The sequence below is a fragment of the Cibotium barometz genome, chromosome 33 (genome assembly GCF_041138505.1).
Source record: "Cibotium barometz isolate CiBa-2024 chromosome 33, ASM4113850v1, whole genome shotgun sequence".
In the NCBI taxonomy this organism is placed as follows: Eukaryota; Viridiplantae; Streptophyta; class Polypodiopsida; order Cyatheales; family Cibotiaceae; genus Cibotium; species Cibotium barometz.
In genome coordinates, this window is record NC_141078.1 from 44,519,833 (window position 1) to 44,591,921 (window position 72,089).

The 72,089-nt window shown below is 42.4% G+C and overlaps 1 protein-coding gene and 1 long non-coding RNA gene across 2 annotated transcripts; one reads left to right on the top strand and one right to left on the bottom strand.

Moving 5' to 3' along the window:
* Positions 1-8,833: 8,833 nt before the first annotated feature.
* LOC147619625 (uncharacterized) lies at positions 8,834-10,492 on the top strand. Its single transcript, XR_015261876.1, has 2 exons — positions 8,834-9,245; positions 9,343-10,492. It is a non-coding gene; the product is annotated as an uncharacterized LOC147619625 (long non-coding RNA).
* A 9,148-nt stretch (positions 10,493-19,640) lies between these two features.
* LOC147619626 (oxidoreductase, 2OG-Fe(II) oxygenase family protein) lies at positions 19,641-56,737 on the bottom strand. The gene is made up of 7 exons (XM_086773299.1): positions 56,578-56,737; positions 51,357-51,496; positions 50,768-51,243; positions 21,041-21,176; positions 20,825-20,891; positions 20,171-20,292; positions 19,641-20,070 (listed from the first exon to the last, which is right to left on the bottom strand). Exons 1-7 carry the CDS (start codon positions 56,715-56,717, stop codon positions 19,937-19,939), a joined length of 1,215 nt encoding a protein of 404 aa, XP_086629425.1. The 5' UTR covers positions 56,718-56,737; the 3' UTR covers positions 19,641-19,936.
* Between the last annotated feature and the right edge of the window lie 15,352 nt (positions 56,738-72,089).

Consider the following 72,089-nt stretch of genomic DNA (forward strand, 5'->3'; position numbering starts at 1 on the left):
TTCATAATGCACTTTCATGTATTGATGTGAGTCAAGGCGACTACCGTAGTTCCGTGCAGGCATGATAAATTTTTGAGACTAGACATAAGGCATGATCAAAGGATGTCAGGCCCATAACTCATGAAAGGCAAAGGTGCATTAACTCATAGAAAGCAATAGTTGATGGTGGGCAGCAAGACAACCCCTCATACACAATGCTAAGGCCTTTACCATAGGTAGGCCAAAAACCTGTATATTTGTGTGAAAGGAAGCTGCATTTGTTGAGAAGAGTAGAGGAAAGAATAAGGTAAAAATTTTCACTAGGCCTGCCACTTAGATGGGTTTTTTTTACCAAAGAAAGTGTGATAATGTTTATAGGATAAAGCCAAGCATAAAGGCACACTCAAGCCCATAATGCATACCCATATGCATATCGATAATGAAAACCATAATGAGGAAAGGCAAAAAAAAAATGGTTGGAGCTTCTGATTTCTAAGTCCATTCGTGCATGCACAAACCTCGAGAATACCTACATGATGTCTAAGTCCATATCCATAGCAAAAGTAAAAAAAGTATTGTCAAAAAATAAAAAAAACCTTGAAGGACTAAAAAGCAGTTTGTTGGTCTGTTTGGATTTCTCTATTTCTGGCTCTTTGATGCCTGTTTGCGTCTCTCCGTTTGTTTCTGTTTGGTGTTTTTGAAGAGGAGTTTGATTATTAAGGATAGTGATTCTAGTCCTTTGGAACGAGAATGTAAGTTGACGAGTGGTCAGACCAATAGCAATAGTTTGTTCCTAAGATGGTTGTTTCTATGTTGGTGTTTGTCTAGATGTTGTCTAATGTTGATTCGTGGATTGTTGTTGGTTGATTGATCAATTAAATGTATGACATTGATTGAAGAGTCTTGCCAAGAATGCAGGAAGATTGTGTTGTGCCTTTCTAGTTGATGTTAAAGTCACCGACGATGATGATTGGGCTGTTGTTTTGTAATTCTACTAGAAGGTCTTGTAGAAGGGTTGTAAAGGTGCTGATGTTGGTTCTAGGGGATTTGTATGTTCCAATTATATTCAGTGTCAAATCTTTCATTCTTGAAGGTGGCATGTATCAATTCTATTCCTTGTTTTGCTATTCTTCTACTTGATATCAAACATTGTGTTTCTTTGAGAAAGTACGTCGTAAACCGGGCAATATAGCTTCTCTTAATGTTTTATTCCTTGTCTCTTGGAGACACAAGATATCAACGGGGCCATGAGATTATTGTCTCCTAATATGTCTTCTTTGTGTGCATTTAATGAGACAGTGTTCAAAGACTCGATGATTATATGGGATTGCCCCTATGATGGCATTGTTCTCTGCTTACATTCCCATTTTGTTGTGGTTTGCAAACATGTTATTTCTCTGAGCATAGTGCTATCAACTTTGATGTGTTCTTTTTGTACTCTATCAAGCAAGAATAGATTGTCTGTGCATGCGATTCGAGAAAGAGCTATGTAGACGAGTCCATGAATTCGAATCTTTTGTTGCGGATCGAATGCTACACTTGCCATTGTTAGCCCTTGAGAACGGTGTATTGTTCTTGCATTGGTTAGTTGTATTGGAAATTGTTTTTTGTGTGACTATGTTTAGAGAATTCTTCCCTATTTAAAATTCCTTTGTGATGTGGTACAATGGTGTCCATGTTGGTGATATTGTTTGGTCATACAGATGTTGATTCTCATACCATCATTTTGAACCTATGTTGGTAGTGTGAAAATCAATCCAGATTATTGGGCATGGTTCTGATGTGTTTGCATGTTGAAATTTACCATCGGCACCATTGACTAGTCCATCAAGAATATCTATATTGCCTACACATATCTCAACTATCATGCCTTTCTTCAATGCTAGTGTTGTATGTAGTCCAGCTGTTGCTTGTGCGTTTTTGGAATCTTGATTTGTCTATTAGAACTTATGCTTTGTGTCAATTACTTATAGAATGTAAGGTGTTCCTAGGAGCTTGTTGAACATGTATTGATTGTGGTTCTCTTTTTGGCCATTGGTAAAGAAAAGGTGTGCAATCTCAGTGTTTGGGTTTGGTTTCCTATGGAATGTGTTGTTTAGATAGGCTAGGTCTTCATCGGTTTGTTCCTAAATTCTTTTTTTGTTTAGTATGTTTATGAATTTCATGTCTCTTTACCGCATTGTTGTCTTCAACTCGTAACATTGAGTCATGTTTTGCCAGTACAATTGTTTGATGTGACTTGTTGAAGATGTTGGTTTTTTGAAGATCCAATTGTCTCTGGCAAAGGTCACCACAAAATATGACATCCAATCCACCAAATGCTTCTGCATGGTTTCGTTTGATTGAACATAGACAAGCATCAATGATATTTAGCATGTTTTGTCCAATTAGCGATGCTTCATAAAAACAACCAGTCTCAGGTTCTTATACAATGTACTAAGGCTGTTAAGTTTCTCACCTGTTAGACTGGTTGGTGTGTGTGATATCAATGTACTAAGGCTGTTAAGTTTCTCACCTGTTAGACTGGTTGGTGTGTGTGATATCAATGTACTAAGGCTGTTAAGTTTCTCACCTGTTAGACTGGTTGGTGTGTGTGATATCAATGGAAGATGCAATGCTAAGTGAATTGTTGTGCCTCCTATGTTGAATGTAGCTTTGCCTTTATAGGCCATGAGAAGCACTGTTAGCAAGTCAATATCATTGTCGATTGTTTGTGTGTAGTGTCGAAGGAGTCCTTGAACTATGAGGCTAAGTGTGAATGTTTTCCCTGTGCTTGCACCTCCAGTTAAAAAGAGGTCAATGGCTTTGTCTAGGTGTAATCTTTTTTGAAGCATTATGTTATCATGGACTAGTTGTTGTTGATCATTCAGTGTTCTAATTACACTATGGTATTCTGAGTTTGGCATGAATTTGTAAGTTCTATGCATGGAATAATCATTGTTTGGCTGGGTTTTGCGTTGTTCTATGTCTAGCCCAATATCGTAGTTGCATCGATTATCTGTTGTTGTGCTCAATGAATGTGTTAACTCCTCAAGATCTCTATTCATGGGGATTGTTGTCTTTGTGAATTTCTTTGCATTTTGCTTGATGATGTTTATGTTTTTTTGGTATGCATCGTGCCATGTGTTTCCTTTTGTCAAAATAGTGTCCTCACAGTCTTGAATGGTAGATAGAGGAGGCAATTCTCATGGTGGAAGCGAATTGGATCCTTGTGTTGATTGAAGTGCACAAAACGTATGATTCGTGGCTTCTTTAGTTTTCTTTCTTTGCCATTCGTTGTCTTGTAGAGGCTTGCATATTCAGCCAAGCAAATATTTGCCAATGTGCTTTGACGTTTGAAGTACTTCTGCACTATATCTTTAAAGAATATGTTGGTGTCATCATTGCTTAAAGATTGCAAGGTTGCTTTTCTTTTTAGTAAAAGTGTTATCTCATCTTTGAAGTTAGTGTTAATGAATGTAAATTCCCTTGAGGAGCTTGTTAGAGGGAGTGATAGTGTAATGTAAGCAGCTTATTGTGAGCTTAATTCTTGGGTGTTTATCATTGTGTTGCCAAATTTCCATAGGTGCTCAACTATGGGAAGATTATTTTTGATGCAATAGTTAAATGCTTCTTTCATGGCCCTTTTTGTGCTTGTGTCTACTTTTGTCATGTGGGATGTGCAATAAGTTGCCGCACCATGTGCATTCAAAATGAATTTTATGTCAGTGTTTGCATCCCACAAGGAAGATAGCTTAGGGTTGAAGTTATTGGCTCTCTTTTCATTAGAATGAATGGTTTTGTGATGGAATGTCTCAATGACTGAATGTATTCCTCTTCTGTTGTGCTTTAAAATAACTCTAGCTAGTCATCAAAGGAAATTCTTGTTCCATAGTCAAGATCACCTAGGCACTTTGTGATTTATTTTTCTACTAGTGCTTCAAGATCAGGTTGACGGAACTCTCTTTCTTTGTCAATTGGTTGTAAAATCGACATTTTGCATGAAGGTGGCTTTGGGAAGTCATACTTGCATGGTCTTTTGCCCTTCTTGTTGCAGCCTCGTCAACAATGGTGGATTTGTGCATCTCGAAGTGTTCCATGCAAGTTATTACTATATCGATAGTTATATGCTTGTCTATGAAAGCAATAATCTCTTGATCTGAAGATCGTCCAATTGTTGGTGCATCTTAATCCATAGTAGGCCGTGATCATGTTGGCTACCTCTATTTTGGAACTCTATGACAAAGAAGAATTTAATCATCTTGCCCAAGATTGTTCTATCCCTTCTTAACTTTTGTTTGATTGCGTGAAAATGATGGACATAATATCTTGCAATTGTACAGGGTCTGAATGAAAAAGATGTCGAATATATGACGTTTCTAATTCATTTGTTGATCGTTGGATATTTGGATTAAGTCTTTGAAGGCATTCTACAAGATCTATCCACGAGCGTCTCTCAACACATGAGAATGTGACAAAGAATGCAGGGGGTCCAAGTCGTCGTATCATGCCAAACGCTTTCTTCTTCAATTTTTCTTTGTAGTCACTTGATGTTCGCAAAGCCTCAAAGTCCCTATACCCTATCCCTGAGGTCAGTAATCGTTCAATGTTTGTATCTTCTTGTACATCTTACGCATTAAGTTGCTTCCCATGCAATTGTGCCTTTCGAAGTCACACCCAAGTAGATGATAGAATCTTCAAGATAATTATCTTCATTATTTTGAAGACCAGATTCTCTACATTCCTTGCAAATCTTCTATCTTTATTCATTATCTCCCACTTTCCAACAATTGCTTGGTGTAGTGATCATGGCATAGGTTATGGTATGCTCTTCGTTGCCCAAAGAATAATGTTGGGAATGATATCTCTTCACAAAAGACATCTTGGAATAGGCTAAGTGGGAAAAAACCCTCAGATGGTGCAAGATGTCATTATAGTCAAAAACTTGTTGTGAGGTGTATAATCCATGGAGCAATGTGTTTGTTTCAAAGTTATCCCCATCAAAAAGCCCCTCATCAATTTCCAGAGATGTAGCAATGAATTCTTGTTGCTTTTATTCTAGTGAAGCTATGTGGTTAATCCATCGATCGTTAAGAATCACATTGTTGTCCCTATAGAGTGGTGTGGAAATAAGCTCATGTAATGCTTTCATTGTTAGAAATGGTCAAACAATCCCACTTATGTAACAATGTTTGTATTCAAGCTTGCGTTTAATGACCACCAATATGGATGCTTCCTCGGTCAAGAAGCGTGGCAATGCTGCTTGTGCTTTTTTCATGTTTACCATCACATTTATCGCACTTCCTCGCAATCATACTGTCCCTCATAGTTCAAGTCTTGAATTCGTGCAAATGGTAGTCTTGCCTCATTAGGATTATTCATTTGCATTATGGAACTTCCAAAGAAGTTTGGAATCCTACCAAGGTTTAAGGATCGTGCACATTTGTTGCATACATTGATTCTTTGTGAACGAATGTTATCATTGTTACAACTATTTGCACTATTGAAAGTAGCGAGGCCAAGTTCATTTAGTTTTTAAAATTGTTTCTTGAAGACCAATGTTTTGCAAGAAGAGCACGGATTGGAAGGTGTATCAGCTACAATCCTGAAATACATACCTTTCTTCCTTGTTATCCTTTGGATGGTTGCTTGTTGTTCTTGTTCGTTTCTACTCAAAGAAGCAAGGTCTAGATCTCTTTGTTTTTTCCATAGCCTATACACTTTGTCTTGCATTTGTTTATCCTTTGGATGGTTGCTTGTTGTTCTTGTTCGTTTCTACTCAAAGCAAGGTCTAGATCTCTGTTTTTTCCATAGCCTATACACTTTGTCTTGCATTTGTTTATCCATGGCAGTTCTTGTGGGACAAAGTGTTTTAAATTGGGCAACAATTGTGTGGGCAGGGGCTGTTGTTTCCACCTCCACTAATTTGTTCAAGATATCTTCTTCTTCAACAAGCCAACATGTGCGTTTTCAATGAGATGCAATATTGCCTTGGTTTGGGAATAGAAAGATACATGTTATTATGTCAAACATTAGAATCACCTTCACATTACTTCCACTAGCATTTGCATTGTAAGTCATATCTTCAATCCTCTTAAGCTTCTTGTAGCTAATTAACATTAAAGTCCAATTCATAAGCTTTGCAACCATATCACACACATGAAGTATTAACATTCTAGAGTTGCAAGTTGTTCCAAGGATCATATCAATTTGCTCTCTTAGTGCCGGTTCGTGTACACTTAGTTCATTGGCTTTGAAAAAAGAACACCAAACATGCAAGGTATCACTCTCTCAACCTTTCAGGGCTTCAACAATCTTTGAAGTAACCATAGATTTCAGGCCCTAAAAAGAACATTCATGATCCATGAAATGCACAAGAGCCAAAAATATATTCGTGTTAGAAGGAAATGGTTGAAAGAAATCCAAATCAATGTGTAAATTCTTAACACTTTCCACACTCAACATTGGTATTACATGTTCATTACATTGAGCCATTTAGATGAGATCACTTAAGAGGTATGGTTCTTTGCAAATTGAGACCATGCATAGAAAGAAAATCAAGGTTTAACTAATGATCTTATATTATATGAACAAAAAACGGTGGGTGTAGCTTTGAGTCAAATACAAAAAACAAGCTTCTTGATAAAGCTAGTTTCCTTGATCAGGCTGAAAATCTACAACATGGCCTTGGTGGTTGATAGAGAATGCACCAACCTTTCTAACATCAAAGCCTTAGCTTTCATGGAACTCTTGGAGTACATAGACAAAAAGGACTCATCAAGGCAGAGAACCTTGTCTACGTTAGCACCATAAAGTATGACATTTGTTTGGGAGCTATCACGCAAAGTAATCCTCACTTGCAAAGTTGCTATTGCTTTTGAGCATGCATAACAAAACCGATATGATGCATGCATAACAAAACCAATATGATGCTTGTGAACTCACTCTAGTGCATTTACATTCATTGCACATGTAGTCAATCTTCACACTGTTTAGGTTCACAATCTGCAAGCTCCCAAAAACTTGGAATGCAATGATAAATTTAGAAGAAAAGCAATTAAAAACAATGCTAATGAAAGCGATAGTTTAGCGTATCTCACTTTCTTGCCATATCCCAAAATGGAAACCTGACTTGTGAAAGCATTCATCAGTTTGTTTTGAATATGAGGTGTAGGAACACTAGTTAGGATAGTACCATCTAGTATTGATAGAGTGTTGCTTCTTTGCTTCCATACACTTATATTTCTAGCAACATACATTGCTATGCCACCCTCTTGGAAATCATTGACAATGTGATGATATTTAAAAATGACGTTTAGGCACAAAAGAGAGCTACAAGATACATGAAGAATCACACCAAGCAATAGCAATGGAAAGATCTAATTGACAACCAAGAGAGCCAAGAGAATGACACTTACACGATATTTTGAAAGTGGACAATCAACAATTGTTAATTGCTCAAGTTGTCCTCCATTCCCCTTTGGCACATTATCAATATTCACCAACTACAAATGCAATTGTGGCCACATCCACACTGATGGGCCACTTGTATTTCTACTAGATGAAACTTGAGAGAGAAATTCACTTATCTTCCTTTGAGGGAAGAAAGCAATCTCATAAGGGAATGGTTCACCTTTGATAATAGTAGTTGTTGCATCCACATGTGTTAAGGGAACCCTACCCTAACATGTCATGGAAAGTTTCCTATCCCCCGAGCTCGAGCAATGCTCAAGAGCTCCATCGTAGCTGCTCGTTCACTGCCATCCTTCCGCACTCTTGTCACCCCAAGGAAGTTGCCCTAATCCAATGGGTGATGCAGTCTCTCTCGCACGAGAAGATCATGTGAGATCTTCGCGGAAGACAATCACGTTGGTAGGCTAATCACTAGAATGATGGAATGTATGGTGAAGTGATGATTTTGTGTTGTTTTTGGGTGTACGAATTCACTTGGGAAACCCATAGAGAGGCATACCCATTACCTTGATTTCATTTTTTTGTGTTGTTTTTGGGTGTACGAATTCACTTGGGAAACCTAGAGAGAGGCCAGAGCTAGTGGATAGATGCACAATGGTGGAAAGACCACCTAGCTTGCTTGAGAAAAGTATTTCAAAGGTGTCAGTTGCATTGATCAACTATTATTGAATCCATTAAAATGCTAATTTTGGGTTAATCATAGTATTATATTGGGACACATTATGTCTAAAAATGGTATCTCCACATATGAAAGCAAAGTGAAGTTGATTTTGGAACTCCCACCAACCAAAAATTTTAAGAGAGTACAAAGGTTTATGGGACATGTTAGGTACTGTAGAAGGTTCATAGTATTCTATGCGAAGATTGCACGGCCATTGTATAGACTACTTGTAGTTTTTGAATGGACCAAGGAATGTTAGCAAGCATATGATGGACTTAAGAATGCCCTGGCAAGTGCACCTATCTTAGGACCCCCTAATTGGAACATAATCTTCCATGTGCATATTATTGCAACAAACTTTTCCATTGGGTGTGTGGTGGTATAACCAGGGGAGTACAAATTGAACTACCTTATTTATTTTGCCTCTAGGTAGCTTAATGAGGCAAAAATGAATTACCCCCCTCCATAGAGAGATAAGGCACTAAGGAAAGGTTTACAAGATGGTTGCTCCCACTCTTGGAGTTTGACTTTACAGTTATAGTAAGAAAGGGAACATAAAATGTACTATCTGATCATTTGTCACCCCCACGAATTCCTAATGGCAAAGCTACCACGAGAATTGATGACGATCTCCCGGATGCTTGCTTTTTTAAGATTAACATGGTACCTGAGTGGAGTGATGAAATATTAAAATACCTTACTTATGGTTTTTTGCACAATCAACCCTTGAATAAACATAAGATGCAGCGACTTAAGATACAATCTGAGTATTACTTCTCAAAGTAGGTAATGGTTATATTTCATAATATTTGTTTCGTGTTTAAGTTATATTACTTATTTTATTTTTTGTGCCCTAATCATTTCTCTTGCTTACCTCACCAGGTTGCTATTATGGTCCACATTAGCTATCGACATGCAGAGGCCCATGTAGATGGGATAGCGAGTACCCCCAAGGCCTGTGTGATTATTCGAGAGTATCATTTCTATATCAGTGCGATGATGGTTCACATGATGCACATTTTGTGCAACATTGTTTTCGTCTCCATAACGATTTTTACGAGATTGTGGGATCACATGTGGCCAGCAATGGGTTTGGTGGTCGGATGGCTGTGGCGCACAGTTCAAGTCGCTGACAGTTCTATTGGCTCTATAGGTAGTACTTATGGTTCTCTTATATTCGCAATTAAACTAAATTCACTAGAACATCTTAAAGAAAACAATAACTAAGACTTTGTTTTATGGGTATATAGGTGGCATGTATAGTCTAGTATCCCAGTGATTTGGCCATTCTTTGAGACTGGTCACACAGGAAGGGAGAGCATGATGGTGCGGGCGCGTGTGTGAAACGTGCCCTGAGACGTCATCAACTCGGTAAGATGATGAGCGGTTCAGAGATGCGGGCACATGGTTTAGTGGTGCTCCCAACATTTGTGTGGGAGTGCAGCATCATCATATCCCAAACGTGATGCTCGGATTGTCGGGAGATTTTTTGGCATGTGGATGGTGGCATGATTGACCGTAGAGCCTCCCGTGATTGCGACACAGTACCTGGCACCTTGGGCTTACATTCCATCAGGAGCACGTGCATGGCGGCCCCCCAGGATTTACACACCACGATGGTTTGCATGCTACTGTGGAGCATGTATGGATGGCGATTGGTCACATTGTGCCTCGAGAGGATGGGCAGATGCATGGATACAGTCAGTCCTCTCCCCCGAGCATCCTTCACATCCAGTGTTGTTCGATGAGTACATAGGTCCTATGTTCAGGCCAGCTATGATGACCTGACAGATTTGCTACAAGAGGGTGATGTATTTGCTATTATTGCCAGTGAGGGCAATAGCAAGGGAGTAGACTACTATCTGATGAGTTGCACTAGGCCAAAGTACATCCTTGACTAGGATACAGTGGTGGATGATCATGGGTTTTCTTTCGACGCCCGTAGCATGATTGTGGTGGCAGGCCAGTTCTACCAGCAAATTCGACTTCATCGGGGGAGTCTTGAGTTCCAGCAGTGGAAGTGGGAGTTAGAGGCATTTCAGTTCTCTCATCTAGAGGTTGCTACCACGCTCACTCTTGATCGAGTACAGAGCCGAAAACATAGTTCTCACCCTCGTTTTCGGCTTCAAGTGGATGACCATGAGAGAATTCTAGAGCATTTGAGAGCTAGAGAGGGTGTTGCTAACGAGATCTCTATCTTGATAGTGACTAAACTCAGACTAGCTGGGTTAGCTCACTTACATTGTACTTAGATTTATTGGCAGTGACTAACCTCAGAATAGCTGGGGTAGCTCATTTTCATTATGCCTTGATCTTTTGAGTTAGAACCCAGAGTGACTAGGTTAGCTCACATTCTGATGTAATTAGTTGATGTTTTTATCATTATGAGTTTTTTCATTATTGAGGATCATTGCATTTTAGTTTTGATGTTCATGGATTTTGGATTTTTTAACACTTTGGCTATCATATTGTTTGTTGAAAATCCCTATGCCATTATACCCAAACATGCTCTGATGGTGACCAAACTTTGCAAGCATGTGGAGGGGACCCACCCCCACATGCTCGCAAAGTTTGATCCCCATCGAAGCATGTTTGGGTTAGCAAATTAGTGCCCAATGCATCTTTTTCAAGTCTCTTGGTGCTTGAGAGACCATGGAAAATCCCGCTCTTCCCCCAAACATGCTCCGATGGTGTGACCAACTTTGTAAGCATGTGGGGGGGACCCACCCTCACATGCTTGCAAAGTTTGGTCCCTATCGTACCATGTTTGGGTTAGTAATTAGCACCCAGTGCGAATTTTTTAAGTCTCTTGGTGCTTAAGAGGCCATGGAAAATCCCGCTCTTCCCCATACCATCATACCCAAACATACTCTAATGGTGACCAAACTTTGCAAGCATGTGGGGGAGCCTAGTGTGTGGAGTTTTCAAGTCTCTTGATGCTTGAGAGGCCATGGAAAATCTCGCTCTTCCCCATACCATCGTACCCAAACATGCTCCGATGGTGACCAAACTTTAAAGAGCAAGATTTTCCATGGCCTCTCAAGAACCAAGAGACTTGAAAAATCCGTACTGGGAGCTCATTGCTAATGCGAATATATTTTGATATAGGGAGAAAACTTTGCAAGCATGTGGGGGGACCCACCCCCACATGCTCGCAAAGTTTGGTCCCCATCAGAGCATCTTTAGGTTAGCAATCACCACCCAGTGTGGACTTTCAAGTCTCTTGGTGCTTAAGAGACCATGGAAAATCCCACTCTTCCCCATACCATCGTACCCCAAGAAGTAGTGGAGAGAAGCTGAGAAGAGAATTCAAGATTTTTCTCATGATGCTTCTCAATTAAGTGGGGGGGGGAACGATAACCCTATTTTATGGCTTTAAACTAGTCATCTCAAAGTCTATTTTTAAAGCATTTTTTGTTGTTTTTAGCCTATTTTGAGTGATAAATAGCCTATTTTCAACAAGAAAATTAAGTATTTTGGGGACTCCCCTAATATAAGTTTTTAAACCTATTTAAAGCTATACTAGTCATTTTTAGCAAATTTAATGTATGGAGGAACCGATATTTTATCAATTTATAATTTATAAGTTGAGAGTGAATATGTTGCCGAGCCTTGTTAGGATCTAGAATTCATAGGGGATGAGTAGGAGTGCATAAATATAGCAATTATCAACCATTAGAAGCATTGAGGACCAAAATTTGGTCAGTTGCACATGAGAGATGTGAAGAGACATGAGTTTAATGTGAATGTGACTCAAGATTTCATGGGGAAATGGGTAGTTATGTATGAGAAGAAGTCATGGAGAAGAAAAGAGATTAGGGGATTGATTAGAAGCACTTGGGCTAAGTGCGGGCTGAAATAATGATGCTTAGGCTATTATCTATTGCCCATAGCCATCATTTATCCATCTCTATCATGCTTCCTTGCGTATAATGACTTAGTTAAGGGGTGGTTAGTAATTAGAGAGAGAGAGAGAGAGAGAGAGAGAGAGAGAGAGAGAGAGAGAGAGAGAGAGAGAGAGAGAGAGAATTAGTGCATTGCTACAAATGGATGGAAGGAGGACAGAATCCAAATCCTAGGAGGCTTGGCAACATCTTTACCGTCAACCAATCAATCAAAACCAACAATCTATTTCTTGGTAATTATTCAACTAATTGAATGTGATTAGAGGATTAATTAAGCATCTTTCTTAATTATGGTAGAGCTTAAGGTAATGAAGAAAGTACTTAATTTATTAATTACTTTTATAGTTTTATTCAAAATAGAGAATTAAATTAATGGACAAAGCTTAACCTGATCTATTGAAATTTTTTGAAACCATAAGGATGAATTATTCAAATATATTATTTTCAAGTAATATTTTTAAGAAACCTACTTAGAAAAATATTTTAGCTTAAAGGAGTATATCAGAGGTGTATCTAAGAGAGTCATTATAATTTAAAAATTTAGAGAATGATAAATGAATGTTTATTATGTTAAATTATTGTTTTTTGTGGTAATTTTAAAGGGTAAAAATATTGTTTATTATGTTAAATTATTGTTTTTGTGGTAATTTTAAAGGGTAAAAATATAATAAATCAATCAAAATAAATAGTAAATTAATGAAAACAATTATGAAAAATTGTGAGGATTCTTCTTTGCTGTAATTTATCAATGAGAAGTGGTTGAAGTGTTTTAAAAAAGTCTTTAAGAAATAATACTAGAGTTTCTTAAATTTTATGCTACATCTTGGAAAATTTATAACTAATTATTTAAAAGGAAATTGAGGATGGCTATGATTTATTTTGTATGAAGTTTTACCTTTTTTAAAGGATTTTGATAAAAAAAATGAAAACTAATAGTAATTTCTTTATAAAATGAGCTTAAATAGTAGAACACTAGTGGGTTAATAAATCCATAGTTAAAAGGAATTGGGAAATAATTAGAGAATAAGAAGTGAATATTTTATTTAGAAGAGTAAGTATGTGAAATATGAAGTGTAATGGGTTTTAATTAATAGTAGTTGCTTTGTAAAATATCTTAAGGGATTATAAGATGGTGGTTAATAAAAGGAGAGTATTAGAAGGAATTAGTCATCTAAGGACTACAAATGAGTTATATATAAATGTATGAATAAATAAAAATTCTCATACAATTAATCCTTAAGTAGTGTAACAACCTAATACTTAGTTGGCTAGAAACTTATTAAGAGAGCTATTTAAGATTAGATTATTCGAGGGTCAATAACCCTACGGTGGTTGGAAGGGTATATGTCATGCCTACAAGTGTGATGGAAGAGCAAGCATTGCTAGGAAGACCATATTAGTGAATTGGATTATTCCGTACAGTTTTGGAAGGAATGGACCATCCAAGTGCAAACAAAAGACGACCAAAAGAAGCTACAATAATGGAAGGAATGGGCCATCCAAGTGCAAACAAAATACGATTGAAAGAAGGTACCCTTTTGGCCCCTAAGTTTAGAACAAGATTTGTTTTTGACAATGACGTAGGGGAGTTTCTCTAAGTGATAATGATTTAATATAATGTGAGCTTGCGCCTTACACCATAAGATAATTGAAAACGATACAAAGCAACACGTGTTTGTTCAGTATGCCGATTGATATCTAAAACTGGTCCAATGAGACGAAGGTATATATTATTTGGGTAATACTATGGATTAACACTTGGCACACCTGTCGGTGGGTTGTTCACCCTGTGAACAAAGGTCAGACCTACACGAGAATCCTACAGATAAGGTATAATTAGCCACCTTTCTTGTGGATGTCCTAAGTGGATGTCAAAATTGCACATCAATATGTGCATCCGGATATTCATTGGAGAACATCTGAATTTGTCAATGCAAATAAAATTGAAAAGATTGTTGGCCTCCAGCAGCAACCAACTTTGCATCTACATCTTCTTCTTCTGCATTTCTCTAGAATGCCTGATTACCTTGCCAAGGAATCAAGCGATTCTTTGATTATATGTCTGATTGTGGCTTGAGTTTATGTGGGATCCGAATGGATCCCAATGATACAACTGATTGATTAAATGGTGGGCATTGATCTACTGGAGAAACTTCTAGTGGCTCTCCCCTCCATAATGATGGATAAGTAGCTTTATTATGTTCCATCCTTCAAGTGCATTTTTATGTTGAACATTTTGCAAGTTGTCTTTCAAATGTTTGAATTGTATTTCTACCCAAATTAGATTGCTCTTTTAGCATAGTATTGATGCTTTGTAAATTATTCAATTTTTTTTAGAAAATTTGTTTCCATTTGGTGCATCCTTTCTTCCTATTCATCCAGCTTTTGGGTTGCAGCCAAAAGCTTTTTTGAGGATTCGACTTTCTTTTGAAGTCGTTGAACGAGTTTTGCATCTTTTTTTTACTGCTCAATCATTTTTGCTCGATTCTTTTGGAGCTTCTGATTAGCCACTTCAAGATTCTAGTGTTGTTGGAACTTCTACCAATTCTGCTAAATCTGCATTGCTTAGTTTTGCTCCTTAATTTCTACCATTGAGCTACAACGAGCCACACTTGATGATATATAAGCATACAAATTGCACCAAGTCTAGGCTCACTTCCTTAGGAAAAACTATTGAAGACAAGGCACCATGAGGGTTTCACCACCTTGTTCGAACTCTTCTCCAGTTAACTTAATGGTTTCTCGTGTCTCTGCTCTGCTGCCTTATCTGCTTGTTGCTACTTTCTTCTATTGCCTCATTTTCATCAATGTATCTAGTGCTAGTCTTTATCTTCACAGATTAGGGAGCTGCCCTAAAGGCGTACATTCCCTTGGCTTGTGTTTATCGTAGTCAAGCTGTTGGTCACAACAGATTGAGATAAGGAGCAATTTTTATCTTTCTCAAATTTGGGTTCAAATGCTTCATCTCTGCAAGCTAGCCCATGACACCTGTTTGCTCATATGTACAGCAAAGAACCATCCCATGGATCACTTTGACATGATAGTTGTCTTATGTGTTAACATAAGCATAATGTGGAATGCAGCTCCTAATCCCAATCTGTATGGTTCTCATTCACTACTTTCTTCAAAATTCTTTGTAAAATCTTGTTAGAAGACTCCGCTTGTCCATTGGCCTATGGATAATACACTGTAGACTTCTTGTGAATTAGTATGTGTTTGCTGTGTCAACTTTTTAAATCTTGCCTTAAGAAAATTGTTGCCTTGGTCACTGACTAATTTTATCAGACATCCAAACCTTGTCATGATTATCTCATATAGAAATTTGGCCACACTGAATTGGCTTTATTATCTCTCAAAGATCTAGCTTCTACCCATTTGGTATAATAATCCATTGCCACTAAAATATATTGTTGCCAGTCCAGTGAACAGAAGATTTAAATGGTCCAGGAAAATCCAAACCTTATTTTTGAAAGGGTTCCAAAGGTAATATTAGAGTATGAGGCATCGGATCTGTTGCATTTGGCTGACCTAATCTTTGACAAACATCACACTCACGAGTAAACTTCCAAGCATCCTTTAGCAGCGTGGGCCACCATGATCCCGCTTGAAAGATCTTCCGGCTTGTAACTTCTCTAGAGAAATTGCCACCACTTATGCCTTGGTGGGCCTCCATTAATACTGCTTGTTGCCTATGTGTGATTGCACAAATTGATGAATAATCTGATCGATGTCCCACTAGCAATCACCAAAAATGTTTTGCTTTGGTGTGCTAATCTCTTTTGGAGACCTCGGTTTATTCCTTCTTCCGAAAACTACCTTATGCCAGAAAAACAAGCACTTATCATACCAATTCAAGAAAATAGATATTTCAAATAAATTTGCATCTGCCGCTAAATAATTCCGTATCCCTTCTAGTGGCTCTCCAGTCTTAATTCTGGATAAGAAATTTTCCACTGCATGTTGGTTATTATCCGGTGTATGATGAATAGTGAAATCAAATTCGTGCAAAATCAACATCCATCTTGCTAATTTTCCAAGTAAATTGGACACCAAGAAAAGCAAGGCTTGGTGATCCACATAAAAAGTAAAAATTGTTACCTAAAAGATAATGTCAGAATTTCTTAACAAAATAAATAATCCCAAGAGCTGCCCGTTCTATAGTGGAATAATTTCTTTCCGCTCCTGGACAACATGCGGTTCTGACGGTTGAATAATTGGGATAATAACTAGCATAGCATGTAAATATCTGAAAGCTTGATGTGCTATCCAATCATAGTCCAATTTATACGGAACCTTCTTCCTTGTAAGGAGATACGTGGGATATGCCATATATGCTAAGAATCTCAAAAACTGACTATGCCATTTGATTCAGTAAGAAGTTATATAGGATATGTCACATTTGCTAAGAATATGCGAAACTGAATATGTTATCTGATTGCCTGTAAAGGAGACATGTGCTAATTGTTGTAATTACGATTATTGGGTTGCTTATTGGTTATGGTGAGCTTAGAATAATACCAAATTTTTGAAACATTGTGACGTCTGCCAACATGGTTTAACCATTGCGAACCTTGAGGTTCCTAGTCTTGCTCCCACTCCTTCACACTAGAGCTTTGCCCAAAAATAGGGTAATTTAGTGCTCTTTTCATGAACTTTATGGTGATGTTTATAGAGTCAGTTGGTGAATCTAGGGCTCGAAGGACCATGGGCACTCATGTTTCAAGGTGTTTTATTGTTCTTGTGCTCATGTCTACATTTTCTTGGACACTCGATGACAATGGATTCAAAGAAATTTTACCTTCTTAATTGTGGGAACAAGACTCTGTTGGAGTGCTTGACCTTTGCTGGGACGGAAGGTTGGGTGGGGTTTGAGAAAGTGTGGTTTGATGCACTATGGTCTATTATATATTATCATTTTCAACAATTAGTGCAGATCAGGTTTGTAGCAAGGGTTTCACTCTGGTGAAACGTCTAGTGCTTTCTGAAGCAGGTCTAAAATTAATTTCAAACATGTTCATTTTACTCAAGCTATAAACGTAATTTTTTAATATTTTTTTAATTAAGTTTTAAGATTTTTTGGTTATATAGTTTTTTTTTCTAAGCTCACATCTCTAGGTTTACATTTGTTGACCCATGTGTATGTTAATTCAGGCCTCTAGACTCACGTCTCTAGGCACATGTGTATTGGCTCATGCCTGCTGACTCACATCTGTAGGCTCATCTTTTTGTATAAAATAGGTTCACATACTTTATTTTTATAAAATAAATCTACTTGGGACCATGGTCACAACAAAACTGTTGAAACGTGAAACGTGTTTCGCTGTTGAGCCATTTCAATCATGGAAGTTTTATCCAACATTTCAGGGCAGCTAAAAAGTAGAGAAGGAAGAAATAAAAACGTTTAATATTAAACATTATTACAATTTTTGCTTGTGGCTCCACCAATTATGAGACATGTTAGTTTTTGTTTATGTAACATGTATACAATAGGACTCAGAATGAGGAAATCACTCAAAATTGTTCATTGATACAATCAACAATAAATATATTGTAGTTTTAAACTTTGTTTAGTTATTTGCTACTAGATTTTGGTACTTTTGTTTTTTTGATTGTATGTATTAAAGTAAAATTGTAACTAAGTTTGAAGACCCAAGTTTAAAATTTCATATTTAGGCCCCTAAATTGGAGGAAAAAATTACACTTTCGTTCCCAATTGAAAGCCTAAATCTGAAATTTCTCATTTTGGCAAGCCCAAATTTGAAACTTCAAATTTAGGTCCTCAAATTGGCGGGAAAAAATATCCAAATCTAAAAATTTTCTTAGATTGAAGAAAAAAATTCTACTTTTTCTCTCCACTTAAAGGCCCAAATGTGAAATTTCAGATTTAGACCCCGAGCCTTCATATTTTATTTATATAATACTTTCGATCTATCATTTCATTGTCAACCTGTACGGCATTGAAATGTTACGTTCTAAAATGAATCGTTTCAAGAACGTTTCGTTTCAATAGTGAAACGTTTCGCGACGGTGACCTTGCTTGGGACACATAATTTTATACACTAGACCTATGATAGGGTTATTGGGTAAGTCTTTAAAGCAATAATAATTGGTTAGTACAATATTAGGTATATCTCTAGAATCATATCTCTAAACTCACAACTCACATATCTAGACTCACGACTCATGTTTCTAGGCTCGTGTGTTTACTCGTGTCTTTTTTCATGGGACTATGGACTCATGTCTCCCAAACCAAGAGCTCATTTGATCTGGTTTTTGAAGTTTTAAAAGGTTTTTAAGACTTGATGGGAGGTGACTAGGAGTCCCTAATTAATAGTGGTTATGCAAGTGTTTTAATGATTTTTTTAAATTATTTTTTTTGGTTTTGCATTCTTCTAAGCTATCAATTCAAACAATGCATGAAAAACTATAAAATGCATAAATAAAAATTAACTGTTCCACTAATCCACACCTAATGGAGCTTAATGTTTATATTTTTAGAGTGGTTTCCACTCATAACCATAATTTACTAGCAAGCTTACAACCAATCCTATCTAGCAAGCATCCCTTAAACATGCAAGACTTAATAGCATACATGCACGCAAGAAGAGGAAAGAGAACACTCACAAGTATTCTATTGCAAGGAAATGATTGTGTATTACTTATTGTCAAAAAAGACATACAAGTGACTAGTTTTCACACTAGGCTAACTAAACTTAAAAATAGTATGGCCTCTATCATTAGTCTTAAGCAAGTATGTACACAAAGTCCTCAGACTAGGCTACTTTATATGTTCGAGCTCCATCTTACAAAAGATAAGTGCTCATTCGTGCGAGTAAGATGACAAAGCGCCTCTTACATTCGAGCGGGCAAAACTTTATTAACCCACGGAGTGGTTTAACAATGCCATATGTATAGCCTTGAATTACATTCTCAAGGTTTGTAGCCTTGACTTATCCTACTTTTCTAAACATTACAAGAGTAGAAAGTCTATAGCCTCGGCTTATCCTATTTTTCTGAACATCACAAGTTGTAGCCTTGATCTGCTTTCCCAAGAAAAGAAATGGGGAGGGTTGCCATGAATTTATTGGTATGATTTAAAATTGGTTCATTGTGATCCCTCTACTATAGGCTCCAAAACTCAATTTCCATTTGAAGGCAACTACTCATCAAGGATTGGAAAATGGCCAAGGGGAAGCCATTCCATCTTCCCATGGTAAAATGGCTTCCCAAAGTGACCAGCGAAATCATGATATTCTGTCATGTCAACCTTAGAAGTATAAATTCCACATTAACACCTTATTAATATTCCACAATAAAAAGTCTTTCAATAAAGGGTTGAGGTCTAGTTTGGCACGACTAATGAGCATGACAGTTTTGAGTGAACCTTGGATCAACATATATATTCTGAAAAGAGACCTTTCACGTTTTAGTCACACGAGGATCAAAGTAAATATACCAAGAAGCTCAAGGTATATAAACTTTGATCTCCATTCCAAACTATGCTCTTGAACCTACTCAGCTATTCCTTTGCAGCCCATTTCAACATGATGCGACTATCATTGCCATCCACTCATCTAAATGTAAGCTACACTTCAGCTTCTGCTTTCTCATTTTTCTGTTCATATTAATGTGACTACAGAAGGTCCAACAAGTACTCTTATTATGATTCAAAACATAAGTGAAGTATGATCTTTCCCATGAGATATCACAAAATCTCTAATCCCAAACATAGGTGGACAGATTGCATTCTGGCATATACACACCAGACGGAATGCTTGCAAAAAGTTGGGACACCTTTCGTCCTTCGTGACTCCCCCCCCCTTGCTGACAATAAAAAGCCAGAGAGAGAATTTCCAACTGTGAAAGGAACATGATCTAACCGAAAGGGATCGTCACAAGCGCAGTCGCAAATGCAACTGAGTTCTTGATTAACAATATTTCAGAAAACTTGCCGAATGTTTAAATTGATCCTTGATGTTCTGATGTAATCTATGAATGGCACACAAGAAGGATCAGAGAGGTCAAAATCTGGTACATCGGAGTCCTCAGGATCCACAAAAATGCGAGGCACACCTGCAGGCATGCTATAATCAGTACATCTTGCACTATGTCGAAACCTTGAGGATCTCGACACAGCATAAAAGTGAGTCATAAGATTTGTAGCAAAACAAACCATGAAAGCAACCCCTGGCAGGTCCTGCCATCAATACTACATCTCCACTTCTGAGGAACATTGCAGTCGGTTTCTCCTCTCTTGATGTACCACCTAGTAAAAATATAGCCTTGCATCCAAAACTGCAAAGAAGAGTCTTTAGTACTCTTTTTGAAGTGGATACATCAAACACGTTGCTAAAGAATTGCACACACACAAACAGCACCCAGACAAATCACTTCTTTATAATGTGATGCTTAGGTTTATAAGCAATATCAGCTAATGGCTGGACAACCAAGGCCCCTATCAGAAAGGCATACATAAAACTTTAAAAGCCCCATACTGTCTTGTGGTTTCCCCTGCTAATCCCCTTTCTTCTCTTTTGTATTTCTCCAAAACTGGGTAAGATGAAGTCAGGGATACAATACAAGCTCAGCCTTGATTTTTGGCTCAAAGAATGGGAAATTTTCTTATGTTCTCATCAGCACCCAAGCATAAGATGAGATAGTCTAGACTAGTGTGAATAACACAGAAGGCAGAAGATTCCATGCCAGAATTGTTTTTTCTTATAAAGGGAAAATGTCCTGCCTTTGGTTTGAAAAACATTTGGAGAAACGTGCAGAGGGAAAAAACAAGGAAATCTTTGAAATGTACCACCAAGACCATAGGACAAACCTGATGCTGACAATGGGCTTGCTCCAATCAGCTTCCATATCATCAAGATGCCCCCCCAACATATCATCTATGCGAAGAAGAAATGTTGACCATCACACTAAATCTCAAAAGAACGACAATTTTTTACTGCTACTAAGCTTAAAACAACGAGAAGAGCACTCCGGTCAAAATGGGCATTTTTCTTAACAACAAAAGAGAAACCAGCCCAACGCTTACCACATCCAAAATAGTTCACAATGGCAGCTTCAGCGTGAAAATGGGCTCCATTCATGGCAGGCTTTGCAAGCGTGCTGGCAAGTTCAGAAAGCTCTTGCGGAATTTTTCTATAAGGTAGAGACAAGTCATAAGCACGCTGCAAACACAAAATGAAGAAGGTCTTCATTAGGTTCTGTGACAGTAATAACACTTTCCCGGCCTGCCTCTAAAATTTGCAAGCAAAAGCATCCAAAAATAAACTCAAACTTGTTTTTTCATGAACTGTTGAAAAAAAAAAGTGCTTTCCCTTTTTAAAAAGGAAAAACTCAAACAGCTTATTTTTTCATGAAATGTTGAAAAAACAAAATGTCCTTTCCCTTTAAAAAAAATAAAAATCAAACAACTTGTTTTTTCATGAACTGTTGAAAAAAAAAAGTGCTTTTCCTTTTTAAAAAGCAAAAAAAGAAAGTTGAAACAATCTTAACCAACAACTTTTTTTGGTAGACAGCTGAAAAGGATGCTGTCCCAACCTTTACAGAGATCTTTGAAAACAAAACTTTCCTGTCCTTTGTCTTGCCAATTACTTATCTTAACAAATACATATCCGGAAGTAAACAATACACCAGGCAAGAGTGCACCCACACGCCCGCAAGCACATACGACCACACACATATCAACCAGCAACTTGTCTTTCAAGAACATTTGACAAAGGGTACAGTGGAAAAAGTTAAAACAATCTCGACTTGCAATTTTTTGGTAATCTGCTAAATCAGATACCGTCCAAAGACTTTGCCTAAGCCAAAGTGAAAAGGGATTTACCACCAATTTTTGATATGGTTTATGTTGCTTTCAGCTGACAGTGAGCAAGGAGCATAACTGATGTTGAGAGAGAGAGAGAGAGAGTGACATTGATCAGCAAGATAATCAGCAGAATTAACAAGGGGATTAATGAGGGGCTTAGGTGAGATACACAAGTTGTGGAAAAGCATATTTTCATTATGGAAATGGGTCCTTTTTATAGAAGAGACCCTCCTTTACACAGGTGAGGCATATGCTGCCACCACATATGCCATATGCCAAACATGCTGCCAAGTGTCCCTAATAGGTGTCACTTTGCCACACATCACTACTTACATAATATCCTTCTAAGAAGCTATTCCCACACAAAAGAACTCATACACACTAGCGGTTGTTCTTACACATTGGAACCACTTTATTTAAAGCCTAAGCTTGCACATAATACAATGCTAGTTTACACAACCACCTAGCACTTGTTTATTCCCACATTAAACACTACTTAATATTCAATGCTCCTCCCCATGGTGAAAATGTGGCTAGAAAGCCTAGTCATCATTGACTAGGTTTTCTTTTCTTCTTGTTGCTGCTGTTTGTCAGGCAGAAGTGGCAGAGTTTGCAGAGTCTTCATCAGCTTTCTGCTTTGCAAGTCTCTTCCAGCACTCTTTGATGTGTAGTGCCTTGGCTTGTGGTACTTTCCTTTCTTCTTCTTGCTGTCACCCTGTCACGAGTCTAGAGAAGAAGGCTTGGTTTCCTATGCTTGCATCACCCCTAGATTTGTTCTTCCTTGTCTGCTCCTCACTGAAAAGTAATCCAACCAGCTCCTCAAAGGATTGCCACCTCCTCTCATAGAGAAATTCAGAGAAGTATGGAAACTCTGATAGAAGTCAAGTAAGGAGTTAAGGATGGTGGTGACCAATTTCTTGTTATCAACTACCTCATCTATATTCAGTAGCTGTTCTTTTCGGTCTGTTACCTTGATAAGGTGATCTGTGATGGAATCACCTCGTTCATGGTCAAGTTGTCCAACTCCTGCATCAGGTACATGATTCTGTTAGAAGTCATCTCCTGTCTATTTGTATACACCAAGGCCTCTGTTGTGGGTGTGCCCGCCCGTATATCATTTTTCCACACTCCCTGTATTTTTTCCCTATTTTTTCCCATTTTTCCTAGTGGTGGGAGGGCTGCCAGATGATGCCAGGAGCACCCCATTGCTGGCCGACTGGATCTTCATCAGTCGTGGGCTTCAGGGCTGCTGGCCGACTGGTTTTGATCAGTCGTGGGCATCAGAATGCTGGCCGACTACATTTATTCAGTCGTGGGATTATTTTCTCCAGTCGTGGGCACTCTTGCTGCTGGCCGACTGCCCTCTAGGAGATGTATATATAGCCCCTCAGCCCCCACCACTCTCATTCAGTTTTTCCGGGATCTTGTGTATAGAGAAGAGTTTACACACCCATCTCTCTGTGTTTCTTGTGCTGTTTATTTTCTGCAGTCTACTTGCTCTTGTCTACCTAAGTTTGGTTATCGTTTCCGCTGCATATTCTGACATGGTATCAGAGCCCTAGGCTCTAGGAGATCTTGGGCGTTTTTCTGAGCAAGAGGGGGAGCAACAGGTTGCTGATTGGTGGACTGTTTCGGGCTGAACGGGAAGAGAAGGTGCAAGAGGAAGGCGGGCAAAGGTGCTGGACAGCCACTTGCAGATTTTCAAAAAAAAATTTTCCCACCCACCCTTTCAGGTTACTCTCCGCGATGGCAGATTTACTAGAGATGGCTGAGAAGCACGTGAAGATTCCGACTCTCCCCACGTTCCCAGTGGATCGTCAGTTGGACGGGTCCAATTACGGCATCTGGAAGGTCATGATGGAGTCAGTTCTGGAGTCATATGACCTTGCTGATTTTATTATCATAGGGGTGCCACGGCCGGAAGCGAGGAAGGGGAGTTATTATCGACGCGGAAGGACCGAGAGGCACAGGCACACATGTGGGATCGTGTCAACGCCAGGGTCCGGTCGTTTATTTTCCTCAACTGCACACCACAGGTGATCAACCATGTGAAGCACATGACGTTGGCGAGAGGCATATGGGAGCACTTGGCTTCTTTGTATAACAGGGTGTCACCCATGAAGCGGATATCCTTGGAAGTGCAGATGCTGGTTATGAACCCTGCAAAGTCTTCGACAATGCGGGAACACATCAACAAGCTGCAGGCCCTTCAGCAGGAAGTCCTTCAAGCTGGGAAAGAGATATCATCCGAAGATATGGCCATCACGTTACTTTCCCACTTGCCTGGTCAGTATTCTGCTTTCTATTCCTCGTTGATCACGAGTGGCAGGCTCAGCACCATTACTTGGGAGGAGCTTGTGCCAATGGTCTTGGACCAGGAGGAACGTTTCACGAACCCTCCTCACGGCGGAGGTTCGGAGGCCTTAACTGGCCAACGGTCGAAAGGCCGTAATACCAACAAGGACAAAGGGAAGGCTTCACCTGAAAAGTCTTCTGAGAAGAAGCCTGATCCAGAACGAGAGAAGCTGAAGGCCGAAAGATCTTGTAATGAATGTGGCGAGAAAGGCCACTACTGGAGGAAGTGCCCTAAGCGGACAGGGAAGAGTGCTGATTCCTCAGCCTCAGCTGCGAAGACTCCGGCATTTGTGCACTTAGAGATGGTGGACTCCGATGCTTCATCATCTTCGAGCGAGGAGGCAGTTGGCTTCACCACTAAGGATACCCGGGAATGGATTCTCGACAGTGGTGCTTCCAGGCACATGACTCCATCCCGTGACTTCTTTCTGGATCTAAAACGACAGTCAGGTCGTATCTTTATTGGCGATAACTCCACTATTCCGATACATAGTGAGGGCCGGATGGAGATTATTCCCGACAGCAAGGGGGGCAAGCATGCTTCCCGTGTTCTTTATGTCCCTGCTCTGGGTTTTCATCTTCTGTCAGTGCATGAGGTATGCAAGACTGGCTTTCGGGTGGAATTTGAGGAGCATTCAGTTGCTCTAAGGGACCGTGAGACAGGCAAAGTTGTTTGGGAAGGCGGTGTGGAGAATGGCATCTACAAGCTCTCTGCACTCTCCTCATTGACAGGCTCTCAGGTCGGAGACTTGTGGCACTTTCGTTTTGGCCACTTAAATGTGGATGCTTTGCGGCGCGCCTTCGGGGACAAGATGGTGGTTGGCTTGCCAGATGTTGGTAATAGGCAAGGACGCTGCAGTTCTTGCATACGTGGTAAGCAGCACAGGGAATCCTTTCCGAAACAGGCTTCCAGGCGGGCTTCGAAACCATTGGAGTTGATTCACACTGACTTGTGTGGACCACAGCAGATACCATCCTTGGGAGGATCTCTCTACTTCATGCTGCTTGTTGATGATTGTACCAGATTCACGTGGGTCTACTTTCTTTCCCAAAAGGACCAGGCTTTTGCTCGGTTCAAGACTCTCAGGGCTGACAAAGGAGGTGAATTCTCCTCGACTGTATTTTTCCGGTTTTGTGCAGATCATGGCATCAAGAGGGAATTGGCCAATACCGGATCGCCTTCGGAGAATGGAGTTGTTGAACGTAAGAACAGGACTGTGGTAGAGATGGCGAGGACCATGCTGGAGCATCGTGATCTTCCTCGTCCACTTTGGGGTGAGGCTGTGGCAACGGCTGTCCATACCATTAACCGCTCTCCGACGACTTCTGTACCCCATATGACTCCATTTGAGGCATATTTTGGCAGGAAACCCGATGTCTCGCACTTCCGTGTCTTTGGGAGTGACGCGTATGTACATATTCCGAAGAAGCAGAGGGGGAAGCTTGACTCCAAGTCCCGCAAGCTGGTATTTGTGGGGTATAACTCTCTTTCCAAGGGATACAGGTTGTATGATCCAGAGAGGAATGAGATTGTTGTCAGCCGGGATGTGCTGGCCGACTGGATCTTCATCAGTCGTGGGCTTCAGGGCTACTGGCCGACTGGTTTTGATCAGTCGTGGGCATCAGAATGTTGGCCGACTGCATTTATTCAGTCGTGGGATTATTTTCTCCAGTCATGGGCACTCTTGCTGCTGGCCGACTGCCCTCTAGGAGATGTATATATAGCCCCTCAGCCCCCACCACTTTCTCATTCAGTTTTTCCGGGATCTTGTGTATAGAGAAGAGTTTACACACCTATCTCTCTGTGTTTCTTGTGCTGTTTATTTTCTGCAATCTACTTGCTCTTGTCTACCCAAGTTTGGTTATCATTTCCGCTGCATATTCTGACAGATTCATGCTTCATTATAGGATTGGGACATGGTCTCGAGGACCATTGTCACGTGCACCCATGCACTATGGCACATGGTGACAAACTGGCTCATCAACAGTGCAGGATTCATGTACAAAAGTAGTACCTTTTAGGTTATTTGTCGTATGCTGTGACCCTTTTGTGAGCCCAGTCCGGGACATGTCAGGCACGAGCTATGTAGGTCAGTCTTCTAGCCTTAGAGTGTCTGGTCAGTCCTCTTAACCCACTCTTGAGAATTCAACAAGCATTCATCATTCAAGAGCATGTAGACGTCACCCCTAGCAGTAGTTGAATTAGGAGCATATAGTTGCATCACATGTAGAAGAAGGCCAGCCCCAAGGCACATGTTCACGACTGTTGCAAAATAGCATTAAATGCCCTAGATGACCAGTCCGCTGGTGCTATTTCTGGTTGGGCTGCTGGCCGACTGGGTCCCCAAGCCCATGTAGGACTGCCGACTAGGTCTTGTGAGCAAGGTTAGAGGATTAACTGAAGTTTCAAAAAACCGAATCCTGACAATATAGGAGGAGAAAGCCATAGATCTGTCTGTCAGTCTTCCTCCACCGACACACATCCTCCACGGAGGCAAGATCCGGTAAGCACCAATTCTTGTACGAGAGAAACTCCATCAAACCATACTCCCTGAGAATAGAAGTAACCTACAACTTCCATGACTGAAAGCTACCACCATCCAACTTGTCTAAGTCATCCAGAAAATAACAAGGTGGTATGGAAGCCAAATCTGCAATTGCCATTGGTGATCCAATCATTAGGACCAAACCTCATAAGCTCAAAACCGCCCAAATCAGAAAACGCTAATATAGGTCCTTTCCTCCCCGCAAAATGCAGCCCTAACAGGTTGGACAGCACCAAAAATCCTCCTGTAGCCAAAAAAACGCAAAAGCTTCATTTTGTTGTACCTGCAAGCTTGAGGCCACCAAAAGAGGGAAGCAAAATGCTGATTTGACAGAGAGAAAAAATAGCCACATAGGGCTTGGAAATATGCTGTAAGAAGCTGCAAGAGGGAAAGGCATCAACTAGGACAGCCCTCACTATAACTCGGGCTCTCCTCAAGAAAAAACGCACAATCTCAGAAGAAGAAGCGCACACCGTAGGTACCAAGGTTGCCACCAAAGCCAAAATCACCACAAGACCCCCTCTGCAATAGATAGTGTCCACTGGAGAAGAAAACACAGCCAAACAGGGGGCTGCAGACCTGAAAATATAGGCCGACTAGCTTCCACACTTCTATAGAGAAAAACGCTGATGAGAATATACCTGTAGGCTGTAAGCAATGAAGCCTAGAAGAAGGTAGAGCAACCAGCAGTAATCGTCCAGAAAACGCAACAATCCAAAGGGCTGTGAATCTGAAAACACAGAGGTGAAGGGGCTGTAGATAGGGCAAAATCTGGGGCAGCAGAGAAAACTCTGAACCCAGGGTGATGATACCATGAAAGAGTGCCCAGAGCAAAAGCAAGATGAGCACAAGAGATAAGGAAAAATAAGGAGAAAATAAAGGTGGCCAGCACACAACCAAGAGCCATAAAAGGGATCAAATGTGGGCACAATACATGGGTAGAATATGGGGATGAATATGCTAACAAGAAGATCATCGTGCCTCTCTCTGGATGGATGTTACATGCACTTTGCACTATAGTGCATGGTGACAAGATGCTCATCATCAATGCTCCATTGTACAGCAGTAGGACCCCTTTTAGGATTTGATATTGTCGTGGCCCCATTGTAATCCTCAGTTCAGGATATGCCAGGCACGAGCTATGTAGGTCATTGCTCAGCCTTAACCCACTTGGAGAGAATCATTCATGCTTGTAGAGTCAGTAGAAGACTTAGGGTTTGCATCAGATCATGGTTGCATTTGCATATCATTCACCCCATATGCACATAGACCATTGCACAAGCATTAGAAAATCATTCAACTTTATTCCATATTTTTACCATATTTTCTGGAATTTTTCCCGCATTATTTCCATTATTCCATCATTATTCCAATTTCCACATAAGCAAGCCGTGTGGCAATTTATTGCTACAGTCCGCCAGCTTTATAGGCAGCCGACCAGTAGCCTTATGCATTCTATAGTACCTCATCATCATCTCATAAGCAATTCAGTCCACAACAGTGGGAGCATCATCACTTGAGCATCTAGAAGTATACATCATCAAAACGCAGCAGCCCGAATTTAGCCCAAGGAAGGAGGCACTTCAGTCCTTGCGTTTTCAGCCTTTGAGCAGTTTTCAGCATTCATACAGCACATCGTTTGCTACAGCCATCTCGGTGAAGGTAAACGCAACTTGTTCATTCATTCATAGAGCATAAACTCAGCCCAGGACAGTCCCAAAGCAGCCCCTCTCTCAGCCTCAGTTTGCAGCCTTCCTACATTCCATTGGAAGAGTGCATTGGCATTGAGATCGGTCATCATTGGTGCTTCTACAGCCGGGTACAGTTCAGCCCGATTCTTGGTCTTTCAAAGGTCTTGTGTTTGGCTTATCTTCATTCTCTTCAAAGAAAATAAAGCAAATACTCCTAGCAATAGGAGGGGGAACTTCAGTGGGTAATTTGGGACCTACTAAAGTGTACAGATCTATCTCTTTCTCTCTCTCCTCTCTTAAATTGTGAAGTGATAAAACGGATTGCTAAAGACTCGCGAAACTCAAGATAAAGAAGGCGGTGTAAGACCTTGTGTGACATGATCCTTCATCTACACATAATTCAGTTGAATGTTACATTGGTATCAGATTCAGCTTGTCCACACACACCACATCCTAGCGTGAGAGCATCCTTGGCTGGTCATACTTCACTCCGGCACGACCACCGACTTCAATAACATGTCTACAAAGGAGAGTACACATCAACAGGAAGACGTCTCCCTCGAAGGAGACTAGGCTCTTCCTCCTACTACAGATACCATAGCTCTACTCCGAGCTCAGAAAGATCTTCTCATGGAGCGTTTCCAACTCTTGGAGACAACAGTAGCAAAACCCACTCCACTAGCTACCCCCGACTTCATCTCCCTCTGCTTTCAGATGGAACAACAAAGACAAGAGAATGAGACAAGATGGCGAGAAGAAAAAGCTGAAGCAGAAGCAAGAAAACAATAGGACAAAATAGACAAACAGGACTATGAGGAAGCCCAACGTAGGCTTGAAGAAGACCGGCGTTAGGTTGAACTCGCCACTCGGGAGCACCAACGAGAGCTCGATCGAGAGCGAATGTTACTGGAACACCAACGGGAAAAGGAGGCCATGTATCTGAAATTTCAGCACACCCTCTCTTCAGTTTCCCACCCATAGGTACCACCAGCCAGAATCCTGCAACATCAACCGTCATCCGAACTCAACCAAAATTTAGTAAGTATGATGGTAAGTATGATCATTTTAGTAAGTTTAATGCATATTTTCCTTTGGCAAAGCTAACAGATCCTCAGGATAGACTCCACGTAGCAGCTCCCCACCTCATGGGTGAGAGTCACTTGGTGGCAGCATTGGTCTAGTACTAGTACCCATATAGACCAGATCATAGGTGTTACAACTTTTCGCTGGGAAACCTTTGTCCATGACCTAAAGACCAGATTTCTCCCTCCCCAGTATTTGGCCAACCTGGCAGAAGAGTTCTATATACTTAAACATAATGGGTCACCTGTGCTTCACTTTTCCGATAAGACTATCACTTTAGCACAACAGTTAGGGTTATCTGAGTAGGCCAAGATGGACCAATTCATTCGTGGATTGAATCCTAACATCCAGTTCATAGTTCGTAACTTTGAACCCATCACATATGACTGGGCTTCAACTTTGGCACAAAATGAAGAAATGAAGATGAACGGAGACAAGCCCAAGCAACCACAGTCTAGTACCAAACCCCAGCAGCAACAAACTATATTGCAGCCAGGGAAAGGTAATGTGTCTTCTAAAGACGCTAAGAAGGACGGCAATACTAGCTCTAAGAATAACCAATCCAAACCCAAGAAACCCCCCGAGGAAAAGGCTAAAGCAAGCATCACCGAAGGCTATCTTCCTCCAGAGAAGCAAAGGAAGTACCAATAAAAGAACAGATGTTTTTTCTATCATACCATTGGGCAAACGGAAGGATTGCCAGAAATGGCAAACGGGGCAAACCTCCAAGCCACCTTCTTCCACAGTCGCATAGCATCGCTTGCTCCTCCAGCCCCGCCTACTACCACCAACGCAGCTTTTACCTTCTATGCATTCTATGTCATCCATGGTATTTGATGCTAAGCAGGAGGGTGAGAGTGATGGTGCACAGAACTCATCCAAGCTTATGGCTTTGCCAAGGGCCGCCAATTTGTAGTCCTATTTAACATAAACAGTACTGAGGACGCCATCTCTCCCTAGTTGGCTACCAAAATGAGCTATACATTAGTGCCCTATCATTTGGATGTGGAGAAGTTCACACCTAGTCGCTGCACCCACATATCTCAAAAGGCACAACAATTTTCCTTTGAAGTTCAAAAGGCTTCATTCGAACGAGATTTCATTGTCTCACCTCTTTTGGGATGTGACATGATCTTAGGAATCCAGTGGTTTTGTTAGTATGAGCCTATTCCCGATTGGGAGCATGACACTTTTACTATCTGTAAAGGTTTTCCTAAGCCTATCATGATTCGTGGAGATAGAAGCATTCTTGGCATCCCCTTGATTTCTCATCTCCAGTCCCAAAATGAGCTATCCGCAAGAAAGCGAAAGGAGCATTGCAGCGCGTAGCGCGAGCAGGACAGGACCACCAGTGCATAGTGCGAGCAGGGAGAGCTTGCGCGACGTCACATCATGGACCAAATGGCTTTTGCAAGCCGGGCAAGACCACCAACGCGTAGCGCGAGCAGCGAGAGGACAGGACCACCAGCGCGTAGCGCGAGTAGCGAGATCTTGCGCAACGTCACGCCATGGACCAGACGGCTTTTCGCGAGCAGGCCAGAACCACCAGCACGTAGTGCGAGCAACGAGCATGGCAGGACCACCAGCGCGTAGCGCAAGCGACGAGCAAGGCAGGACCACAAGAGAGAGCGCAAGCAACGAGCAAGGCACGACCACCAGAGAGAGCGCGAGCAACGAGCAAGGCACGACCACCAGAGAGAGCGCGAGCAACGAGCAAGGCACGACCACCAGAGAGAGCGCAAGCAACGAGCAAGGCACGACCACCAGAGAGAGCGCGAGCAACGAGCAACGAGGAGAGAGAGAGAGAGAGAGAGAGAGAAATTGTGCTTTCTTTGTAAAAGTGTACTATGAGGCTTAAGCTTGTACTTGTACTCAATGTAAGACTTGTACTTGTGTGCACTGTACTCTATGCAAGTAGCAGGTACCGAGAAGGTGGGTTTTATAAAAAAAAATTCTTGAACGTTAAGCTGGGCTTGAGCTGACATTTTTTTTTTTTTGGCTAACATTTATTTTTTTCCTAAAAAACGATGGGCTTGAGCTATCGTTTTTTTTTTTTTTTTGCTAACGTTTTTTTTTTTTTTTGCTAACAGGCTTGGGTTGGCCAACGTTTATTTTTTTGCAGGTCCCATTTTTGCCTAGCCACGTTATTTTTTGCAAGTCCTGTTTTTGCCCAGCCATGATATTTTTTGCAGGTCGCCTTTTTGCCCAGCCACGTTTTTTTTTAGGACACGTCACCTTTTTTTTTAAAAAAAACGTGTCTTCACAAGAAACGAATGTTTCCAAATAGAGAGAGAGAGAGAGAGAGAGAGAGAGAGAGAGAGAGGAAACGTGTTTCGCTGTGACGTGCCCCCGTCCTCCCGTTCCCTTCCTTTTCTGCATATTCTCCACGTAGAAATTCGTTTCTCCTCCCAGTTCCAGCGTTTCCTGTGACTGTGACTTCAAGGAAGGGGATTGGGTCTATTTGCGCATAATGAAACAAAGATTGAAACAAGTGGACAAACATTGTACCAAGCTTTCTTTCCGTAGTTTGGGACCCTTTTCTATAGTTAAAAAGTTAAGTGATGTCTCCATGAAATTGAAGTTGCCTAAGAGTTGGACGATGCATGATGTTTTCCATGTTTCTTGGCTAAAACCATATGTCGGACCAGAAGTGTTTGATGTTTCACATGAACAGAAGCCAGACATGGTAGACGAATCAGAAATCATTGAGCCTGAGCAGATCCTTCTTCATCGTTGGAAGCATGGTTTTGATCGACGACCCCATCAGTTTTACACGAAGTTTAGAGATCGAGCAAAGCCGTTTGGCTAGACGAGGAGTTCTTTGAAGAGTACCCCCAGTTATTGGCCGACTACTTGGAAGCCATGAACTTGCAACCAAGCTAAGCAAGAGGGAATAGGGAATGCCACATGCACTCTGCACTGTAGTGCATGGTGACAAGATGGCGCATCATGAGTGCTCCATTGTACAACAGTAGGACCCCTTTTAGGATTTGATATTGTCGTACGCCGTGGCCCCATTGTAATCCTCAGTCCAGGATATGTCAAGCAAGAGCTACGTAAGTCATTCCTCAGCCTTAGAGTGTTAGTCAGTCAGTCAAGTCCCTTAACCCACTTGGAGAGAATCATTCATGCATGTAGAGTCAGTTGAAGCCTTAGGGTTTGCATCAGATCATGGTTGCATTTGCATATCATTCACCGTATATGCACATAGACCATTGCAGAAGCATAAGAATATCATTCATCTTTATTCCATATTTTTACCATAATTTCTGGCATTTTTCCAGCATTATTACCATTATTCCATAATTATTCCGCATAAGCAAGTCATGTAGCAATTTATTGCTACAGTCGGCCAGCTTTATAGCCAGCCAACCAACTAAATAGTGTAGGCATATGCTCACTTCTAGTAGGACTATGTGTGAACACGACTTAACCAAGGGCACTTTTTCCCATGCGGTTTTTCCCCTTGGATATCAAGTGTGAAAGGATACTCTACCCATATAACTTTTGTACTTCTATATTATATCGATGTGACACACATACAAGTGTTGACATGCATTTTGTGGCTACCACACATTTGGTGTTTTGGCTCTCTCTCTCTCTCTCTCTCTCTCACATGCACTCTCCACTTTAGTGCATGGTGACAAACTCGCTCATCATCATCAGTGCAACATTGTAACAGTATTAGTACCTTTCAGGATGATATTTGTCGTATGCCGTGACCCCATTGTAATACTCAGTCCAAGATAAGTCAGGCACGAGCTACGTAGGTCATTCTCAACCATAGCAAGTCAGTCAGTCAGTCCAAGTCCCTTAACCCACTTGAAGAGATGCATTCATGCATGTAGAGTCAAGAGAAACCTTAGGGTTTGCATTAGAAAGCATTCTGCATACTGCATATCATTCATTCATTGCATCTAGACCATTGCAGAAACCCCAGATATCATCTAGTATTTATCAGAATATTTACTAGGAATTTTCTGGTATTTTTTCCACAAATTCCAGCATTTTATACATCATTTATATATTTTATGTGGACATGAGCAGTCGGCCAGCCCTGTAGCCAGCCGACTAGCTCCTCTGACCCATATAAATAGCCCAGTATGGTATTCATTCATTCATTCATCATATTCAGCATAGAGCAATCAAACGCTTGGAGCCTTCAGCACAAGGAGCATAAAGCGATTGCAGATTTCAGCACTCGCACCTCAGCGTTTTCATCCTTTAGCCCTAGGCGCATCAACGCATGAGCATTCAGCCCTGCATCAGCAAAACGCAGCAGTTTCAACATTAAGCCATCATTCAACCTTGTGTTTTCTGCATCCATACAGTTTTCAGCATTCATCTATTCATTGTTTTGCTCCAGCCACTTGGTGAAGGTAAAACAAAGCATTCATATTCATTTACAGCATTCATACATAGCCTAGAACAGTCCCAAACAGCCCCTCTCTCAACCTCAGCTTTGCATCCCTTCCTCATTCCATTGGGAAGAGTGCATAGGCTCAAGATTGGACATCATTGGTGCTTCTACAACCGTGTACAGTTCAACCTGACTCTTGGTTACATTGGTACTAGATTCAACCTGTCCACACACACCGTATCCTAGTGTGAGGGCATCCTTGGATGGTCAGATTGCGTTTTGGCACGATCACCGACTTCAGCATCATGTCTACAGAGGAGAGTATCCATCAGCCAGAAGACATCTCCCCCAAAGGAGACCTTGCTCTTCCGACTACAGCAAACACCATAGCTCTCCTTAGAGCTCAGAACCAGTTTCTCATGGAACGTCTCCAACTCTTGGAGGCAACAGCAGCACGTCCTCCTCCCCTTCCAGCAACCCCCGACTACATCTCCCTCTTGTTTCAGATGGAACAACAAAGAAGAGAAGACGAGGCCAAACGGAGAGAAGAAAAAGTAGAAGCAGAGGCAAAAAAAACAAGAAGAAAAAGTAGATATACGGGACTATGAGGAAGCCCAACGCAGGATCGAAGAAGACCGGCGTCAGGCTGAACTCGCCGCTCGGGGGCACCAACGAGAGCTCGATCGAGAACGTATGTTACTCGAGCACCAAAGGGAAAAGGAGGCCATTCATCTAAGATACCAGCACCTCTCTTAAGTTTCCCCCGCCTCAGGTGCCAGAAGCCAGCAGTCCGCAGCATCAACTACCGTCATTCGCAGTCAACCAAATTTTAGTAAGTATGATGGTAAGTGTGATCATTTAGCAATTAATCAGTTCATTCATCAATTTACTGCTCATTTTCCATTAGCTAGGATCACAGATCCTCAGGATAGAGTCCATGTAGCGGCTCCCCATCTCACGGGTGAGGCAGTCACTTGGTGGCAGCATTGGTCTAATCTTCATACAGACCAGACCACAGGTGTCACAGCTTTTAGCTAGGATACATTTGTTCATGACCTGAAGACCAGATTCCTACCGCCCCAGTATATGACCGGTTTGGCAAATGAGTTCTATGGACTCAGATAGAACAAGTCTCCAGTGCTTCAGTTTTCCAGAAAGGTTTTTTTTTTACCATAGCAGTTAGGGCTATCTGCGCAGGCCAAGATGGAGCAATTCATTCGTGGATTGTATCCCAACATCCGGTTCACAATTCGTAAATTTGAACCCAGTACATATGACCGGGCTTTGACTCTCGCTCAGAATGAAGAAATGAAGATGAACGGAGACAAGTCCAAGCAGTCATCCCAATCTAGTACCAAACCCCAACCAGGAAAAGATACTCCGTCTTCTAAAGACACAAAGAACAGTCATAGCTCTAGTTCAGGGGGTAAGGAATCCAAGCCTAAGAAAACCCCCGAGAAAAAGGCTAAAGCAGGCATCAATGGAGGCTATCTTCCTCCAGAGAAGCAAAGACAGTATCAGTCAGAAAACCGATGTTTTTTATGTCATACCATTGGGCATGGTAAGAAGGATTGTCCAAAAAGGCAAGCGGAGCAAGCCTCCAAAGAGCCTTCTGCCACAGTTGCCGCAGTATCCCCCGCTCCTCCAGACCCGCCTGCTACCACCACTACGGTTCAGATCTTACCTTCTATGCGTCCCATGCCATCCATGGTACTTGATGCTAAGCAGAAGGATGAGGCGACAACCGCCCAGAAAAGCCTGATCCGAGCTTATGACTCTACCAAGGGCCGCCAGTTCATAATCCTTTTTGACATGGGCAGTTCCGAGGACGCCATCTCTCCCCAGTTGGCTACCAACATGAGTTGTACCTTAGTGCCCTAGCATTTGGAGGTAGACGGGTTCACACCTGGTCTCCGCACCCACATTTCTCAGAAGGCACAGCAGTTTGCCTTTGAAGTTCAGAAGGCCTCTTTCCAACGAGATTTCATTGTCTCTCCTCTTTTGGGATGTGTCAGGAACTTAGGAATTCAGTGGTTCCGTTAGTATGAGCCTATTCCGAAAAGGGGACAGGACACTTTTACTATCTGTAAAGGTTTTCCTGAGCCTGTCATGATTCGTGGGGATAGAAGCATTCTTGGCATTCCTATGATTTCTCATCTCCAAGCCCGACGAGCTATCCGCCAGGGAGCGGAAGTAGCATTGATTTATGCTCAGACAGCTTCTATCTCATCGATAACCACTGTCTCATCTTCTTGAGTCCCTCAGTTGGCCGATCTCCTTTCTCATTCAGACATTTTTAAGGATGATCTCCCACCCTCTCGTCCTGTGGATCATCATATCGATTTGGTCCCTAGGGAAAAACCTCCTAGCAAGTTTCCCTCGTCTTTCCAAGACTTTCAAGGGCAAGATAGAACAGCAGTCAGTTCTCAAACATTTTAAACATGTTCCTTATGGACGCATTTTCACAGTCATCACAATCCACCAAGCACTTAAGTGGCTCCCGATGATGCCAAGTGCCCAATGGAGTGATCAGCACACTAGACAGGGTCAGCTCTTCCACCAGGTTGGAGGAATGATCAAGTACATCCCTGGTCAGCATAACCCAATAGCAGATGTTCTTAGTCGACAGACCAGCATTCAAACCATTCAGGAGTCTACCGTTCTCAACATCTCTGGAAAAGACTTAAATAGCATAGAAGATCAGTATGTCGATTCCGCTGAGTTTGGTGCTCAACCTAGTTTGGCCCTCAATTTTGAGCCTGGCCATTGTTCAGTTCACAGACAGGCAAGTAAGTTTAGACGAGATGTCCACTTCAAGGAAGGAGATTGGGTCTATTGTTAGAAGTCATCTCCTGTCTATTTGTATACACCAGGGCCTCTGTTGTGGGTGTGCCCGCCCGTATATCATTTTTCCACACTCCCCGTATTTTTTCCCTATTTTTCCCATTTTTTCCTAGTGGCTGGAGGGCTGCCAGGTGATGCCAGGACCACTCTGAGGCTGGCCGACTGCATCTGTAGCAGTCGTGGGCTATCTGAGTGCTGGCCGACTTGATCTGTGCAGATGTGGGGACCAGATGCTGGCCGACTGCTGTTTTTCAGCAGTCGTGGACATTTTGTCAGTCGTGGGCCTCTTCCAGAGCTGGCCGACTGCCCTCATGGGCTTGTATATATTCCCCCCCATCCTCCTCCATTTTCTCATTCAGTTTCTTCGGGATCTTGTGTATAGAGAAGAGTTTACACACATCTCTCAGTGTTTCTTGTGCTGATTATTTTCTGCAGTCTACTTGCTCTTGTCTACCCAAGTTTGGATATCATTTCCGCTGCATATTCTGACATGGTATCAGAGCCCTAGGCTCTAGCAGATCTTGGGCGTTTTTCTGAGCAAGAGGGGGAGCAACAGGTTGCTGATCGGTGGACTGTTTCGGGCTGAACGGGAAGTGAAGGTGCAAGAGGAAGGCGGGCAGAGGGGCTGGACAGCCACTTGCATATTTTCTGATTTTCTGATTTTTCCCACCCACCCACCCTTTCAGGTTACTCTCCGAGATGGCGGATTTACTCGAGATGGCAGAGAAGCACGTGAAGATTCCGACTCTTCCCACATTCCCAGTGGATCGGCAGTTGGACGGGTCCAATTATGGCATCTGGAAGGTCATGATGGAGTCAGTTCTGGAGTCATATGATCTTGCTGATTTTATTATCAAAGGGGTGCCAAGGCCGGAAGCTGAGGAAGGGAGGGTTTTATCCGCGAGGAAGGACCTAGAGGCACAGGCACAAATGTGGGACCGTGTCAACGCCAGGGTCCGGTCATTTATATTCCTCAATTGCACACCACAGGTGATCAACCATGTGAAGCACATGACGCTGGCGAGAGGCATATGGGAGCACTTGGCTTCTTTGTACAACAGGGTATCACCCATGAAGCGGATATCCTTGGAAGTGCAAATGCGGGTTATGAACCCTGCAAAGTCTTCGACGATGCGGGAACACATTAACAAGCTGCAGGCCCTTCAGCAGGAAGTCCTTCAAGCTGGGAAAGAGATATCGTCCGAAGATATGGCCATCACGTTACTTTCCCACTTGCCTGGTCAGTATTCCGCTTTCTATTCCTCGTTGATCACGAGTGGCAGGCTCAGCACCATTACTTGGGAGGAGCTTGTGCCAATGGTCTTGGACCAGGAGGAACGTTTCACGAACCCTCCTCACGGCGGAGGTTCGGAGGCCTTAACTGGCCAACGGTCGAAAGGCCGTAATACCAACAAGGGCAAAGGGAAGGCTTCACCAGATGAGTCTTCCGAGAAGAAGCCTGATCCAGAACGAGAGAAGCTGAAGGCCGAAAGATCTTGCAATGATTGTGGTGAGAAAGGCCACTACTGGAGGAAGTGCCCTAAGCGGACAGGGAAGAGTGCTGAGTCCTCAGCCTCAGCTGCGAAGACTCCGGCATTTGTGCACTTGGAGATGGTGGACTCCGATGATTCATCGTCTTCGAGCGAGGAGGCAGTTGGCTTCACCGCAAAGGATACTCGGGAATGGATTCTCGACAGTGGTGCTTCCAGGCACATGACTCCATCCCGTGACTTCTTCCTGGATCTGAAGCAGCAGTCAGGTCGTATCTTTATTGGTGATAACTCCACTATTCCGATTCATAGTGAGGGCCGGATGGAGATCATTCCCGACGGCAAGGGGGGCAAGCATGCTTCCCGTGTTCTTTATGTCCCTGCTCTGGGCTTTCATCTTTTGTCAGTGCATGAGGTATGCAAGACTGGCTTTCGGGTGGAATTTGAGGAGCATTCAGTTGCTCTAAGGGACCGTGAGACAGGCAAAGTTGTTTGGGAAGGCGGTGTGGAGAACGGTATCTACAAACTCTCTGCACTCTCCTCACTGACAGGCTCTCAGGTCGGAGACTTGTGGCACTTTCGTTTTGGCCACTTAAATGTGGATGCTTTGCGGCGCGCCTTCCGGGACCAGATGGTGGTTGGCTTGCCAGATGTTGGTAGTAGGCAAGGACGCTGCAGTTCTTGCATACGTGGTAAGCAGCACAGGGAATCCTTTCCGAAGCAGGCTTCCAGGCGGGCTTCGAAACCTTTGGAGTTGATTCACACTGACTTGTGTGGACCACAGCAGATTCCATCCTTGGGAGGATCTCTCTACTTCATGCTGCTTGTTGATGATTGTACCAGATTCACGTGGGTCTACTTTCTTTCACAGAAGGACCAGGCTTTTGCTCGGTTCAAGGATTGGCACGTGATGGTGGAGAAAGAGTCTGGATTTCAGGTCAAGACTCTCAGGGCTGACAAAGGAGGGGAATTCTCCTCGACTGTATTCTTTCGGTTTTGTGCAGATCATGGCATCAAGAGGGAATTGGCCAATACCGGATCGCCTTCGGAGAATGGAGTTGTTGAACGTAAGAACAGGACTGTGGTGGAGATGGCGAGGACCATGCTGGAGCATCGAGATCTTCCTCGTCCACTTTGGGGTGAGGCTGTGGCGACAGCTGTCCATACCATTAACCGCTCTCCGACGACTTCTGTACCCCATATGACTCCATTTGAGGCATATTTTGGCAGGAAACCCGATGTCTCGCACTTCCGTGTCTTTGGGAGTGACGGGTATGTACATATTCCGAAGAAGCAGAGGGGGAAGCTTGACTCCAAGTCCCGCAAGCTGGTATTTGTGGGGTATAACTCTCTTTCCAAGGGATACAGGTTGTATGATCCAGGGAGGAACGAGATTGTTGTCAGCCGGGATGTGGTCTTTGACGAGCATGTTCCAGCATCCACTGTCGAGGAGCCGCCACTTCTTGGAGATCCAGAGTCTGATGATGATTCCCAGTCTATCACTCCAGTTGATCCACCTCAGTCATCACAGGAGGTTGAGCCCGCAGCTGGAGTTGAGCCCCCGCGACCACAGGAGGCTCCACGATCTGTTCGAGTACCTAGGTGGTTGATGGACACCCTTCGGGAGTCAGGTGTCACGGAGCTACCCTCCGAGTGGACCACAGAGGACGGCCCTCGAAGATCACATCGAGTTCGAGATAAAAGCAACACGGCGGAGCTTCTTCAGGTGAACTATGCTCTTATGTCTCGTATCATGCGGGATAAAGAGCCCACTTCCGTAAAGGAAGCCCTTTCACAGGATACTTGGAGGGAAGCCATGCAGGTGGAACTTGACGCCATCGAGAAGAACAACACTTGGGAGTTGGTACCGAGGCCGTCGAAGCGGTCAGTCATTGGTGTCAAATGGGTCTTTAAGACCAAGTACGCGGCTGATGGGTCGGTGGACAAACACAAAGCCAGGCTCGTGGCTAAGGGTTATGCTCAGCGGCCAGGCATCGACTACGAGGATACCTTTGCACCGACAGCGCGGATGACCACGATTCGGACCGTTCTTGCCCTTGCTTCTTCTCAGAGGTGGCCCGTGTACCAGATGGATGTAAAATCGGCGTTCCTTAATGGTGACCTGCAGGAGGAGGTGTACATTGAGCAGCCTCCAGGCTTCATTGTTCCAGGATCGGAAGGGATGGTTTACAGGTTACGTAAGGCCTTGTATGGTCTTAAGCAGGCTCCGCGGGCTTGGAATCAGAAGATTGATTCCTTCTTTATTCGGACTGGATTCCAGAGATCAGTTGCAGATCCGAACCTGTATCTCTTTCGGGAACGCGGCATGGTCACACTCATCATCCTTTATGTGGATGATCTCATTCTCACCGGCGGTCATGTGGAGCACATCGGAGTGACGAAGGCTGCCTTGTCACAGGAGTTTGAGATGACCGACTTAGGCTTACTCCACTTCTTCTTGGGATTGGAGATCTGGCAGACCCAGAGGGGGTTTTTCGTCTCTCAGCAGCGGTATGTTCATGAGTTGCTTGAGGCCTTTGGGATGGAGAACTGCAAGCCTATTACTTCGCCGATGGACCCGAACACAAAGTTAACCGTTACAGATCCTTGTGAGCCAGTTGATGCCTCGCAGTACCGGAAGCTGGTTGGTTCATTGATCTGGTTGCTGAACACCAGATTGGACTTGAGCTTCTCCGTGGGGCTGTTGAGCTCTTTTATGCAGACGCCATTGAAGACTCATTGGGACGCAGGATTGCGGATCTTGCGGTATCTGCAGAGTACGAAGGATCTGGGACTCTTTTACACAGGAGGGAATGGAGTCAAGCTCCAAGGTTGGAGTGACTCAGATTGGGGAGGAGATCCAGACACGAGGAGATCTACTTCAGGATACACTTTTACCCTCGGCTCAGGAGCGGTTTCTTGGAGCAGCAAGAAGCAGCCGACTATTGCCCTTTCTTCGACAGAGGCAGAGTATCGAGCTGCTTGTGGTGCTGCTTGTGAGGTTGTATGGCTGCGGAGGCTGCTTGGCGAGATGGGGTTTCCACAGAGGGAGCCCACAGTCATCCAGTGTGATAACCAGAGTTGTATAGCTATTGCTCGGAACCCGGTTTTCCATGCCCGGACCAAGCATATAGAGATACAGTATCACTTTGTTCGTGAGAAGATCTTGGCGGGTGACATCTTGCTACTTTATTGTTCGACGGAGGACAATGCGGCGGACCTCTTCACGAAGTCTCTACCTCAGGCTACGCTCAGGCGGCACTCCAGCTCCCTGGGGTTGGTTACACAGCCAGGAGCTGAGAGGGGGTGTTAGAAGTCATCTCCTGTCTATTTGTATACACCAGGGCCTCCGTTGTGGGTGTGCCCGCCCGTATATCATTTTTCCACACTCCCCGTATTTTTTTCCTATTTTTTCCATTTTTTCCTAGTGGCTGGAGGGCTGCCAGGTGATGCCAGGACCACTCTGAGGCTGGCCGACTGCATCTGTAGCAGTCGTGGGCTATCTGAGTGCTGGCCGACTTGATCTGTGCAGATGTGGGGACCAGATGCTGGCCGACTGCTGTTTTTCAGCAGTCGTGGACATTTTGTCAGTCGTGGGCCTCTTCCAGAGCTGGCCGACTGCCCTCATGGGCTTGTATATATTCCCCCCCATCCTCCTCCATTTTCTCATTCAGTTTCTTCGGGATCTTGTGTATAGAGAAGAGTTTACACACATCTCTCAGTGTTTCTTGTGCTGATTATTTTCTGCAGTCTACTTGCTCTTGTCTACCCAAGTTTGGATATCATTTCCGCTGCATATTCTGACATCTATCTGCGCATCATGAAACAAAGATTGAAACAAGTGAACAAACATTGTCCCAAGCTTTCATTCTGTAGTTTTGGACCTTTCCCAATAGTTAAAAAGTTAAGTGATGTCTCCATGAAGTTAAAATTGCCTAACAGTTGGACGATGCATGATGCTTTCCATGTTTCTTGGCTAAAACCATATGTTGGACTAGAAGTTTTTGATGTTTCAGATGAACAACAGCAAGACGTGATAGACGAAGCCGAAGTCATTGAGCCCGAGAAAATCCTTCTTTATCATTGGAAGCATGGTTTCGATCGACGGATACATCAGTTCTATACGAAGTTCCGAGATCGAGATACCCACAAAGCCGTATGGCTAGACGAGGAATTCTTTCAAGAGTACCCCCAGTTGTTGGCGGACTACTTGGAAGCCATGAACCTGCCGCCAAGCTAAGCAAGAGGGAATGTCACATGCACTCTGCACTATAGTGCATGGTGACAAACTGGCTCATCATCATCAGTGCAACATTGTAACAGTATTAGTACCTTTCAGGATGATATTTGTCGTATGCCGTGACCCCATTGTAATCCTCAGTCCAGGATAAGCCAAGCACGAGCTACATAGGTCATTAACAACTATAGCAAGTCAGTCAGTCAGTCCAAGTCCCTTAACCCACTTGAAGAGATACATTCATGCATGTAGAGTCAGTAGAAACCTTAAAGTTTGCCTTAGAAAGCATTCTGCATATTGCATATCATTCATTCATTGTATCTAGACCATTGCAGAAACCCCAGATACCATCTAGTATTTATCAGAATATTTACTATGAATTTTTTGGTATTTTTCCCACAAATGCAAACATTTCATACATCATTTATATATTTTATGTGGACATGAGCAGTCGGCCAACCCTGTAGCCAGCCGACTAGCTCCTCTGACCCATATAAATAGCCCAGCATGGTATTCATTCATTCATTCATCATATTCAGCATAGAGCAATCAAACGCTTGGAGCCTTCAGCACAAGGAGCATAAAGCGATTGCAGATTTCAGCACTCATACCTCAGCGTTTTCATCCTACAGCCCTAGGCGCATCAACGCATGAGCATTCAGCCCCTGCATCAGCAAAACGCAGCAGTTTCAGCATTCAGCCATCATTCAACCTTGCGTTTTCTGCATCCATACAGTTTTCAGCATTCATCTATTCATCGTTTTGCTCCAGCCACTTGGTGAAGGTAAAACGCAGCATTCATACATAGCCTAGAACAGTCCCAAACAGCCCCTCTCTCAGCCTCAGCTTTGCATCCCTTCCTCATTCCATTGGGAAGAGTGCATAGGCTCGAGATTGGTATAGATTCAGCTTGTCCACACACACCGTATCCTAGTGTGAGGGCATCCTTGGATGGTCAGGTTGCGTTTTGGCACGACCACCGACTTTAGCATCATGTCTACAGAGGAGAGTACCCATTAGCCGGAAGACGTCTCCCCCGAAGGAGACCTTGCTCTTCCGACTACTACAGCAGACACCATAGCTCTCCTTAGCGCTCAGAACCAGCTTCTCATGGAACGTCTCCAACTCTTGGAGGCAACAGCAGCACGTCCTCCTCCCCTTCCAGCAACCCCCCACTACATCTCCCTCTTCTTCCAGATGGAACAACAAAGAAGAGAAGACGAGGCTAGACGGAGAGAAGAAAAAGCAGAAGCAGAGGCAAGAAAACAACAAGAAAAAGTAGATATACGGGACTATGAGGAAGCCCAACGCAAGATCGAAGAAGACCGGCATCAAGCTGAACTCGCCGCTCGGGAGCACCAATGAGAGCTCAATCGAGAACGTATGTTACTCGAGCACCAAAGAGAAAAGGAGGCCATTCATCTAAGATACCAGCACCTCTCTTCAGTTTCCCCCGCCTCAAGTGCCAGAAGCCAGCAGTCCGCAGCATCAACTACCGTCATTCACAGTCAACCAAATTTTAGTAAGTATGATGGTAAGTGTGATCATTTAGCAGTTAATCAGTTCATTCATCAATTTACTGCTCATTTTCCATTAGCTAGGATCACAGATCCTCAAGATAGAGTCCATGTAGCGGCTCGAGATTGGACATCATTGGTGCTTCTACAGCCGTGTACAGTTCAACCCGACTCTTGGTCTTCAGAGATCTTGCGTTTGGCTTATCGTCAGTCACACTATCAGTCTCTTCAAAGATAATAAAGCAAATACTATTCCAATAACGGGATAGAGGACCCTTCAGTGGGTAATTCGGGACCCCATACGGTGTACAGTCTCTCTCTCTCTCTCTCTCTCTCTCTCTCAAATCTCTTAAAGTTTCAAGTCTTAAAAGTGGATTGCTGAACTCGCGAAGCTCAGGATACAGAAGACAGTGCGAGCATTTGTGTGACAGGATCCTCCAATACGAAAACTTCCGTTGCATGTTACACTCTCATTTCTGTGTGAGCTTCTTCTTCCTGCACCTAACCCTAATCTGGTGGAAACATTGGTGTGTGTGAGTGTGTGAGTCCATCAACAAATAGCATCGCTTAGTTCATTCCATAGTATCTCATCATCATCTCATAAGCGATTCAGTCCACAACAGTGGGAGTATCATCACTTGAGCATCTAGAAGCATACATCATCAAAACGCAGCAGCCCGAATTCAGCCCAAGGAAGGAAGCGCTTCAGTTCTTGCGTTTTCAGCCTTTGAGCAGTTTTCAGCATTCATACCTCACATCGTTTGCTACAGCCATCTTGGTGAAGGTAAACGCAACTTGTTCATTCATTCATAGACCATAAACTCAACCTAGAACAGTCCCAAAGCAGCCCCTCTCTCAGCCTCGGTTTGCAGCCTTCCTACATTCCATTGGAAGAGTGCATTGGCATTGAGATCGGTCATCATTGGTGCTTCTACAGCCGGGTACAGTTCAGCCCGACTCTTGGTCTTTCAAAGGTCTTGTGTTTGTCTTATCTAGAGTCCAAAGTCAGTCATACATTCATTCTCTTCAAAGATAATAAACCAAATACTCTTAGCAATAGGAGGGGGCCCTTCAGTGGGTAATTTGGGACCCAATAAGGTGTACAGATCTATCTCTAGTTACACCTGCACTACTGTATGGTGCCCCCATCTGGGGTCCTAGCTTATACCACAGGAGGAGACAGAGGGGAGAGCCGGCCGAGACAGATACAAAGGAGGTATATGATGGGTGGAAGCCGATGGAGAGGCCCCTAGTGGCGATGATCTCACGCATGATTAGGAGTAAACCATCAGTGCCACATGAGATTGTGCGGGCAGAGATGGGCGCTACACCGATAGTGACAGAGGCTCTATTCCAGACAGTGACATACTGGCATAGGCTATGGGAGCTTCCACTTGATAGATACCCCCGGCTAGCCCTGGAGTCCTCGAGACAGTTGACACTTGAAGGAGATACAGAGTGCTGGTATGCACAGGTAGGCACTTGGTTTGGCATGCACAGTATGCAGATGGAGGCACTCCCCCCCTTCCAGTACAGCATAGAGGCCCCGCCATTTTCTCTCAGCCGCACAGAGCGGAACACGGTTATCAGGAAGGACATTGTCAAAGTGGATACTCAGAGGACATGGAGTTCACCTAGTCATCCACTGGGGACGAAGACGGCCTTCTACAGAGATCACCTCCTATGCCTGACAGAGGATGGGTTCATCATCCGTCCATACAGGGAGTCCTTAGTGAGATCCAGATCAGCTGTACTTGCCCAAGGACCAGCACAGAGAGTTCTCACCGACCTCTTCCATACCAGCACTCCAAGGGCCGATCCACCCATCATACCCAGACCACAGGCTAGTGTAGGAGCTCGGCCGAGAGGTGTGACACTCGACAAAGCCACTGAGTTATGCAGAGCTCAACGCCCCAAACCCCATGGCCCTCGCCCACGGCCACAGGAAGATCCGGGCCATCATCTCCCATCATCGCAGGACCTTCTCGCGCCAGCTCAGTTTTACCACCTTGAGCACCATGTCACAGCGGCCCATGAGGGATGTATTAGGGTGATATGAGAGCTCTTTGCTCATGTACCTAGATCAGATTTTAAAGTTCTAGATTTTTTGTTATCTTTCTTTATTACTATTTTGTACCCAGGATGATGTACCTCATGGATATGATGTAACCTTTTGGTCTCATAGGTCATTTTGGCCTTTTGAAGACGTTAATACAACTTTCTTTCTTTCTTTCTTTCTCTCTCATCTCTTAAATTGTGAAGTGATAAGTGGATTGCTAAAGACTCGCGAAACTCAGGATAAAGAAGGCGGTGTGAGACTTTGTGTACAGGATCCTTCATCTACGCATAATTCCGCTGCATGTTACAATGGAAGATCTGGAGTAATATAACACCACAAATATACGAAAGGGAGCCACCATCTCCTCGAACATACCAGCTCCTTCGATGGAAGGCATCGGAAGAAATTGTAGTCAACGAACTGCCCCAACACCCTTGGGGGGGCACCTTGCGACTCTGGAGGGAGAGCACGCAGCGGATTGGCAGCGATGGTTATCTCTACTGGCTCCGTAAAGCGATGGATCAAACAACAGACTCAACTAGCCGGCTGCCTCCGCTCCGGATCAAGCGCAGCCGGAGGGCGGCAGGAATGCTCCGGAGAGGTGGAAAAGGAGAAAGGAGGGGGGGGGTGTGTTTCGAAACAACTGGAGCAGAGGGAACTGCTCGAGAGAGAGTCAGTGCAGAGGCAAAGATTGTGTCATGTGCATGCACACGGCTGCTCATCCTAGTGCTAATCCCTGAAGGGCAACAGAAAAAGACTAGATTCAGGAGCTTCAGCAGCTGTAAAAAGGCATGGAAGGCACTGTCATGGGACCAGATTCCTGTCAGCCAGCAAATAAAGGACTTATCAGAGGATGTCGGCAGCAAAAGATTATTTTGTGTGCAAGGACTTGGCCGACAGCAGGCCGGCCAGTCCACATGACCTTCAAAGGCCTATATAAGGCGGCACATGGCTCATTGCTTGTTATCTGACATCGGGTGTTGGGTCATAGAATAGATTAGGTAGGAAAGAGTTCCACCTTTTCATGGGCAGCCCAGGGCTACCAAAGACTGTTACCTTTTTGTACATTATGAATATACTGAAAATACAACTATCTCTATCCCTTCTCTCTTGCGTTTTGTATCTACATGTTCCTGGAAAGGTGTTTAGGGCTGAAAGAAGACACAGAGCTTCCGCACACGTGACATTGGAATCAAAGCTTCAAGTTCAACAATGCTAAACATTGATGTCGTCCAAGATGAAGGTGCACAGTCCAAGGAGAGTAGCACAAGACATGGAAGAAGTTCCCAGGAGGTTCATTGGTGGTGTTACACAAGACCCACGGGGAATGGCAACCCTGTGAGTCGGATGCGACTTGGGACATACCCAGAAAGGCTTTCAAGAAAACGGTTCCAAGGGATGATGATCATCCAAGGGGTGGAGTGAGAATGCCAAACTCGATACTCAAGAAAAGAGAGGACCAAAGAAAGTGTTTAAGGACAGGGCAAGAAGGCAAGGGGACAAAATGGAACAGATGCACAGATCTTCATCAAATTTGGTGTGGAGTCAAAGACAAGGCAAGGTTTTCAGTGAAAAGGTTGCCAAGAAGGGAAGGATGACCATGTGCGAGTCCATGAGGAGAAAAAGGGATGATGACAGTCATCCAAGGTCAGAAGTTGGAATCCCATCGTCAAGTTTAGCAGAAGGGGATGTCATGTGCATGCACATGGACATGCTCATCCCAGGGCTAATCCCTGAAAGGCAACAGAAAAAGCCTAGGTTCAGGAGCTTCAGCAACTGTAAAAAGGCATGGAAGGCACTGTAGCGGGACCATGTTCCTATCGGCCAGCAGATAACGGACTTATCAGAGGATGCCAGCAGCAAAAGATTATTTTGTGTCCAAGGACTTGGCCGACGACAGGTCGGCCAATCCACATGACCTTCAAAGGCCTATATAAGGCGGCGCATGGCTCATTGCTTGTTATCTGACATCTCTTCGGGTGTTCGGTCATTGAATAGGTTAGGTAGGAAAGTGTTCCACCTTTTTGTGGGTAGCCTAGGGCTGCCAACGACTGTACCTTTTTGTATATAATGAATATACTGAAAATACAGCTCTCTCTCTCCCTTCTCTTGTTTGCGTTTTGCATCTACATCTCTTGTTTGCGTTTTGCATCTACATGTTCCTCGAAAGGTGTCCACGCATGTAACAGATTTTTTTATTTTTTTATTGTGGATGGGGGGGGATGACGGGGAATGGCAAGGGCTAAGAAGGGGGGTTGGGAAGGGGAAACGGCAGGGCTGCATGGTCGAAGCCCGCTGAAGACTCTTAAGGGACAGAGAGCTCCTTGGAAAATAGAAAACCTGGAGAAGGATCTCAATGAGGTAACGGTCTCCGGATTTTTTTTTTTAGGGGGGGGGGGGGGGGGGGCCTGGGCTGCGATAAATGCTCATAATGGTTCTCTAACACAACCATATCCTCTTGTTTCCTGCAAGCCTAGCGTGCCTGGTGGCGCCGCTCTGCATTGGAAGTCGGCCAACGGTTGTGTCTCGGGCTAGCAATCTACCACTCTCCTCCACTGGGCTCAACCGAGGTCGGGTCCTGGTGCTCTAGAACCTGGGGGCCTATGTCCCCCCCAACCGCTGAGGAGGATCTGAACTGGGGCCACAAGGGGGACCACTAGAGGCATCCCCCTAGACTACCGGCGAGGACAAGCTCTAGCGAGGTGTCCCATCTGTCGGTAGATAAAACATTGGCCCGAGAGGCCGAAGTACTCAACCCTCTCAAAATAGGGTCCCCCTGAAGGCAAGGAAGCAACATAGCACGAGGCACCGACTCCAGAGAGGCTATGCAAATACGAAGGGATGGAATCCCAGCCGTTTGAGCACGAACCCAAGCAGCGGTATAGGGGGATTCCATCACTATCCCAACGGCACCACCTATAGCCGGAAGGGGAGGAAGGTATTCCTTCCTAAGACCTGGAAAGCAAATTGTCACAGGAAAGCTTGAGATGCCAGCCAAAGGTTCAAACACCAGGTCGAAGCTGTGCTGCCACCTCGCAAAGAAGGTATGGGCGTACGCAGTGCGACGGGCCTCAACTGCATGACTCTGTCCAAAGCTACATGCAAATCAAACACAACCTGATAGTAGCCACGCCCCAAGGGATGAATATCAGTGATCTTTCCAGGCGCACCAAGAGGGCTTGCGTGGAACAGATCCCTGAGCTGTCCGCGCACTGAGCAATCTTGCATACCAAGGTGGAGGCCTCCAAAGAAGCGACTATCAAAGCAAGGAGCTGGAGATGCACTTCTGAAAAAGAGAGGCAAGGGACGGCAGCCTCGGTCACGGATGACGGAGCAGCTGCCATGGAGTCCTCCTGCGTTTCTAACTTCAAGACCAAAAGTTGCCGAATCTTGCCACAGAAAAAAGCCCGAAAGCTAAAAGCACATGACCAGGAAGACAGGGAAGAAGGTAGAGGGGGGGGAGAGTGCGGAAGGGAAAACGCAGCAAGGTGACGGCACACAGCCTAGTGGGCTGTGCACGGAGGCGAGGAGGAGAAAAGGAAGCGAGGGCTTAGATGAGGCTGCGGCGAGGGAGGCACTGGCAGGGCTGAGGCGGAAAAGGAACAGAGCTGACGCAAGGGAAAGGGGGGGGGGGCGGAGAGGGGGCACTGGTGGGAGGAGATGGAGAGGGGCTGCGCACAGGAGCAGTGGAGACAAGGGAGGGAGGGCTGCACGCAGGAGAAGGGAGGCGACGGCGGGCAGGTGCAGTTGCGCAGGGGGGAGTTCCAGCTTCACTGACTCAGCCAAACATGCAATTAACTTTTTTATTTTTGCTTGGTTTTCAGCATAACACCTAGCATAGCATGCGCCCAATGGTTGCGATAGTGGGGTTGACATCTCAGATCAAGATGCCTTGAAGCAACAAGTTGAATGCCTGGAGAAAGAGGCATAAAAGAACCGATGGCGCAACTGACAAGCTTCTTTTGGAGCTGGAGAATACAGAGCTTGCACAGCTGAATCAAAAGGGGGATCCCTATTTGAAGTGTGATTTTCAGATATTCTTGGGGGCTAAGAGGCAGGCAGAGCATAGAGCTAAAGAATACTGAGCTAGCACAGCTAACTCAATGATTTGAAGTCTGATTCTCAGGAATTCTTGGAGGCTTAAGAGGCAGAACTTTTGAAGCACCCGGAGTTAGCCCTACTGAGTTGGCAAAGACTTTTCTCTCTGTAAGGGATTCTAGTTGAAGACTGGCTTTATGCAGGGGGCTGCTTGCTATTCTCAGCTGTTGAGCAGACGAGAGGAAACAGTCCAAAGCTTGTGGAGACAGCCATAGACCACCACAAAGCAAAAGGATTGAAGATAATGCTTCTTCTATGCAACCTTCTCTTCAAGCAAGACCCGCCTTTCGCATGCCACTAGAAGAGAGACCTATGTTCCAGTCATTAATTGGTGGAATGCAGGCAACGAATGCTTGGAGCTTTATGCTCCAGAGAAGCTTTATGCTTCACACAATCACACAGCCAACTGTGCATACCTTCATAAGCCACAATAAAGCAAATAAACTGTTTGACTTCTCAATGAAATTTTGGGATATGCTGAAGCATAGGGAAAAGTGCTTCCAAAAAACCCAAAACCAGGTGAACTCAACAAGTGGTTTGAAGTGTGCAGCTTTAAGCAATTAAATTTCTAAAGTCAGCAGCCAACAATTGAACGTTAAATTGCAATAAGATGTAGGCAAATTAAAAGCTTAGGGAATACACCAAACTTAACAAAGTGAAGCCAAACCTTTGACCAGTCAAATTGCAATCCAAGTGTGGCCCACCGCAGTTTGCGCAGGAGAATTTTCATAGGTATTGTTTTGGACACCACTGAGCTGTTGTTACCCAGATGTTGATCAGTTAAATGCCTCCTGTCAATATCACCATTCGAATAGCTTCCGTGAGAAACTTGATCTGGACCACTTTTAGTTGTGACAGACATCTCATCCAAATGGGCTGATTCTGTAGATGCTCTTGAAGTTGATGTAGATAAAATGCAACTCCCTTTTGGAGCTGAAATTTGGGAAATTTCATGACTCCCATTCCTTTCTCTCATTTGTTCCATCGCCTCCCCATTTTGAGATCTATTCCACAAATCAGATATGGGTCCATAAAAAGCAGTATGATTGGTTCGATTTGGAGGTTGGGGGAAATTTGTTAAACTCTCTTTAATCCAGTGCAACTGCTCCTCCATATCTAAGGCTTCTGGAATGAAGTAAAATCCTAAACACAAGCCAAGAATAATGCCCAAAAAAAACCATGAAAGCTTACTCCTCGTGAACACTAAATATAAGTGTATGGAAGCATTCAGAAGTTGTCTGAACAAGATGTCATACCAGGATGTTTCTCAATAATGAAAACAGGCCAATGCAACCCCATATCAACCCTTGTTATACCATTTTCCGATGTCACTCCAAAGCTCTTGATCCTACGGAAATCTAGCACTTCCGACAAATCTGTTGGTGGCACTGAATCCCTGAAAAGAACACGTTTTAACAGAGATCTCCAGCTCTTGTTTAATAGATAGGCATTGAAGCTTCCAAGCAGCTCACTAAATAACTTGCAGAAATAGTGATGAAAATGTGGAAAGGGTAGTAGATGGACTATCAGCGGTAAGCTGTACAATAGCGTTAAAAATGTAAACTCAAAAAAAATGATGCCCCTTTCTTGCTGATCTGAATGGTGCAAACAGTTTCAAAACTTTACATATAGATTTAAACAGCTTTTTAGAGGCAACAAGTAAAGTTTATTTACCTTTTCAGATCCAACTTTCTATTTACAAGCATGTAGACAAGTAATGTGTAGAAGAACATCTAATGAACAATTTACAAATAACAACAATTCATATGCCTAGCAAATTCTACATTATTCCACAGCAGATACCAAAGTCGTAGAAAGCTTTAGTATGTAAAGCCCATGCCAGCAATAGAAATGAAAACTGACATTTCTTTACAAGAACCACCCTCACGGGTGAAAATTGAAAGCCATAAAAGCCTTTGTCTACCTACAATCGTGTTCCCATGATCCATCAAGATACAAACAGATGAGACATGGTATATAGGTTGAAAAGCTTCTTGAAAAAGAGCACTTTCACATCCAGAAGGTAGGTTATGTTGGTTTAGGGTTGCAAGATCAAAAAGGATTATCTATGGTGGATGGCAGATGTCCATTGTGTGCGTAAAGAGAGAGAGAGAGAGAGAGAGAGAGAGAGAGAGAGAGAGAAAGAAAGCTGTATTAACGTCTACTAGAGGCCGAACTCGACCTATGAGACAAATCAATGTACAACTGTCAATGTCCTTTGGATGTCCAGGAAAAAAAAAGGACAAAATGAACATGAAATAAACTATGAAAAAGCTGAGCTAGTGGGGGGGTGTGATGGATGAAGCACTACTGCTAGAGGCTCAGTATGCAACCTATATGCGTAGGGTATACAAGAATGCAATGCAAATCTGTCTAGCTCCAACCAATACCATAATGGGGGTGTAATATGTGATACATAGGCGATGGCGAGGCAGAGAGAGAGAGAGAGAGAGAGAGAGAGAGAGAGAGAGAGAGTTGTATTAACGTCTACAAAAGGCCAAAATGACCTATGAGACCAAAGGGTTACATCATGTCCATGAAATACATCATCATGGGTACTAAAAATAAAAATCAAAGAAAGTAATAAGAGCTGAAATGTCATATAGATAGAGAGAGAGAGAGAGAGAGAGAGATGTGACAAAGCTCAGAGAGAGAATATTGCTCGACTCAAATACATGAGACACAAACCCCCCTTCGGAGCGAAGGTGGAGATGCTTGAAAAGACCTTCAATAGTCATAATGAGTTGGCCTCCAGCCTGTAACACGTACTCCACTATAGCAAGAACAAGGCATGTTCTCCGCTTTAGATTCACAGGCTCAGGTATGAGCATTTCTCAAAGGCTCGCCAAAGTATGGTCTTTGCGAAAGAATCAGAGACCAAGGTTTCCTTTCAAGGAGACAATGGCACCTACACCCATACTCTCATGTTGGGCCTGATATAGGAGCTTGACCAGCAAATGACAACCTACATCTACTCACCAAGACAACCCGACAGAAATGATAGAACCTTTTAAAACAACCAGTAAATACAAAAAGAAAAACAACCAGTAAATACAAAAAGAACACAAGTTCAGTTTTTAGAGGACTTCCCGTGCAGAGATCCCTTGACTCATTCATAAATTAGATAATTTTTTTGAAGTATAAAGACTTCCTGATGATGTGCCGATGAAGATTTTCCCTTCTGCGTTGACTTTGCCAAGCGGTTGTATAGGCATATGCTCACTTATGGTAGTGCTATGTGTGAACAGGGCTTAACCAAGGGCACTTTTTCCCATGTGGTTTTTCCCCTTGGATATCAAGTGTGAAAGGACACTCTACATATAATATTTTGTACTTCTATATTATATGGATGTGACACACATGCAAGGGTTGACTTGCATTTTGTGGCTACCACACTTTTGGCTCTCTCTCTCTCTCTCTCTCTCTCTCTCTCTCTCTCTCTCTCTCTCTCTCTCTCTCTCTCGTATTTCTATGTGAGCTTCTCCATCCTGCACCTAACCCTAATGTGCAGGTTTGTGTGTGTGAGTCCAACACCAACAATTGGTATCAGAGCTGGGGGCTGCCTGTGAAGTTCTGTCCCTAAAATCTGCAACAAACTGCGAGTGTCCGTCCGACAACTGTGAAATTCCGTTGCTTGCACAGTTCTGTCCGTCGCCTGCAAAATTCCGTCGACGGAGCCAGTCCGTCCGTCGCTGTGGTTTTTCCGTCGCCTGCTTGCTTCCGTCCGCCCGTTTCGGCCGCCCATAGCCGGCGGCACTAGTGGGGAGAGCACCGCCGCCGCTCAGCCCACAGGCGGCACCTCCCGTTTCAAACGCCTCAGCCGGCCACGATACTTCACGACCAGTTCCGACCGCCCGTCGCCGCCTCAGCCTATTCGGCACTCGCATTTTCCGTCTGGCGCCCTTCGACACAGCCTGCTCCCGTCCATGCCAGCCTGCCGTGCTCTTTGCCGGCGGCAGCCAAACTCCAACGTCCAAAGCTGTACTTTCGTTCCCGGCTGCAACCGGTGGCTGTGCCTTGCGTACACAACTTGTCCACTTGGCGCTAGGCACTCGCGCCGCCCACCGCCTTCAACAGATCAATTCCACTGCTCCGCCCAACCCTCGCCCACCAGCCCTCGACGGTTTCGTTTGTGCTTCCGGTGTTCATGTGGTTTGCATCCCGTGTCGTGTGAGCTCTGGGCTTCAGTCCCTGAATCCAACCATCTGCTTATCCATGTGCCCTCTCTTCCCGCCCTTACAATGCCCACACACTTACTAGTCTCCTGCTTCCTTCCGTTTCCCTCCCCCCGCGAGTCTTACACAGAGAGTTAATCTTGGGAATCTTGCAAATTGAAGGCTTCATCAAATTCCATCCATTGGGTAAGAGTCAAAGCCAATCATTACAGAAATTTGGGACTTTTCATTATGTTTGGGGTTTTCTGAAATCAGGGCATTCTGTGTGACATTCATTGTCAATTGGAGATTTTGTCAAAGGCATTTGTGAGAATCAAAGCCATTCAGTCAAACATTTTGGGGTTTTTCTCATTTTTGCAAAAATTGAAAGCCAATTAGCCGATCAATTTTAGGGCTTTTGCCATTGTTTGCATAATCAGCCATCTTTGTCTAAATTTGGGGGTTTTCAAAATTGAGGTCAAAATCAGCAAATTGAGCCTCTTTCAGTTGCAAAAATTTGGGGCTTTTGTGAAAATTGGCCAATTAACTACACATTGAAGCAATTGGAGTGCATAAAAATTGGGGCTTTTCAGATTGGAGCATGTAATTGGACATTACAGCTGTGATTTGTCGCATATGTATACACATTGTGTGTAATTGGACAATTCGGTGCAGGTTTACACTTGCTTCAGTTTGCAAACAAACATTTGCACAGGACATTTGGTTGCCTGGCAATGCACATTGGTGCTTGGTTTGCTTGCAGGTATATTTTGTTGAAATGGCTCAAAATGCTACAGATTTATTTGGTGTGCTCACCCAGGAGGACAAGTTGGATGGATCTAACTACTCCCTCTAGAGTTTCATGATCCGTAATTTGCTGGTAGCCAAAGGGCTTTGGGGCATCGTGTGTGGTGATGACACACGCCCACTTACCATACAACCAGCCACGCCTCAAAGGGAAGGTGCTCAAAGAGCTCCTGAAGTAGAACCTGCTCCCACACAAGAGCAGAAGAGATGGGACTCTAGGGATGCACAGGCCATGTCACTGATAGCCCTTTCAGTGAAAAGGACTATTATTCCGCACATTAGTTCTTGCAAGACATCGAAGCTTGCATGGGACACATTGGAAGCAATGTATCAGGTACGCAATGAGGCAAGAGTTGCCTACTTGAAGAGGCAGTTGGATCTTCTTTCTATGGATGAGGGTGACTCCATGGCAGATCATCTTTGTTCTCATGTACTCATCTTAGCTCATATATCCAATCAACCTTCAGAGTAGCCATGGGATCCAGTGTTGCATGCATTATTGACATATATCTCCGAATAAACTTCCAAACTGTTCGATTCAAATTTTTCCCAACCACATAGTCATTCACACAACATGCGGCGCTATCCCTTTAAAGGGCCCATGTTCTTAATAAGGCATCATCTCTTGATCACTTCCAATCAAGGATATACTTTTTCTAGACCAGCTTTGAGGCAAATGGTGGCATGCCTCGAGTGGGTGTTTTCAAAGTACAAAGACTCCAGTATGCTAGGTTTCAGCATCGTGCAATTGTGCTACATTATTAATGTTGAGTGAATGATTTGCCATCATGGCAAATTATTAATGTTGGGTGAATGATTCGGCATCATGCAAAGTATCATTTCAAGTTGGGTTGGGTGCCAGCAAGAGGCCTTTCCCGGGAGGAAACCCAGCGAGCGGTGGCAGACGCAAGCTGGTTTTCGATTGGGAAAGGCCTCTTGCTGGCCTTTCCTGGCCGTCAAGGACGGGGTGAGTGAGAGACAGGTAGCTGAGATGGAGACGACCAGATGGACCGGATTTTGACATTTCAGATTCTGCCTCTGATAATGACAAGCAACTGCAGCCGATTCTGACCACTCAGCACTGCAGAAGTTAATGAATTCGGCGCGCTGATGTGTCATGATCATGACGGTTATGGGGTTGCATTCCGTGAAATAATGCAAGCTGATTTGATGGCTGGGATCGATCTTCGTCCTTGACGATTCCGACACCTGTTGATGAGAAGGTAACTAAGTCTGCATGAAGACCACAAGGGTCTCTATGAGACCAAAGTGACACAGCATCATCATGCGAAGAGGCATGAGAAAACCTATAAGAATTGCATGTACATAAACATGAGAACTTTCATTCACAGTTAAAAAACAAGGAGAAAAAACCATGTGGTATTGCTGGCTAGGTGATGAATCCAGGGGCTCTTGCTAATGGATCTAGAGGCTCTTGTTGATTGGTTAACACGATAGACGAAACCTGGTAATGGACCCACATACATAACCTGAGAGAGACGAGAGGGGAGGAGACCTGTGTTTGGCAGAGCGGGCGGAGGTGGAGGAGTGCTTGTAGAACTTGTAGCGCTTCTCGGCCCTCCGGAAGGCCGTTCGCTCGCCATCGCCCGCTTGAGCATCCAGGTAGCCCATGCTCTTGCTAATCGCTAGCAGCATCAGTCCATTGCCTCGCCTTTGGTAATTATTAACATAGGGCAGGTAATTATTAATATATAATATGATATTTGATGAAATATTACAGATATGATATTTGATGAAATATTATAGATTAGTTATTGTTGGTTATCTGTTAATGCATGTTTTTCCTTGGGCAGCTAAAAAAGAACCCCAAAAAAAAATGAGCAGCTAAAGGCTGGACAAATGGCAACTCTGGTTTTCAAGGGATGAGATGAGATAATGCCTGAAAGGTTGATGTGAACCTATTTGTTGTTGTTCCTAATGGAATGAGTTCACATGGACTGTCAAAGGGATTAAAGATAGTAAGAAAAGAGATGCCTTCGGAGGTCATGTGGCTGATAAGAGCTGCAAGATTTGGGCTATCCAGGAAGCATACCCTATTTGGTAAAGGAGTCAAGAGAAAGAAGCCTTTTAAACAATGGTTGGCATTTGATGGGGGTTTGGAGAAGGGGTATCGTGGTGTGCTGACTCTTATGCATAAGTCCTTGGAACATGTTGTGGATAACCACCCCAATGGTAGAGCTTTAATTCTGGAAGTGTCTTATGATAATCACAAGTTGTGGGTGGTGAACATATATGGGTGGCACGCCTCCAAACATAGAAAGATAATATGGGAGTGGGTTGACTTGGCTACCAACACCCATGGATTTTGATGGAGGGGACTTTAACATGGTGGTTAATCACATGGATAGAAAAGGAGGCATTGACATGGTTATGGGGTGCTAAGAAAAGACATGGAATAATTTGTGTTTGCATAAACGATTGGTTGATGGTTGGGAGAGATCTGAATGGGGGCACACTTACATCAGCTTGCAATTTCCTATCAATATTTCCTAATAGTTCATCTAGATTTGAGAGAGTGTAATTTGGCAAAGAGACTATCTGACTTCCTTGTAACTTATAGATCAAGGTAGACTCCTCCTCCTCCTCCTCCTCTCTATCTCTCTCTTTCTCCACTCAGATGGGGATGGGATATGGCCAAAGGATGGGATTATAGGATTCATGACTTGCAAAGGAGAAACTTAATCACCAACAATGCGCTCCATAAGGATCATATGTTCCAAGAGGAAGTAAAGGAAGCCATTGAAGCTCAGATTCAAAGCTATCAAAATGCTTGGAGTAGGTTTGCGATGCAAATAGTTATGAGGAAAGCTAGCAAAGTGAGAGCTTATGAAGCTGAAGAGCATCAAACTAAGGTGGAGAAGGAATGGAAAGGGTTATTAGATAAGAGACAATGCTCTCTCTCTCTCTCTCTCTCTTTAGAATAAATATTAAAAGGAAAGGACACATTGCATATCAATAGAATGATGTCATCTAACTCACATAGCTATCATCCCAACAGTCTAACCCCACTATCCACCAACAATATATAAAACTATGTCCAACCATATACAAAAATCAACAATATATAAAACTATGTCCAACCATATACAAAAATCACTTTATAAACACTTGAGATTCTCAACTATTTATAGAACATCCCAAAGCTCTCAAAACATATATAAGGGCCAAAGTTGAAACTTAGGGATCACATTTTTGCATACTGGAAGCTTGGAGTAGTGTAACCTATCTTTATTTCTTCATTTGCTATAGCTAAGAAAACAATCACTGAAACGACACGATTGGACATGATATATGAGGGTTCGATATTCCTCTTTTGCACAATTGTGTCTTATCTTTATTTCTTTATTTGCTATAACTGAGAAAACAATCACTGAAAGGACATGCCTGGACATTATATATGAGGGCTTGATATTCCACTTTAGCATAGTTGTGTCAATATCTACCCTTAACATGTAGGTCTTTTATATGCTCCATACCCTAGATTGTCCTATATGGTGTTTGGCATGCATTAAATTTTTGCATGAGGCCGATTGCAACTAGTTGTCTTATCTCATACTCCTCAAGCGCTCAGGCACTTAACTGTTATAAGACTATTCGTCATAATCTCTATGAGCACACCCATTATTTTATTTCAGGGATTTTATTTTTGGATGGGCTTTTTTATATCATCTACCAGGATTAATGTGTTCACGATTCATGTGTTTAATCAGCTATGTGCACTGACTATTATTATTTTGCATGAAGGCACTGATTGAGTGGTGGATTATGTGTTGATCGCGGGTGGAACATGTGTTGGACCACTATGAGAAATTTTGGAAGACATGTGAACACCTTTTATGGTTTCATATTTAGGCATCAAAATTTTTGTAAGGCTAAGGCATTATACCTTTGTATATACCAAACAGTATTTTATACTTTTGGTAGATCCAAGCATTTATATTAATGCTTGTTATATTTTTGTAGAGCTTGCACACTCGTAAACTCAAAAGCACTTGTGCTTTTTTTTTGGAAATATCTTTTTGAAAAGCAAACGCTTTTTCTAATACATATAAATATGGGAGAGTGGTACAAGGGCCACACTTATCCCAGGGGAGATTCAACCCAATCTTATGTTGACGGTGACTCTACTCTATTCTTCATCTCTCTCTTGTTTATTTTATTTGGTTTATTATGGTTTATATTTTAAATTTGTGCAAATATATGTTATGCTCTACTTTTTGTGTTGAGAAATTAGTTTCCTTCTCCAAGGGTCTTAAAGGTCCTAACAAAGACGGTGTTGGAACATATAAAGCAACCTTACTGTGGGCTTAATGTCAAATAGGCAAAGCCTACAGACTTAGTGTACATAGTTGCTTATGACTAGTAATAGAGATCGGATCGTTTTTAAGTTTTGGTGGCCTAGTGTGAAACTAGTCATTTGTATATAAGTCATTTTTGACAATAAGGAAGACACAATCATTCCCTTGTAAGAGTTTTCTTGTGAGCTCTCCCCCTTCCCTCTTCTTGCTTGCTTGAGCCATGTGGGTCGTGAGTCTAAGCATGAACCTAGACACGTGAACCTAGTAGCACAAAAAGAAACAAATCATTCCCTTGTAAGAGTTTTCTTGTGATCTCTCCTCCTTTCATCTTGTTGCTTGCTTGAGCCATGTGAGTCATGAATCCAGAAGCGTGAACCTAGAAACGTGAGCCTAGTAGCACAAAAAGAAACAAATCAACTTAAAAAATACTTGTCTAAAACAATTCGTAGACTTGAACCAAAAGCATCCAGGATCTTTAATATGTGAACCCAATCTGGACTTATTGTTAGAAGCAACATTACAATCAATTGTAGCACATCAAACCAGATCTCCTCAAACCAACCAAGCCTTCGATCCTAGCAAAAATGACAAGCACTCAATAGAGTGTTTTTAGTTAAGCTCCTTGAGATCCACCTCAAGCAAGGATCTTTAGGAAGAAATGAGCCAACGAAACACAGGCATGAGAGGAGAAACAATGGAACACCTGGAAACAGGAGCCGCCACCATGGTCCTCTGAACTTTAGATTCACCAACTAGCTTTGTGAACAATGCCTTAATTTTTATGAAGAAGGCGTTCAATCACCCTATGTTTAGGTAGAGCATGACCATGAACCTCAAGGTTCGCTCCCACACGAAGCGATTAAACCATGTTTAGGTAGAGCATGACCATGAACCTCAAGGTTCGCTCTCACACGAAGCGATTAAACCATGTCCAAACACCACAATGTTTTCAAACATTTGGTGTCAATCCCAAGCTAGGTTTATCCCAAGCAGACTATGACTAGCAAACAACCCAGCAAACTGCAGTTAAACAAGACATGTCTCCTTTTGTTGTACCATCAAGGATAAGTCTATCTTGTTTTGAGCTATTCCAACTCTAGATTTATTCATGGTATATCTGAGCACTGGGAGATTCATCGTTTCATATTCTAGCACACACAAATTACATGGACTTTTTTGTTTTTTCAAACCCTTGAGAGTGAGAGAAGTGGATATGGTAGAGCTCGTCATTTTCAGCTCATTTGGAGAGCATTATATTTAGACAGACCCTAATCAACGGATCTTGGAGCAACATATTCACACTATTTTCAACTCAAGGTCAACCTACTAAGTAAAACCCTAAAAGAATTCTAGCAAGATTTGGAGCACACATTGTAGGTCATTTTTATGGAAAGAGGAGTATCCATTGCCCTCTTGTGAGATAAAATTATGGAGGCCATTGAAGCTCACATTGGAGTTGTTATTTCAACCGATTTTAGGGTAGCTTAAGCACACTCAAATGAGTGAAAAGCTAGCTTGAAATAAGAGGGATTTGGAGCACTAGAATTGGGCAATGCAAAGAGAGCACTTTTTAGCTCATTGGTGAAATCAAAAAGCATTTTGGCCACAACTCTAATATGTGCATTGTGTAGAGAAACCATCCATATTGGTAGCAAACAATCGCAATGTGTTGGGGGTTTTGAATGTGATGCATTTCGAAAGCTTTAAAACACACTAGCTAGAGTCCTAGTCAAGGACATGAGCATGGACGAGATGGTAGAGAATTTGCTCAATTGTTTAGGCCAGTAGTGTGGCAAGGCTAAACTACAAGGGCAACCTCAAGGCTAGCCCTAGCCAGCACCAAACTCGCATCTATTTCCATGAAGAGATATAGTTTGGTGCATAATTTGCCACCAAAATCATACAAGTACAGAGTGTCCAATGTTAAGGTCTAGATAGCAATAGTATCATGCTCATTGTTTGCGAGTGCCACACGGGAACCATAACACAACTCATTATTAGTACTAAGGAAACTCAGCAAGGTGGACTCCAACACCACAATAGATGTGCCCTGCACTAAGGCAACCATTGGCCTTACTAGCCCCACCAGCCACTCCTTAGTAGGCCTACAAGCTCCAGTGCCTACATATCAAAACACTTTACCCCATGAGGTATGTACAGACCACCCCAATTACCATATCCACATCCAGTACTACCACCCCCCAGCCGATTCCTCCAAGGACCTCACCAGTACAACAGTACTCGGTGACCTTGCCTGTAAAAACAGAAACCCAAGAAAAAGGGAGCTATGAGTGTTATGACCAATAAGACCTATATGAGCAACAACATCACGATCTATGAGTATCTTGACCAAGCTTCATCCATAGAGACTACACCACTCTGTTCGAGGCCACGGTGCAATAAACAGAAATAGACCTCAACAAATAGGATATCAATGCAAAGGCCCACATCATATTGTGGAGTTCCCTTACAAAGACCTTGCACCAAATCCCTAGAGTGCTCCTAGCACTTGGGGGATCCGATCACTCCGAATCTCATGCAACAACATCACGATCTATGAGTATCTTGACCAAGCTTCATCCATAGAGACTACACCACTCTGTTCGAGGCCACGGTGAAATAAAGAGAAATAGACCTCAACAAATAGGATATCAATGCAAAGGCCCACATCATATTGTGGAGTTCCCTTACAAAGACCTTGCACCAAATCCCTAGAGTGCTCCTAGCACTTGGGGGATCCTATCACTCCGAATCTCATGCCTAACAATCCCTACGTAATTCTTTATGGGGGCACATGCTATAAATGTAGATTCAATTATGCTTACAAGGATTGTCCCAATTGAGTGGCAATCGCCCCTATAGAAGAGGCATATGCCTCCACTTTGATGAGCCTTCACTTGTTAAGCGTACAATGGGTGACAAAAATTTTAGTTCTTCTGTGGAGTTGTCCTTGCTAGATGATTCACTAGCTACTCTAGGCTCAAAATTGATGTTGGCTCCCATCTTGTTCCAAACTTTTGTGGAAGAGTGTCCACGGTTGCCAAGACATGGACCCAATCCTCATAGTTGTCAAGCTCTGTGGGAGATGTTTGTAATCTTGGTTCTCATCTTCACTATCCAATGACTTGTTACAACATTTTCAGATTTTACTAAAGCAGTTTGGACAGTAATGTTAGACTCATTGGTGTCATAATACCTCGGCCCATGGGTGAGTCTTCCCTATCTTCAAGTTTATTTTTAAGGAATGGTTGCCTTTGCGTATATAGATGTGATTGGTTTCCCAATCATGAACGAGCCTTGCTTCTCTCATGTAAGGCCTTCTGAGGATCATCATGTATACCCCTCCTCTGAAAATCCATCACCATGAGAATGTGTGGTGGAAACTTAACTTGAATGTCTTGTTAGATGCCTATGGGCTTGGCTGTGTTTCCATCGGTAAGCTTCACTAAACGAGACTTGCGCCTATGAGTGGCAGGCTACTTTCGGCCTCCCAACAATCCTTTGTGATTAAGCTAACACCAACACCACCATCCAAGATTGCGGAGACTATAAGTCCCTTATACTGACACTAGCACCACCATCCAAGATCACGGAGACCGTAAGTCCCTTCTTGTACTGACACTAGCACCACCATCCAAGATTGTGGAGATCGTAAGTCTCCCTTGTACACGACACATAACACTACGTTCATTTTATCACTTTCAAAATAGTGTCCCAACTTGTTCATGAGCACTTTGGGCTACCCTTTGGTTTTGGCTATGGGGGAGGGTGCTTAATGGGGGCATGGTTTGTCTTCTTCCTCCTTTGACTCAGGTTCACCTGTATGGGCTCTTAAATTCCCATTAATCCAGTCTAATAAGTCTCTTCAAAGTTGAGAATTTCCTTGTAAAAGAGAACTTATATTGAAACTCAAACCTACGAGAACAAGAAGGCTATGAGGCTTTCTATATCTCGCGGGCGATTCTTTTGCACTCATTGGGCTCATACTCACTTTGAGATGGGCTAGGCTCTGCTAATGTGTAAGGTATATGCATTGATCCTTTCGTAGTAGGAGGTAGTGGTTCTGAAGGGGATGAGATAAAGTCATCACTAATCACCTTAGAAAAGAATTTGCATTAGCTATGGTGACCCATGGAAGGCTAGATTTCACCTCCCACTCAGTCCTCCCTCACGATATCCAGTAATGTGAGGCTTGGTTGGATTGGTTCAAGAGGCAGAGGCTGGAACTAAATCTGTTTGTGGCCTCTTAAGAATGCATAAGAAAAAGGAAACCATAAAGAAAGCCTAAGAAGTATCTCCTCTCCACGGAGACGGATCTTTATTGGCTTTGTTATCTCAAGGCCGTGGGTTCACATGAATCCTACACCCGATAGTGGAAAGATGACTTAAACAAGGTCATAATTTAGACCAAGATAGTGGTCTATAAAAGTGATAAGGATCCCACAAGCTCCAAGCAAGCCAAGCTTTGCTAAGCTATCAGACGCACAATAGGTTAAGGTCGAGGTAGAGAAGGAAGAGAAACTCAAAAATCTCCTCGAGCCTCAAGAGGAAGATCTGAGGCAAGTGCCCGAGTATTTCAAATCATACAACATTGGGAATAGAGGGGTACATGGTGAGAAGCCTCAAGAGAAAGATCTGAGGCAAGTGCCCGAGTATTTCAAATCATACAACATTGGGAATAGATGGTGAGAAGGCTCAAAGGAGCTTGGGTAAAAATAAAACTTGCTGGCCTAAATGAAGAACCTAAGACAATGTTCATTTCCAAAGACCTCACTCTTGAGCAAGAAGGAGTGAAGAACCTAAGACAATGTTCATTGCCAAGGACCTCACTCCTGAGTAAGAAGAATAATTGATTGCCTTGCTTAAGGAATTTTAAGATGTGCTTGCCTGGAAATACATTGACATGAAGGGAATTCCTTCAGAAGTGATAAAATACACCATCCCTCTAGATGAAGGCATGAGAGCCTACCACATGAATCCCTAGTATGATTAAATGGTCAACAAAGAGCTAGATAAGCTCATTGACGTGGGATTTGTGTGTAGAAGCTATTTCTTTCAAATGGTAGTAGATTTTAATGTGCTTATTTTTTGAGACAAAAGGCACATATTTAAGCTATATTAATTATGAATTATTTTCAGCTTTGGGGCAACGAAAATCTCCCAAAGGGTAGTGGAAATCAGGCCAAATAATTAGATTAGCTTACTAGTGGTCCACTTTTTTTTTAGAGTCCATGTCTTTTAATTGGTGATAGATATTGATGAGCTTTCATTTGGGGGTTAATTAGCATGATTGAGGGTAGGTTTAGGATCAAGTTATGATAAAAAGGTATAACCACACGTTGTCTCTAAAAATTGAGGGATTTTATGGGTTAAGATCATGAAAGATGTGTACAATAACCTAGTGTTCTTTACCCTCAATGATAAAAGTATATGCACAAGCCCTTCCATAAAGATTGTAAGGTTTGCTTAGAAGCTTATTAAGGTTGGTTAGGAGTTTGAGTTAATGCTTTTAATCTGGGTGAATTTAGGGACTTGAAGGAGAACCGAGAGATCCTAAGTAAATGGCAATAGCCACGAAGATGGTTTCCCTTAGGTCACATGCCTAGAAGAAAACCTTAACTCTTAATGATGACCTTTAGTTAGAAGGTAGTTTAAGCCTATAAAGGAAGAAGGGATTGGAGAAATGACTTTAAGGTGAAGAGTAAATTTCTTGCATGGTTCTTCTACTCAAAAGCTTATACTATAGAAAAGAAAATCTCTTTATCATTTCAATTCATCTTAGAGAATGATCATTTCATAGTCTAAGACCTTGATGTTTACATTGAATTTGTGGTACTCTACCTTCTAATAGAAATACTTATTAGGAAACTAGAAGAGAAATCCTTCTTTTTGGCTTAATGTTCTTGAGAAGGTGAGAACCTTGAGAGACCTTAATGTTTAATGTTCTTGAGAAGGTGAGAACCTCAAGAGACCTTAATGTTTAATGTCCTGATACTTGGTTTTAAAAATTCTTTCATATGACTTACATGTTTACCCTTTACCTCAATGTGAGAGATATTAGCATGGCTATGAGGTGATTACCCCACGAACCCAAACATCATTGGGATGTTGATGAAACCACAACTTGGAGCTTTAGTAAAAAGTTATCTTGATAGTTATATAAGTTCTAGTAAGATTAGTAAGGACCAAAATAGACCCCAAAAACCTTTGATTAAACCTTAGATGGACCCTCGATTGAATGGGATTGCTAGTATAATGAAAGTCCAAGCAAAACTAGGATCTTTTTTTGTAATAAATGAACAAGAAGTTACTTATGAGAATTAGGTATCTTGGATGTTGGCCTTGGAACTAAATGAATTTGGGATCTATTTTTGTAATAAATGAACAAGAAGCTACTTATGGAAACTAGGTATCTCAACTTTTCCTTTTAAATCAAACTCAAACAAGTCTTTAACTTGGAATAAGTTCTCTTTTTTAAGTATTTTAGTTAGAGAAACGCTTCCTTAAGGATAGGAATATTACTTCCTCATTCATGTGCCCTAAACTCCCTTTCCTCGTTCATGTGCCCTGAACTCCCTTTCTATGAGAGAGTATCTTTTTCTTTTAAGAACACCTATTGTTCATGTAAGCGTCATTACACCATACAAATCTCACATGGTGTTGTTGAACTTTATATTGTTCTTAAAACAATGAGGTTGGCTTTGACATCTTCTTCTAAGATGAATACTTTGTTCTGGTTGTTGATGCTAAACATGAGGACAAACCAATATGATTATATCCATCAACTTTGCATATGTCCTTGATCAGAGGCTTGCATGTACTTAATGACTTTTCATTGCTCTTTTTTACTTCTCGAGTGTCATGATCACTTAGAAGCTTTACATGGTTACCATCAACCCTTTTTCTACTGCACACTTCTATACAGTAACTAGAACCAATCTTACAGATAACCTCCTTACCGTGAGATACAATTCCCAAATAAGATTATTCTATTCCCTTTTAGTACCTTACGTACTAGTTGACCGACCTTACATACCATAAGCAATGAAGAGTAAAGTAACCATTTACTCCCTTGGCCAATTCCTTTTACTTCTCAACCGTTGACTCAATCAAGAAATTCATTTGGATGAGAAAACCTTAACCTTGCTCGGTCAACTCCTTTCGATTACTTGTACGTTGGCATAGCACACATCACTAGGCGTCCCATTTCACCTAGTTCCTCCCAAGTAACTTGAGTAACTGGTCAGTAACACTAGACCTTGCCTTTTTAAAAGTTTGGACGTCCTTGAATTTGGATCTAGGTAATAACTGCTTTTTTGTTACACTTCAATAAGTGAAACAATGTCCACATAGACATTTCTGTTTATTGGTAGACCTTTTTCAAGCAACTTATTTGCTTGATAACTTTTTATGCATATATAGAAATAATTATAAGGTTCCTTGTACCATGTCTACCATTATGAAATCCATAATCACTCGTAATAATGAATCTCTTTAATATGGTCAACTTTTTTTTTCACAAATGAGAACATGTCATTACTTTCTTTTACAATAACATACTCATACCTTTACGATGTGGCTGAAGCAAACATCACTCTATTATGTCACCCACCATGAGAATTTATAGTCTTTCCTCTTTTCCAAGGAATTAGACTCTTATTTATAGATAGACATGCCACTTTTACCAGGTATTAACTATATTTACCATCCCAAATCATCATTGGTAACATGTTTTGTTCATGACCCAAAGTGGTACTTTTTAATGAGTTATACCTTTATGTTAACCCAATTCTAGGGTTAACAAGATCTATCGCCATTATCTTACATCAAGGAGTCACGATAAATATACCAAAGGGTCATACATTCAAGATATGAAGCAATAGTGTTCAAAGCTACAACTTGGACGGGTGCCCGTATAGTGGTGTGACAAAGTATTTATGGCGATTCTCGATTCAAGAGCATGTGGTAGCAAGTTAGGATGAAGTCCTAAGTGATGTACTTCATGGATATATTATGAGAGTAGTCATTATAATAGCATTAGGCTTATGAGTTTAAAGTGCCTGGTCGGCCACAATTTAAGTTAGTGTAAACACTTATGGCCATGTTTATAAGTGAATATATGATAATACAAGATACTCGCCCATTGTGCAACTGAGTCTTGCTCTTAATAATCTCTCTCCCTAATGCATGCTAGTGAGTGTGTCTGATTGAAGTGAGGTGAGAGAAGGGACGAGTACCCCCCATAGTGCAACGTGGCGGTGTGACAATGCTTGCGGGAAGCGCAGTGGAATTGCTTTCTCAAGAAGTTGTAAAGCTTGGAGACCTCAAGGGTTACGAGCTCGGCTATCTGAAAGATCCTCACCACGTAATCTCTTATTGGATGTGTTTCAAGAGAGGTTAGGGTGAGCCATAACATTTTTGACAACGCTGCCGGGGAGCCATCTCTTGGCTTTTTCTATTGTTTTTCTTCTAATCTACACATTACCCATTGCCATTATCTTGATTAATGGTTTCCCATGAAAAAGATGTGGATTTGATGGTGATTTGTGTGAGATTTGGTGTAGAATAGCTTTCTTTTTTGTTTTTGTAAAGAATGTTTTTTGCTTAATTTTTAGCTTAATTTGTTATTTTTGTTGTTGCTATTATGGTTTTTCATGTTCTTAGGGTTTGCACATAGTTTGTATTAGGCTTAGTTTGCACCCATTGCATCAAACAATGCAATAGAATGTAATTTTTTAGTGAATGTTAGCTCTCTTTAGTGTTAAACATAGAACTAAAATAATTAATTTTAGCTTAATTGTGTGTTTTTTGTTTCACTTGTTTGAATTAGAGTGTTAGCAAGCATTAGGAGTAGCTTAATCCTCCAAAAACTTTCTTAAAACCATCAAAAAATCCTTGAATTGGACTAATTTCTCTTAATGGACTAGTTCTTGTCATTAAGGGTGATTAATTTTGCTTAAGGGGCTTAGAAAATGTGTTAATTGGGATCTAAATTGATCATATGAGTAGTCAAAATAAGTGTTTTTGAGTGTTTTGAGAGCATATAGATGTATCAAAACACCTAATTACATTAATTTCTCCATCAATTGGAGGAATTTGGCTCTCTTTGCTTAATTTTGTCTTAAAAGAGGAGACCAAAATTAAGAGTCTAATTAATCTAGTATTTTAGATTAATTTACATATTTGTTGATGCACATAGATTAGCATTCCCTTGCTCTATCCAATGATGTACTCAATCATGTGAGTAAATTAGAGATTAGTGGTTAATTAGAGGCCTTGATTAGTGTAAAAGAGAAAAATATTAGTTAAAGGATTAATCTTTGATTAAATCTTAATCACTTTTTTACATAAATCATTAAGGCTAATGAACATTCAATGAGTAGATGCTCATGAGTTGTCAAATTGTCCATTTTGGGAGTTATTTATGAACGGTATAAGGGATGTCATAAAAAGATTGACTTTTGGATGTAAGGGGTGTCATAAAAAGGTTGACTTTTGGGTGTCAGGGGTGTCATAAAAAGGTTGACTTTTTTTAATTCCCACTTACCTTTTTGGAAAAATGCCCATATCTCTTTCATTTTAAATTTAAAAAATACTGTCGCAAAAAAGAAAATTCATATTTTCCACTAGACTCCAAAAAAAAATTCCAAAAAATGGTTAACACCATGAACCATTTCTGTAACTTCATGGCCTAAGGTTTTTTCACACCCTAGGAGTTCACGCCAAAAAAAAAAGAAAAAAAGAAAAATGGTTCATGCTATGAACCATTTATGTGACTTCACGGCCTAAGGTTTCACGCCCAAAAAATAAATAAATAATCAAAAAATGGTTCACACCGTGAACCATTTCAGCAACTTCATGGCTTAAGGTTTCACGTCCTAGGAGTTCATGCCAAAAAATAATAATTTTAGAAATGGTTCATGCCGTGAACCATTTTTGCAACTTTACAGTCTAAGGTTTCACGTCCTAGGAGTTTACGTCGAAAAAATAAATAAAAATCGTAAAATGGTTCACGTCGTGACCAATTCCGCAACTTCACGGCCTAAGGTTTCACGCCCCAAAATTCTTTTTTTGAATTTAACTTTTTCGTGAAGTCCGCTTCATGGCATGAAATGCTAAGGTTTCACGGCGTGAAACCCTTTGTTCACGCGGTTTTAAAAAAGAAAAAAGAATTTGCCTTTTCCGTCAAGTCCGCTTCACGGCGTAAACTGCACCCTGCTAGGTCACGACGTGAAAGGGGGTCCGTTGACAATAAAAAAATAAAAAATCAAATTTAACTTTTCCATGAAGTTTGCTTCATGGCGTGAAACGCTAAGGTTTCACGGCATGAAACCCTTCGTTCACGCGGCCCAAAAAAAAACAAATATAACTTTTTCGTGATGTCCGCTTCACGGAGTAAACTACACCCTACTACTTCACGATGTGAAAGGGGGTCTGTCGGTAAAAAAATAAAATAAAATTTAAAAAAATCAAATTTAACTTTTTCATGAAGTCTGCTTCACGACGTGAAACCCTTTGTTCATATGGCCAAAAAAAAAGAATTTAACTTTTTCGCGAAGTCCGCTTCATGACTTGAATTGCACCCTGCTAGTTCATGACGTGAAAGGGGGTCCGTCGGCAAAAATAAAATAACCAAATTTAACTTTTTCGTGAAGTCCGCTTCATGGTGTGAAATGCTAAGGTTCCACGGCGTGAAACCCTTTCTTCACGACGGAGCCAAAAAAAAAACGAATTTAACTTTTCTATGAAGTCCGCTTTATGGCGTGAACTGCACCCTGCTAGTTCACGACATGAAAGGGGGTATAAAAATAAAAACTAAAAAATAAAAAATTTTGAAAAACACGCCTATTTGGAGGCCTGTATCTCCTAAACCGTATATCCAATGAAGACGCTCTAGGACTTATCGAAAAGCTGGCATCGAGCTCTTCAAGTTTGGAGGTAGCCGTCCAAAGTCAAAATCGATCGCTTTGGCCTCCGACCATCAGCCTCAAAATTTGACCCAAAAATCGAGAAAAAAAAATCCAAAAACCATGAAAAAAATCGTAAAAAATGGCACGAAAACGATGACAAACCATATTCGAGCTACTTTTTGAGAGTCTAAACGACAAAATCACGAATGACTAAAGGGAACAAAGTTGTAGTACTCCAAAAATACTACAACTTTCTCATAGAGAGTTTTTCAAAATTCCTTTGACAGCCTCAAAAATGTGCTACGAAATAGGGAAAAAATTCATGGAATTTTTTTCCGTTTTGAGACATTGATGGAAAATAGGTTTTAGGACCTCCTCTTCTATCTGGGAAGTTACTAGCATACACTTTTTCTGGAAAAGTATCTCTAAGAGGTTCATGTGCGTATAGGACCTAAGCTAATTAGGGTGAACGGACACCCGTTTGACCCAATGAAGAGAACGCTAGGCTTCTTGAGGCTGTATAACGGGCTGTGAGAAAATATTTAATAAAAAAAATACACGTGTGCTTGCTCATTAAGGAGAAATTACGCAATCACACATGGCAACGATAGAGGGATTGCCAGGGATCACACAAGGACTAAACCCAATGGCTGACATCTTCGAGCCATTGAGATCTATTCAATCACACATGGCAATGATAGAGGGATTGCCAGGGATCACACAAGGACTAAACCCAATGGCTGACATCTTCGAGCCATTGAGATCTATGCTGCAAATACATCTCCCAATACCATTGGCCATGCCTATAACAAGCGTGTCATCGGGTTTTACACCCCTTGTCACTTTAATCCCACCGGGCTTTGGTCCCTTACCTAACATTTCCACCAATCTTATAGGTACCAACCCTTTTCAACCCCTGGATGCCCACACCTTAGATATACTGACTAGTTTAGGAAGGGGGTTGCACAAGGATCTAGTGAGTCTCTCCCAAACAAGATCACTCACATACGGCCTCAGTGACTCATACAGAAATACGACTGTACAGATTTCCAAAATTATGGGCAAATACATGGAACAACAGATCATATTCAATTCATACAAAGGTTTGAACAGAGATGTGAAGATTTTGGAAATCCTAACTGTCCCACCAAGGTACATGCATTGAACCTATTCTTAGAGGGAAAAGCTAGTCGATGGTTCATCACATTGATGCCGACAATCAAGACCAACTTCAGAACCTTGAAATCAACCTTTATACATGGCTTTTCCAGACAAGGTGATCGGTGGAGTGCAGCAAAAGAACTCTATTCAATTGAGCATCAACCAAATGAATCCATTAGAGACTTTATCCTTTGGATAAAACTCTTGCTCATAATGTGAGACATGGGAAAAATTAAACGATTTTCAATTGAAGAGATGTTTCATGATGGGCTTAAAGAAAAACGGCTTACACAACTTGATCATTGTATCCAACCCGAAAACATTCGATCAATGTTGTAAAGAAGCAGTACGTTTAGATGACAACATATTGGAAGATGATCATGCTACGAGTTGTTCCTCATCTAAACTAAGTGAAGCAATGGCTAAAGAATGATGGGTCTCGGCATTGTCATTCCCTGAATTCTATACAGCCTTGCTTAAAAGCTTACAATCGACATCTCTAAAAAAGGATGAAATCCTTCAAAACCAAACATTCTTAACGCCTCCTACAAGTGAGGAACGAAATGCCTTGTGTTGAGTGCAATCACTACGGCCATCCCAATCTCCATTGTGCATACAAGGCACCTATTTTTCTATAC

Excerpts from the sequence above, each read along its gene's own strand:
- LOC147619626 (XM_086773299.1), bottom strand. The coding sequence starts at position 56,717 with ATGCTGCTAGCGATTAGCAAGAGCATGGGCTACCTGGATGCTCAAGCG. Across the intron at positions 51,497-56,577 it reads GCCCGCTCTGCCAAACACAG|GGATTCAGTGCCACCAACAG; the intron begins GTCTCCTCCCCT and ends TGTTCTTTTCAG. Across the intron at positions 20,293-20,824 it reads AAGCCCATTGTCAGCATCAG|TTTTGGATGCAAGGCTATAT; the intron begins GTTTGTCCTATG and ends TCTTCTTTGCAG.